At 32.9% G+C, this 70177-nt stretch overlaps 11 protein-coding genes across 12 annotated transcripts; 3 read left to right on the top strand and 8 right to left on the bottom strand.

Annotated features, from left to right (window-relative positions):
• The first annotated feature begins 1089 nt into the window (after positions 1–1089).
• Positions 1090–2270, top strand: LOC128196765 (uncharacterized). Its single transcript, XM_052878326.1, has 2 exons — positions 1090–1460; positions 1870–2270. Exons 1-2 carry the CDS (start codon positions 1103–1105, stop codon positions 2037–2039), a joined length of 528 nt encoding a protein of 175 aa, XP_052734286.1. The 5' UTR covers positions 1090–1102; the 3' UTR covers positions 2040–2270.
• Positions 2271–7906: 5636 nt separating this feature from the next.
• On the top strand, positions 7907–11053 carry LOC108340727 (zinc finger protein BALDIBIS). The gene is made up of 3 exons (XM_017578269.2): positions 7907–8557; positions 8690–9089; positions 9396–11053. The coding sequence occupies exons 1-3, from the start codon at positions 8407–8409 to the stop codon at positions 10471–10473; spliced, it is 1629 nt and encodes a 542-aa protein (XP_017433758.1). The 5' UTR covers positions 7907–8406; the 3' UTR covers positions 10474–11053.
• Positions 11054–15387: 4334 nt separating this feature from the next.
• On the bottom strand, positions 15388–16715 carry LOC108339944 (fasciclin-like arabinogalactan protein 12). The gene has a single exon (XM_017577170.2). It carries the CDS (start codon positions 16640–16642, stop codon positions 15764–15766), a length of 879 nt encoding a protein of 292 aa, XP_017432659.1. The 5' UTR covers positions 16643–16715; the 3' UTR covers positions 15388–15763.
• A 2944-nt stretch (positions 16716–19659) lies between these two features.
• On the bottom strand, positions 19660–25376 carry LOC108340201 (beta-galactosidase 8). The gene is made up of 19 exons (XM_017577410.1): positions 25182–25376; positions 24979–25074; positions 24584–24696; positions 24441–24507; positions 24268–24360; positions 23961–24104; positions 23732–23820; positions 23487–23592; positions 23304–23391; positions 23092–23210; positions 22495–22656; positions 22139–22341; positions 21963–22051; positions 21372–21469; positions 21142–21255; positions 20939–21040; positions 20523–20734; positions 20097–20433; positions 19660–19985 (listed from the first exon to the last, which is right to left on the bottom strand). Exons 1-19 carry the CDS (start codon positions 25344–25346, stop codon positions 19878–19880), a joined length of 2505 nt encoding a protein of 834 aa, XP_017432899.1. The 5' UTR covers positions 25347–25376; the 3' UTR covers positions 19660–19877.
• Positions 25377–31643: 6267 nt separating this feature from the next.
• On the bottom strand, positions 31644–32830 carry LOC108340204 (fasciclin-like arabinogalactan protein 12). Its single transcript, XM_017577413.2, has one exon. It carries the CDS (start codon positions 32759–32761, stop codon positions 31883–31885), a length of 879 nt encoding a protein of 292 aa, XP_017432902.1. The 5' UTR covers positions 32762–32830; the 3' UTR covers positions 31644–31882.
• A 1413-nt stretch (positions 32831–34243) lies between these two features.
• On the bottom strand, positions 34244–35369 carry LOC108340206 (fasciclin-like arabinogalactan protein 11). Its single transcript, XM_017577416.2, has one exon. The coding sequence runs from the start codon at positions 35288–35290 to the stop codon at positions 34439–34441; it is 852 nt and encodes a 283-aa protein (XP_017432905.1). The 5' UTR covers positions 35291–35369; the 3' UTR covers positions 34244–34438.
• A 2437-nt stretch (positions 35370–37806) lies between these two features.
• On the bottom strand, positions 37807–38990 carry LOC108340203 (fasciclin-like arabinogalactan protein 12). The gene has a single exon (XM_017577412.2). The coding sequence runs from the start codon at positions 38911–38913 to the stop codon at positions 38035–38037; it is 879 nt and encodes a 292-aa protein (XP_017432901.1). The 5' UTR covers positions 38914–38990; the 3' UTR covers positions 37807–38034.
• A 4138-nt stretch (positions 38991–43128) lies between these two features.
• On the bottom strand, positions 43129–44587 carry LOC108318849 (EPIDERMAL PATTERNING FACTOR-like protein 5). 2 transcript variants are annotated; one of them, XM_052878325.1, is made up of 3 exons: positions 44432–44587; positions 44091–44340; positions 43129–43309 (listed from the first exon to the last, which is right to left on the bottom strand). In XM_052878325.1, exons 1-3 carry the CDS (start codon positions 44529–44531, stop codon positions 43162–43164), a joined length of 498 nt encoding a protein of 165 aa, XP_052734285.1. In that variant the 5' UTR covers positions 44532–44587; the 3' UTR covers positions 43129–43161. The 2 variants fall into 2 exon arrangements, with proteins under 2 accessions (XP_052734285.1, XP_017411631.1); XM_017556142.2 differs by having other exon boundaries at positions 43147–43309; positions 44091–44337; positions 44432–44584.
• A 3919-nt stretch (positions 44588–48506) lies between these two features.
• Positions 48507–54941, bottom strand: LOC108340200 (beta-galactosidase 8). Its single transcript, XM_017577409.2, has 19 exons — positions 54502–54941; positions 54299–54394; positions 53905–54017; positions 53762–53828; positions 53589–53681; positions 53329–53472; positions 53046–53134; positions 52803–52908; positions 52608–52695; positions 52330–52448; positions 51847–52005; positions 51495–51697; positions 51317–51405; positions 50255–50364; positions 50025–50138; positions 49814–49915; positions 49398–49609; positions 48948–49284; positions 48507–48834 (listed from the first exon to the last, which is right to left on the bottom strand). The coding sequence occupies exons 1-19, from the start codon at positions 54664–54666 to the stop codon at positions 48727–48729; spliced, it is 2514 nt and encodes an 837-aa protein (XP_017432898.1). The 5' UTR covers positions 54667–54941; the 3' UTR covers positions 48507–48726.
• A 2386-nt stretch (positions 54942–57327) lies between these two features.
• On the bottom strand, positions 57328–58463 carry LOC108340202 (fasciclin-like arabinogalactan protein 12). The gene has a single exon (XM_017577411.2). It carries the CDS (start codon positions 58387–58389, stop codon positions 57511–57513), a length of 879 nt encoding a protein of 292 aa, XP_017432900.1. The 5' UTR covers positions 58390–58463; the 3' UTR covers positions 57328–57510.
• Positions 58464–60937: 2474 nt separating this feature from the next.
• On the top strand, positions 60938–62060 carry LOC108340205 (fasciclin-like arabinogalactan protein 11). Its single transcript, XM_017577415.2, has one exon. It carries the CDS (start codon positions 61044–61046, stop codon positions 61893–61895), a length of 852 nt encoding a protein of 283 aa, XP_017432904.1. The 5' UTR covers positions 60938–61043; the 3' UTR covers positions 61896–62060.
• The last annotated feature ends 8117 nt before the right edge of the window (positions 62061–70177 follow it).

The following is a 70177-nucleotide window of genomic DNA, read 5'->3' as shown; positions in this document are numbered from 1 at the left end:
AAGTCAAACCATGAATAGTTGCTTAAATTATGAAAGGTTTGCTAAAATTTCTCCACTCAATTATTTGCATTCATAATAATTACACTTGTGGTCAACACAATGCCTACCAACAAGTTAACACATACAATTATTAAGACAAGACACATTCTTACTTCAATTGTCTACCTTTTCAAGCAGTGCTGTTATTTAAAAATGAATATTCCTTCTTCATCTAACCTTGAGAGTTATTTAGAGATTATACAATTCTTCTAGTAAAACAAGTTAATTATTCTAACGCCAAACAAATCATGTTTTCATATATTATATTCGTATTATTTAAAGGTAAGTTGAAAGTCTCACGCTATTTAAATATAATTATAATAAATAATATATAAATTTAAAGATATATATATATATATATATATATATATATATATATATATATATATTATTATATTATTTCAGGGTTTTTTTAAAGCAATGTCTTAATCTTTTATATGAAATTATACACAACCCATTACATTAGTTTGTTGGATTTCTTTAGGACTAAAACTTTAAAATATTATTCAATCATTTATATGTTTAACCTACCTTGAACATGTTAGTTAATTTTTTATGTCAAAAATATTTAACAATAGAAATCTTATATCAAGATAAAATCAGTTTAAAATATATAAATAAATGTGAACCTCGTCTTATAAATTAATTTTATAAAATTAAATTAAATTTTTAGTTAACTTCTCAGTCTCATAAATATCTCATACAAAAGAAAAAAACTTAGACACTATTTTCAATCTGAAGTCAATAGTGTGTAGATTTTATTTTTTATAATGTTCTTGTGACTCATTCTTGTTTAATATATGAACGGAGTCAGACGTGAAATCCTTGTTGGAAGTCCCACATCGACTAGAGATAAGGCCAAATGATAATATATAAGTGAGGTGCAAACCTCACCTTACAAGCCGGTTTTGTGGGGTTGAGTTAGGCATAAACTCACTTTCTAACATGGTATCAGAAGAAAATTAATTTTTTATCACGTTCTTCCGCAACCAATTCTTTTCCTGTCCAGATCTTCATTTTCTACCTTTCGTTCTTGGCTTTTCTGCCTTTTTCTTCTCCTTTTATGGCTACTCCCTCTGTTACTCTCGCATCGTTGCAAGATACAACACATGACTATTACATTCATCCTAATGAGAATCCTTCATTGGTGCTTGTTTCCCCGATTCTTGAAGGTCACAATTATCATGGATGGGCTCGCTCGATGTCTATGGCACTACAAATGAAGAATAAATTTGGCTTTGTTGATGGTTCCATTCCTTGTCCAGCTGGTACAGATCCAATGGTTCAAGCATGGAAGCGTTGCAATAATCTAGTTTTATCTTGGATCAATCATTCTGTTTCTCATGAGATTGCTACAAGTATTATTTGGATTGACTCTGCTGCTACGGCATGGAAGGATCTCAAAGATCGTTTCTCCCAAGGTGATTCTGTTCGAATTTCACAATTGCATCAAGATCTTTATTCAATGCATCAATCTGATCTAAGTGTTACTGCATATTACACTAAAATGAAGATTCTCTGGGATGAACTTTGCAATTTTCGCCCTATTCCTGAATGCCAATCTTCTACTTCTTGTTGTGTTGTTTCTAAGACAATGAAGGAATATCGTGAAAATGATTGTGTTCTTTGTTTTCTTAGAGGCTTGAATGATAATTACTCTGTTGTTCGCTCTCAGATCCTTCTCATGGATCCCTTGCCTTCTTTACCCAAAATTTTTTCGATGATAATTCAACATGAGCGACAATTACAATCAGGAATTCTTTCTCACCCTCCAGTCATGGCGTCACAAGTTTCTCAATCTAAACCTTCTTTTTCTACCTTCAATGGCAGAGGTAAACCCTCTCCTGCCAATGATTATGGCCGGGGAAGATCTTCATATCAAGGTTCTCAGGCTCGTTATCAAGGTTCTCAGGCTCGTTCCTCAGGGGGAAGGTTTGGTGCACCTCGACAATGCACTCACTGTGGCAGGACAAACCACACCATTGATACTTGCTTTCTAATACATGGATTACCACCTGATCTCAAATCCAAAAGAGTCCACAATGTTACAACAGATTCTTCTACAATAGTTCCTTCTTATAATAATTCTCCGGCACAATCACATTCCGCAATTTTGGGACTTTCTCAAGAGCAAATTCATGGTTTATTGGCACTTCTTCCTCAATCTAATCCCACAATCCCACATTCTACTAATCTAGTGAGCTCTCATAATGCTTCCACTTCTTCCCAGGCTCAAGGTAATATTTATTCCAAATGGATTCTAGACACAGGTGCTACTGATCATATATCTAATTCTTTGTCTCATTTTATTTCTTATCATAGAATCTCACCAATTACAGTATCACTACCCAACAAGAACTCTTCATTTGCTCATTTTTCTGGCACTGTTTCACTTAGCCCACACCTTACTTTACATAATGTCTTGTTTATTCCTAATTTTTCTGTCAATCTTATTTCGGTCACAAAGTTAACTAAATCTCTATCTTGTAAACTTAACATTTCTGAATTTTCCTGTGAAATACAGGACAAGTCAACCCTGCAGATGATTGGCAAAGCTGAAGAAAGAGATGGCTTGTATGTCATGATAGTTTCTGCACCCACACCCCTTGGTTCACCAGCTGCTATTACTTCTGAGAATTCTATTGCTTGTTCTACAATAAGACATAACTCTATAGATATTTGGCACTATAGACTAGGGCATCCTTCTTTTTCTTGTTATACCAAATTACGCAACATGTATGCCAGTTTACCCAATACAAAATACACGCATTGTGATGCTTGTCATTATTCTAAGCAAAGAAAATTACCTTTTCAATTAAGTACTACTGTTTCAAAAGCTCCTTTTGATTTAATTCATGTTGATATTTGGGGGCCCTATAGTACTTCTTCTGTTGATGGTTTCAAATATTTCTTAACTATAGTGGATGATATGTCTAGATACACATGGATTAAATTAATGACAAGTAAATCAGATACAAGATCACAACTTATTGGCTTTGTTTCTTATATAAAAACACAATTTGGCATTGATGTAAAAGCTGTTAGATCAGATAATGGTAATGAGTTTGCAATGACAGATTTTTATAGACAAAAAGGGATACAACATCAATTATCATGTGTTGAAACACCTCAACAAAATGGAGTCGTTGAGAGAAAACATCAACACATTCTCAATGTTGCTAGATCTTTAATGTTTCAATCCCATTTGCCCATAATTTTCTGGTCTTTTGCTGTTCGTTATGCTGTGCAACTCATTAATATTTTACCTTCCAAAGTTTTGACATATTTTTCTCCATCTCAGGTGTTACACAATGTTAAACCTGACATTACTTACTTACGAGTTTTTGGCTCACTTTGCTATGCTTCAACTCTTCAAACTCATAGAACAAAATTTCAACCTCGTGCAAGAAAATGTGTTTTACTGGGTTTTAAAACAGGAGTGAAAGGCTACCTTTTGTTAGATTTCAATTCTAGGGAAATTTTTCTATCAAGGAATGTAGTATTTTATGAAAATATATTTCCTTTTCTTACTAGTGACAAGCACTCACCTATTAATACACAAAATTCCTTGGATTTTGTCACCAAAATTATTTCACCTCCATCACCTCTTTTCTCAGAAGTTACTGATCAACCCTCTTTACCACTTACATCTCCTCCTTCTATTGTTTCCGACCCTGTTATTTTCTCTTCTCAGCCTGTTTCTGTTGAACCTGTCACTGCTACTCCACAAAGGAAATCAATTAGGCCAAAACATACACCATCTTACCTGCAGGACTATCATTGCAACATGTCATCTACTTCTTCCGCCACTCAGTCATCCACAGGTACCTTATATCCTATCTCTTCATATCTATCATATGATGCATTATCATCTCTTCATAAATCATATGTCCTTAATCTTTCCCAAGTTAGTGAACCTAAAACCTATAACCAAGCCATCAAACATGATTGTTGGAGAAATGCCATGGATCAAGAAATTGCAGCTTTAGAAAATACCAAAACTTGGGTTTTGACTGATCTACCTAATGGAAAGCAACCTATCGGATGTAAATGGGTATACAAAATAAAGAGGCATGCTGATGGGAGTATTGAACGATACAAGGCAAGGCTTGTAGCCAAAGGCTACACACAACAACAAGGTTTAGATTACTTTGAGACTTTTTCACCTGTTGTCAAACTCACAACAGTAAGATTGGTTCTAGCTTTAGCAGCTTCCAAACATTGGTATTTACATCAACTAGATGTAACTAATGCCTTTTTACATGGGGATCTAGATGAAGAAGTATACATGTCTCTTCCTCTTGGTTATAAATCTGAAAAACCAGGACAAGTTTGCAAGTTGTTGAAGTCTTTATATGGACTCAAACAAGCCTCTAGACAATGGAATTACAAGTTGACAACTACTTTACTTTCTTTGGGCTACACACAATCAAAATCAGATTATTCACTTTTTGTCAAAAGTGATTCTGCTCATATTACCATCTTACTTGTTTATGTAGATGATATAGTTTTGGCAGGTGATGACATCCAGGAAATCCAAACTGTGAAGGCTCTATTGAATGCAAAGTTCAAGATTAAAGACTTAGGCCAACTCAAGTATTTTCTGGGCTTAGAAATTGCAAGATCTCAACAGGGCATTAATTTGTCACAAAGGAAGTATGCTCTAGAGTTACTAGAAGATGCAGGATTGTTGGGGTGTCAACCTGTTTCTACTCCTATACAGCCAGGCACAAAATTTTCCAAGACAGAAGGGAAACCCTATTCAGATGTGCAGGCCTATAGAAGACTTCTTGGCAGGTTACTATATCTAACCAACACAAGACCAGATTTATGTTTCGCTGTTAGTACTCTCAGTCAATTTCTTTCCAATCCTTTGGAAGATCACTATGCAGCAGCAATAAGAATCCTGAGATATATCAAGAACAATCCAGGACAAGGATTATTCTTTCCCTCCAACACAGAACATGCTCTCAAGGCTTTTAGTGATTCTGATTGGGCTGCTTGCCCTGACACTAGAAGGTCTGTGACTGGTTTTAATGTGTTCTATGGTGCATCATTAATTAGCTGGAAATCCAAGAAGCAAGGTACTATATCTAGATCATCAACCGAAGCAGAATATAGAGCTTTAGCTTCCACAACATGTGAAATTCAATGGCTTCTGTATTTGCTCCATGATTTGAAACAACCTCTACCACAACCAGTTTCTCTGTTTTGTGACAATCAATCTGCTATACAAATTGCACAAAATCCAGCCATGCATGAAAGAACAAAGCATATTGAAATTGATTGTCATCTCATAAGAGATAAAGTTCAAGCTGGTGTAATTAAGCTCCTGTCCATTCCTACTTCAGCACAACTTGCAGACATTCATACTAAAGCTTTGCATCCAGCACAATTTCAATCTTTGTTGTCCAAGCTGAGCATTAAGGATATATATGCTGCAGCTTGAAGGGGGATATTGGATTTAATTTATGTTCCGTTCATATCTGTGCATTTATCTTCATATATTTATATTCTATTTTTATATTTATATTCCGTTTATATATTGTTTCAAACAATTATATACATGTAAAAATTGTACTCTCTTCTTATGGAATAAGAAATACAATTCCTATCCTTTCTTTTCTCATAACATATATTAGAAAGTGAGTTTATGCCTAACTCAACCCCACAAAACCGGCTTGTAAGGTGAGGTTTGCACCTCACTTATATATTATCATTTGGCCTTATCTCTAGTCGATGTGGGACTTCCAACACACCCCCTTCACGCCGAGGTATAGACATCTCGTGCGTGATAGTAGAAATTGGGTGGTCCGATAGCGGCCGGCTTGTAAGGTGAGGTTTGCACCTCACTTATATATTATCATTTGGCCTTATCTCTAGTCGATGTGGGACTTCCAACACACCCCCTTCACGCCGAGGTATAGACATCTCGTGCGTGATAGTAGAAATTGGGTGGTCCGATAGCGGCCCGATTGCGGGTGGAAGAGAAGAATGCCCACTTAGAACTCGCTAGGATAGGCTCTAACCATGGCTCTGATACCATATTAGAAAGTGAGTTTATGCCTAACTCAACCCCACAAAACCGGCTTGTAAGGTGAGGTTTGCACCTCACTTATATATTATCATTTGGCCTTATCTCTAGTCGATGTGGGACTTCCAACAATCCTAACAAATATAATTATGCATATTATATACATTAAAAATATTATTTTAGTATATTAGTAATTATATATAATTAAGAATTAAAAAATAACAATAGGAAGCATGTGAGGAGTTCCCCAAAAGTTGTAACATAGACAGTTATGGTTTTAAAATAGGCAAAGCAAAGTTGGGAATGAAACTAGACGAATGTGAGGGAAGGACGAAAGGTACGATATTTGCGGGGGCAGATGTGGATGCATGACCGAGTCAACTCAGTGGAAAACCGTGTTTTTTACTTGTTTCTTCCATGATTGTTGCCAATTGTCACATTTGACTCTTCAGTCAATCAATCAGGGGTGTGGGGAGAACCAGTGTGACTCACAGACAAAGTACATCAATGCACCACACCAAACACTGTTCTTCGATTCACTCATAATTTTCTACAAATCTCAACTCGCTCACTTAACTTAGTTTATTCTTAATTCAAACCATAAATGTTACTTTCAATAAACAAAGCGAGTGTTGGTGAGGCAAACACGTAATGAAGCTTTTTTATTGACCCAATGGTTGCATAAATTTATTATTAGGCATAATGAATTTGAATGATTGGGAAAATTTATTTGAAGCCAGTTCCATTAAAAGTAACATTTGAATGATTATGGTACGAGAATTTCACGAGGAGTGTTGGCAATGGAGCACAGTTGTCACTGTTCCGAAGAGATCAGAGATGGCCCACTGCGGCGAATTTCTGGAAAAATGTGCTGCACTGCACACACTGTACTCAGTCACTCACTCACTCTGAATTTTTCCTCTTTTTCTTTCTATGTTTATACAAGAAAAGTTTGAATTTTGTAATTTCTGATGTGATTACTCTCTAACTTGGGTAATAAAAATGGTTATTGTTTTGTAATTTGAGAAAAAACTGACTTCAAAATTGAATTTTGTTATGTGAGTGATGATGGGTGGGTGGACACATGAACCAGTAGCAGTCATTTCTTGTGTTATTTCTGTGAAACTCTCTCTCTCTCTCTCACAGTCATTCTGACAGTCATTTGGTGGGCCCCTACTCCCAACCAGTGAGGCCTCACGGACGGCACCACCCTCTTTCTCTCTCTAACTTTTTGTGAGATTACGGTCCTAATACAATTATGGCATAATCATTTTCATACCTGGCTGTAAAGTTCACTCTTTTTCCCTTTTCTTTCTCTTTTCAATCATACTGCTACTATTTCCCAACCAGCCAAACTCGCGTTTTTCTTGTCCCCTTTTTTTCTTCCTTCCCTAAAATTTATTATCTAGTAATAGTACTAGGTAGTAGTAAAATAAAGGAATGCTCCGTCATCAAACAATGACGCATTGAAAGTTACACATTATCTTCTTGTTGCAGAATATTATTCATTCTATTTCAAAACCTACTAGTGCAATCAGCTTCTGTTCAGAAACTAAGTCATCCAGTTTTAACCATACTTCTTCCTTTTATTTGTATATTCCACCTTCTGTTTACAAAATTCATTGTTTATAAATTTTACTTTCCATAATTAATCTTAGCTTTTTACAATGAAAGTAATTCAATTGAAATAAACTAACGTTTTTAACCCAATTCTAAGGTTGTGAACACACATTTGGTAACAGTAACAGAGATTTATGCTTTAGCTTAGTTGAAACTGTTTCTTGATTGGGTGAATTTATACCACTACTTAGTATATATAGAGTCAGAAAGACAGAGAGAAGGAGAGAAAGAGAGAAAGAGAGAGAGAAAGTGGTCCACAGAGTCTATGGCTGTCTGACCCTCATCTCAGAAACAGCCGTGTTAGATAAGGAGAGAAAGAAAGAGAGACCAAGGGAGAAAGATTCTATAAACCATTATTCTCTTCTCTCTTCATTTAACTCTTGTTTCACAACTATGACTTTCCTTTCAGCGCGATTCACATGAAAAGCCAATTTCAATTTCTTCCCACACGTATATTCCTTTTCTTTTTCTGTGTCTCAAACCACAAAATCAACTCAGTGAAAATGATCAATTGTATCTATGAAGTTTTCCTTTCAACATGTCTGCATATTATGTTATCTTTTCCCAGCATGAGCACTGGTAGCTGCTAGCAACAAGCTGCTTTTTGGTTTTATATTTGTTTTGGCAGTACCTTCCTCAAACTACTACTAGTGCTTTTGGAATTTCCCATAGGTAGCTAGTTTAGGACACACAATTTTTCTTCACTTCAAAAAATGATGTCTGAAGAATCCTTTTCTGTTCCTCCCAACACCGTCAGAGACTCCTTGGTTCATGTTCAACCCCCCAGCTCAAACCCTAATAATAACAATCCTAATCCTAGTTCAAATCCAGCTAAGAGAAGGAGAAGTCTACCCGGAACACCAGGCAAGGGATTATGACTGTTAATCCACTTCTTATCTCTCAATCTCTTCCATTTCTTTATCATTTCCAACAAGGAAATTCTAGTTTACATTAATTAATATATAGTTATAAGTAATATGAATTGTGCATATGCAGATCCAGATGCAGAAGTGGTGGCTCTGTCACCTAAGTCCCTCATGGCCACCAACCGTTTCTTATGTGAAATTTGCAGCAAGGGTTTTCAGAGAGACCAGAATTTGCAGCTCCACAGACGCGGCCACAACCTCCCGTGGAAGCTGAAGCAGAGAGCAAACAAAGATCAAGTGAGGAAGAAGGTGTATGTGTGCCCTGAGAAGAGTTGTGTGCATCACGATCCCTCTAGAGCCTTGGGAGACTTGACTGGCATAAAGAAACACTATAGCAGAAAGCATGGGGAGAAGAAGTGGAAGTGTGAAAAGTGCTCCAAGAAATATGCTGTTCAATCTGATTGGAAGGCCCATAGCAAGATTTGTGGGACTAGAGAGTACAAATGTGACTGTGGCACTCTTTTCTCCAGGTTTGCATTTCCACAGAAATAATTAATACTATTTAATGCCTCATCCTCTCATAATTAATTTGTTCCTTTAGTTCATCCATAGACATAGTTACATACGGTTGCAATTTAATATTCAGTTAATTCATTACATCAAATGGATGCCAGATAAGATAACCATGGAAACAGACGCCATATATAATATATATATATATATATATATATATATGTATATATGCAGTAGCAGTAGTAACTGATGAGAGAATATTTGTTTGGAATAATAAATGAGGGTTCTTAATTGATGTTTATGTGCATATTCTAACAAATCAGGAAGGATAGCTTCATAACGCATAGAGCCTTTTGCGACGCTTTGGCTGAAGAAAGTGTGAGGATAACAACAGTTCCGGCGGCTTTAAGCAACTTGAGAAATGATCATCATTTGACCAATGCTCAAGCTTCGAGGATCCCTCAGATTTTTTCAGGGTTTCACTCAGATCAATTCGGTGGTTCAGGAACATCAGAATCATTGGTGAATTATGCTGAGGCAAACCATCATCATCATCAACAACAACAGCAGCTGCAGCAAAAGCTAAGGTTACCACTCTGGCTAGATCACCAGGCGAATTCACAAGTACTTCACCACCCCCTTATTAACTTCCCAACCAAACCAAGTGATTTCAGTTCTTCGGGGCTAAACCCCGTGCCTGATGTGGTGCAAACGATGGACATGTTTGGGCCACAGTTTGTGAATTACCGTTACCCAGAAGCGTCATTTGGAGGTGCCAACCTGTCTGTGCTGCCGCCACATGGACTGAAGCAGGAACAAGAAGAAAACAAAGGAGAGTTGTCGCATAGCGCAAGCTCCAACTTGTACTTGAGTAGTAATCAGAACCCACCTCACTACATGTCAGCCACCACAGTGTTGCAGAAAACTGTTCAAATGGGATCTACTAGGGTGAACGACAACGCGTTTTGCTCCACGGGCAGAAATAGGAACGGCAACCACAACAATGTTGTCAACAACGTTGTTGTTGAGGTTCAGAAGCTGGACGACTTGGTGAGTGTGGAAGGGTGCACCAACCTTGGAGGTGGTGGTGGTGGGTATTTATTGAATGGTGACTCAAACAACTCGTTTGTGGTTGTGAATGGCACCAAGGGTTTGGAGCACATGGTGATGCCGGTGGATGAAGAGACAACAGCAGCATCAATTATGGGAAAACAATTACACTCCATAAGCTCACACAGCAAAAATCAACTCGGTTTAACCCGAGATTTTTTGGGTGTCGGAGATAACAACATTGAATCAATAAGGAGACCTTTTTTCGAGCAAGATCTTGTTGAATTTAATGCAATGGGGTCAGGCTCAGGCATGAACCTGCAGAGCCAGTACGGTGGACACTATGTCTAGAGTCTCAACTTTGAAACTTCCATTTTAAAGAAACATAGCTTAGAGCTAAAGAAGCTGATGAAGTTATGAGATAGTGATATATATAGCTAGCTACTGTTACTAGTTGGAGCACATAAACTGAACAACATTACCAATGGAGAAATTAAGCAAGTGATGCACAGTGAAACGTGAAGATTTCACGTGTGATATAATATATTCGATATCAAAGGAGGGTCTCGTGAGGGAGGTGGGGGCCAATGCATGTGAGACGGGACAAAAGTGATATATATATATTCATATGAATGTGAATATCTATGAGATGAGTCCAAAACTCAGAGGGTGATTTGATTCTCCGTTATGGAAGGTCCTACCCTCCCTCCATGGCCATGCATGTCCATGGATGAAGCAGAAACACTGTCTTTTCTCTTACCAATTCAACCAGACTTTTCTCTGACGTGTAAGGTTGATACAACTTTACATTGTCGTACCTTTTACCTGGTGTCTGTGACCTAGTTTTTCTTTCTTTTTCAGTGGCCTTTTAACTGTGCAGGGCGTGAAATGCTTTTCATAGAGGTAAATAAACACTTTTTTTTTCTACTCATTTTAAATATGCTTTCATAATTTCATAAGCTATGTCGTTTACCATATATACATATATATGTTTCTTCTGTGAACAATCTGCATGCCATGAGTTGTTTCAGCTTTTAGCATGCACTCCAATGAAGAATAATGATATTAAAGTTTAATTTATAATACGTTAATAGTATAGATTAAAGAATTAAAAATTACATAGACATTATTGTGGTAGCTTTACACTGTCACTGCTATCATAAATTGATACTAGTTTCATGTAAAATATATATATTAAGCTCCACTCTATGACATATCATATAGCTGTTTTGTGTATAAAATGCCTTGACATAATTGTCAGTTTTGTGTAAAAAATAATTTGAACTAATTAAATAGCTGTTATTTTATCGGCAACGCACACTAGTGTGAAAATAAGTTTATACAAACTCGCATATTACGTAATTTACGAATAATTACGATTTAGAAAAATGCAGTGATAGCTTTGTTATTAAAAAAAAATTATATCAGTTACCATTCTAATTGATGTTAATAATAAAAAAATTTGGTTTGGTTACTAATATATATATATATATATATATATATATATATATATGTGTGTGTGTGTGTATAACTTTTTTATTTTATAACTTTGCGTGATGCATAATTCATTGTGGATTTTATGTAATTGTTGTTCTTGTTTCCGTTGTGCTTTGCATTATGATGACACAATTGATTTTTTTTCATGTTTTCACTTCTTTAACAATGTTTGTTAATCTCTTCATGAGAGTCATTATTGAAAACTTCATATTAATTAGGGATATTATTAAATTATAATATATAAATAGAGTGTAAATTTTGTCTTATAAACCAATTTTTATCATATTAAATTAAACAAAATATTTATTAGAATAATATAAGTCATTAAGACTTTATCATATATAGTCCAATTCATTGAAGTTAACAAGTCATTATTGTTGAGATCCTGTTAAACTATTTATAAATATTTAATTTTTGCAAGATAATTTGTTTAAAATTTCACTAAAAGTATATGAGCAAATCATAATATATAAACTAATATGTAAATCTTATTTTATAAATCAATTTTTGTAAAACTGAATTAGACATATTCAGTTATTAATATAATATCATAGTATTAAAAGTTACACTATATCATAGTCCCAATAATGACCATGATGAACTCTATTAATGAAATCTTCTCATATATGGTTATGGTTGGATGATCGAGGGTGCTAGTTTGATTGTTTTTTTGGTGACTAGAACTTTTCTTCAATGTTTAGATAGATGATATTATTGGTTATTGAAACCATGATATACTGTTTAATTTTGTTCATAGAATTTGAGAAATTTTTTATTTTAAAAAATGTAAAGGATAGATTTGAGGAAATGAAAAAAAAAACAAAAAGAAACTCGTATTGCGTGTCTTTATTTTGATGATTTAATATTTAGTAACAATAATAATGACAAATTTACATATTTTTTTATGCATTGTTGTCATCCATCAATTCATATCACAGGGAAAAAACATATATGTTAGTGAGTATTATGAAAAAATATATAAAAAAAAAAAAAAAATTAAAGTTAGTCTTCACACCAATTGAAAAAAAATTGATAACAAGATAGTAGATGCAACTTGTTATAAAAGTTTGATCAGAAGTCTAATATATTTGACAACAACAAATGGCATGTATTTGAAGTAAGATTATTTAAAAAATTCATGGAATAGCAATGTATGTGTTTACAAGGTTTAAAGGAAGTTTATGATACCTCAAAGATAGAATTTTTTTATGATTGGCTATACTGATATTGATTAGATGATGATTGGCTATACTGATACTGATTAGATAAGAGATGTAGGAATAAGAAAAATAACATAAAAATAACATTTTCTCTAAGCAATTGTACAATATCATTATCTTAAAAAAAAAACAATTAAACGCAATGTTATAACTAGTTGTACAAATTAGACAATGTGACTAAGATTTTTTTTTTTTAAATAATACATCTAAAGCAAAATTCTTCCATAAATATATTTTTGTGACAATAATTCTACTAGTACATTATACAAAACCTACTATTTCATGGATCGTCTAAACAATTTGATTTTATTTGGTTAAGGAAACAAAATAAAAAAAAACATCGTCCAATTGAAGAATAAATTAAAGATACTTTTACTAACCCGAAAAAAATTGAGTTATTTTACAAACGAAAAAAGATGCTTGGTTTAATAAGAGTTCAAACTTGATTAAAGGAGCCAATAATGAAAGTTAATCAAATTTTACCAAATCTTCTTAATTTTTTTTATAGATTTTCTTTCAATTTAAAAAGTAGTCATAATTTTTCTCATTTTTTTATTTAATGTATTTTGTGAAGTCCATATAGTGGCATTTATATACTTTCGGTAATACAATAATAAATTATGTTATTGGATAATGAGTTAAGAAGTTTTTTTTTTCCTTTAATACTTGTACGACTATAAACTTTATTGAAGTATTACAGTATTCCACTAATATGAATAACAATTAGATTTAAATTTAAGATACTACATAATTTAAGCATTCGTCCGAAATAATAATTAAAAAAATTATGGTATATCTAACCAAATACCCATTAAAGTAAAGAATAAAAAAGAAAAATTATGAATTAATTTAAGAATAGTGGTGTGGTGATGGATGAAATGACAATCTATCTCATTTAAATTATCATAGTCCTGAACTATGTGAACTATTTACTATATTAAAACAATATCTTAAAATAAGTTAGATATTAAAAATACTAATTTAAAATGTTAAAATAATTTGGTTTATTTCAACTTATTTAAATGATTATTCAGTTCAGTTTATTTAAGTAATTGTATAATTTAATTAAATTTTATAAATGTATTATATCTAAAGTGTAGTTACGTTAGTTATGAGAATAAGCATCTTACCTACCCAGGAAATTAAAGTGCTACATCCATCTATGGCTAGTAGTTTGGTGAGATTCCAAAGATTTAGCAGTGAAAGGGATTGAGATTGGGAAATCACATATTAAATTAATACATCAATTATTTTTATTTTTTTTTCTCCGAGATGGTGAGAGATAAACATTAAAATAATTCTCACGGAATTCATTATTGTTTTATTTATTTAAGTTTAATTTATTTATTTGCTTTATGTCATTTTCTTACCTAACCTTACATCTCCATGTTTTACACTAATTAATACAAAAATGTTTTATTCCATTTTTCACTATTTAATTTGCGATAATGTTTCCCATAACCGACAACGATACACTGTATTAGTACGTGTTAAGAAGGAAACTTGATGTCGTGTTCCCATGCGACTAACTTAGTCATAAAGTAAGTGATGTTCACAAAAATTTATATATTTTATATATGGCATACATGTTTATATAATAATAATATTATATTTTAATTTCTTAATTATTAAAATTATTTGTTAACTTATATTCGACCTACACATCCTCTAACGAAGAAGTGTGATATTCCGCGATTAGAGTATTGTTTATTTATGTCTTGTTTAGTAGCAGATTTTAATTAATAATTTGAAAGAGTTCAAATAACATACTCAACAAATTCAATCAACAAAAGCACATAATTTATAAAAAGTTGAATTTGTATTGCTTTTATTTTTATAGATTATTTTTTCTTTATTATTTTGAAAAAATAAATTTATTTTTTATTTTTTTTCATCAATATATCTATTTAAAAAAAGAAAGTTAAGACTAAAAAATAAATTATCAAAAACTAATTAAATTTTAAGATACATAATTACTAGAAAGAAAATATATGATAATTAAGCAACAATTAAAAAGATTTATGAAATAACACATAAAACATATTTTTTCTTTTTATACACACACAAAAATGATTATATAAAATATTTATGAGATAAAAGAAATTAAAGAGTTATTTTTTTTTCAAAAATGTAACACAATAAATAATAAATGTGAGTATAAATAATGAATTTGTGTTAATTTTCTTTCTTTCCTAAGAAAAGAAAACATGTGAGAGATGAGAGTTGAACATAAATCATAAATAACTCAACCATCAACAAAGAAAAAAATAAAAGTTATTTTAATAATTTTTCATTTTTATTGTATTTAATTATATATTTTGCTATTTATTAGTATTAAATGATATACTTTATAAAAAAATTATAAATCAATGTTCTTTAATTCCTATTATACATATAAGACAATTTTAAGTTTGGGCCACAGCATCTCAAATTGCAGGGTATTCACATTGAATCTATCAGTGGATAATGCCAAATTATAGAATAATGCAACTCGCGGTCAAATACTTTTGCATTTGTCATGAGATTGAAGCAGTAGTTTAAACTAATTACACCATTACCAAGGATAATTTAATTTACATTATAGAAATACGTGCAGACTTACAAATAACAAGCTTGTTGGTGCCTGTAATGGTGGCATTGACGGCACCGGTGGTGCTCATGCTCATGTGGCTGCCACCGTAAATAGAGGTTATTAGAAAGCTTGTAAACTATATTGAGGAAACCTTAAGTCAAAACACAACACTTAAATTAACTTATGGAGGAAAAAACAGGCACTCTGATAAATTCACCGCTACAATATTCGAATTTCGCTCTGGACTCACAATATTCAACTCCTTTCTCGCAATCACGCAACACATTTCATTCTTGAACATCAGATATATACTGGCTTGAACGTTGGTAAATTCAATGAAACCAATTTCAGTTTATGATGACAATATCATAAGGAGAATTGGTCCAAGGACAAGTGACAGCCACTTTCCATACACATTGATCTTCACAGTGCCAGAGGTATCATTGGTGGAATTAATCTCAGATGATTCTGAGGAATCCGGAGATAGTGACTTCTCTTTATCCGCTTTAGGAGCCTTTGCCGAAGATTCTGGTGCCAAAGAAGGTGCCTTTGCAGGTGCTTTAACTACAACAAAGAAGTCCATAGGAAGAAGCACCTTCCCTACCTTATAAATAGCAAGATGCTTATCCGTATATACAATGCCAGTGATGGTGGTATTAACCTCACCCGTTGAGATGTTCACACTCCCTCCGTAACTTATTACATTCAGTTCCACTTTTCCAGGTTTAGCTCCTGCAAGCGTTCTCACAGGGTTGGTTAGAGTATCAAAGTTAGAGCTAGAAACGTAGTCTGACAGAACATGGAATTGTAAGAGCTCGAGCTTTTGGCCATCAGAAAGAGAGTTGAGGAAGCCTGGTTTTAGTTGAGAGAAGGAACTGTCATCAGGTGCAAGAATGGTGATGCCACCTGACTTAGTGGTGAGGAGCTGTGCATTGAGTTGGTTGATCAATTGGGTGGTTTTCATGAGACGGATAAGGATGTTGAATGACTTGGCCTGCCTCAGGATTCCAACAATGTCAACAGCTGCAGTGTCAGGAGTGGCATCACTTGGTGACTGTGGCAATGAGGGAACCAATGGCTGTTTAGGAGCCTCAGCTGGTGGGGTAGGAGTCGCTTGAACTGGTTTAAGAGGGGCAGAAGCTGGTGATAATTGGGCTAAAGTGTTGGTGAAATACAAAAATGAAAGTAGCAATGCTAGTGAGAAGGAAAAGACACATTGCTTTTCCATCATTTTGGTTTTGTTAAATGATGGTTTAGAAATTAGAGATGATACTGGAAAGGAGTGTTAATGATAGGAATTGTAATTGTAATGAGTAGTTGATGCATTCTTGATATGGTGGGGATGGGTTTTATAGGGAAAGTTTGGAAGTTGTAGACAATGATAGGTAGGTGAAAGGCTTTGTTTTTGAAACCTTAAATTGTGATTTCTGAGCATACACTCCGTTGTAGGCTGCAAAGGATATTGAGGTGTTGCATCAATGATGATATACCCATTTATTAAGCTTGGAGCAATGCACTTTCATGATTGATAGCCATTTCAATCTGCCATTGGAATCAATTGATTTTGTGATTAGTATTGTTTTTTCGCTGAGACCATGTAATCAATCAGTAGAAGTTTTTTTTTTTTTCGTGTAAAGGTTGGGCGAAAAGACTGGTTGATTAAACAGAAAAATCAATGTCAGTTATTTTCCATGTCTCTCATCATCATGAGCAGGTCGAACAATTTGCATAATATTAGGTGTATATCATGCATTTCCAATCATAATTGTAGTACACAATCTTTTGAATCCATTGTATGTTTCTTATATGTTACATATAAACTCTCGCACATGAAACATTGATTAGTGTCAAAAAGTACATGTTCGTATACTTGATTTAGACACTTAGTTCATGTAAAGTTGAATACCTTTATGTAAAAAGAACTCCTATTATTGCTGAAACTTAGATATACTTGCATTTAAGAGAAGTTACTTGAGATTAATGGTTTCTGTTTTACATATTTTGAGTGCAGGAGAAAAATCCAAGACAGCTAATCCGTTAAGCAGAAAGGGGCTAGTAGCGCCGGAGAGATCCGCTGAGCGAGCACTGAGCGGATTTATTCCAAAGAGTGATGCAAACTGCAACCAAATTCCGCTAAGTGAGTATGCGGTATTAAGGAATTAACTTGGTTCAGAATTATGGAACATTAAAGGCTTAGTGTATGTATAAAGCAAGAAGTGTAGATTAGTATTCAACCACTATTTAGTCCCGACACACTATCACAGCAAAAGACTTTTTACATAGCATATTTTTGACCTTTTATATTAGGTATAACGTACACCTTGACGTAAAAATTTCATATTTACGTTCGATACTAATGCACTAGACGCAAATAAATGGTTTAAAAGAGGGAAAAAAGCGTCCAAAATTTATGTTGGACCCTGGAGCGTCTGATGTAATTTTCTACATTTTTTATTTCAAAATTCGTTTGGTTGTGGCTTAAACCAAAACCTAAAATACAAACGAAAAATTTAGTGCCATCAAAATGGGCCACCTGGCCCGACTCAACTCGGCTCACCACGGATTGATCACTTAGTGAATCAACTAAACCCGGCTCATTTATTACGAGTCAGAAAAATTCGAATCTGGTCTTACTCACAACGAGTTGGTGGATAAACGGGTTGACTCACTGGCTCACTTAATTACAATTTTTTTAAATAAAAAAAATTACAAACTTTCTATAATTCCCATGAGTGTTTAATTAATTTTGAAAATTGGGAACTTAAATAATTTTTTCAAGTAAAAAAGAATAATAAAATAAAATTAGATAGGTGGGTTGGTGGGCCAATCCGGCCCACCACAGGTTCAACCTGCATGAGTCGGGTTTAAATGAGCCAGGTTGAAATCTGACCCGCATAAAAAAAATACAATTTTTTCAAACCCAACCCGGCCCGAAGCCGTAGTTGACCGGGTTGGCCCGCGAATTATGATCCATTTTGACAGCTCTAGAAAAATTCAATATAATGTAACTTTCAACTAAAATTTTGGTAAAGAGGTCTAATTAGTTAAACGAGAAAATAACCTAAACTATTCTATAAGTTGGAGGAGAAATATTGCCCATTGTTCTCTGATTTGGTCGATGTCCTCCTTCAAAAGTGGAGGTTGATCATTGAAGACATGAAACGTTTTATTTGTGTTAGTATGCAAAACTTATAATTCAATCTATGTTGGAAGGTGTTACCTATTAGGAATTTATGTTTTTTCATTTCTCTTCATCATGATTGTTTCTATTAGTATGTGTTTCGGGTATGAGTTGAAATCTCTTACTCAAAGCACTCAAAGTTGTCCAATGATCTTCCATCATCATGCAGGTTATGTTGTTTGTTCTCTCTCCTTCTTATCCAAGTCGAGTGGGTGAGTACCTGTCAAAGCACACTTGGACGCTCGAAGTCAATTTTACTCAATAATTCCATAAGAAAGATGAGTAATTAGAATTAATTATTTGACCTCCTCAGAGAAATATTTATAAGTATGACCCATTAATTATGACTTTCATTATTCATATTAATTTTCAATCAATGACTATTATTCTCATTAACTGTCCATTAATAGTTATTATTACTCAGATTAATTATCAATTATTGACTGTTCCGGACCGGTCGATAATTTGTTAGATAGTCGACTGGCGGATCCTTGATTAACTGGGTGGTTATATAGTATAGTATGCATGTTTACTTTGGAGCTCTCCAAAATAGATAATAACTCAAATACGATGATTGATCCTAATGATATTATCTTAAGAGACATAGATAATTGACACCCTTGTTACTTTAGAGACTTGTTATATTCAATAGTTGTACCTCGCTTCTAAATTCTTTTAATCTTTTGAAGGGTGTTTTAAGTGAAAATTTATAATGAAGTTCTAAGCTCTAAAGCTTATCATATTTCGAATGTGATGATGATATTATCTTAACTTACTTGAGGTCCAAACAATAATTATTATAAATAATTATGATAAAAGTTTCCTGACTGAATTGTTAACATTCCATAACTTTGGTTTATAGCTAGGAGATGTATCGAGAGACAATCAATGGCTATAATATGTTGCCCCGCGATTAAATGAAATGGTGGTTACATGTACTACAAATACAATGAATTTTATTTTAGAGAAATAGTTCATTGTTGGTCTTTCTCACCCTTATACGTATGAGAACAATTTCTTGTCTAGTGGGTATAAGAAACCTTCCTTTAGAGTAAAAAAGACGACTATCACTTAACACACCATTTATAATTGAAGACTTTCCTCTTTCAAAAAGTATAAAGACACTGTTTTGTTTGACATTTTTTCCTCAGTTCACTACCACAAAGCCATTTAACATTTAAATAATGAAGAATCATTTCTAACCATGAGTCTACGAGACCTGTGAGAGTGTGCAGAGTGTTATTAAGCCAAATACAGACTAATAAGTGGGCTTGAAGCAGCATGTCTATGCACAAGAAGCTTCAACAGCTAAACTCTTTGCCACTCCTTTACATGGATCTCCGAACGTATTAATTGATAGTTCAATTCTACAACTGCTTGATCCAATGCAGCCCTGTTAAAAGATGCTCTTTAGAGTAAGTATAATCCGAATGAAAAATAAATAAATTAGCTACACAAAAGACATGTATGAACTTCTTATTTAAAGAAAAGGCAAGGATAACACCTTCTGCACAACGGATAGAGCCTTATTGCTACTGCAGTTTCCATGTTTAAAGTTTCCACAAGTCCCTTGAGGTGTTCCAAAACTTGCAAATTTAATGGAGGAGATCATCTGATTAGGGTAAGGGCATTCCAGTAACAGTACAGGCCCTACTGTTCTTCCTGATTCTGCATCTGAATTCCACAAGTCTACATGAGGAGGGTGAGATTCAGATACATGAGAACACACACTTGCAATCTGTTTTGTAGCAAAAGTGATTTGCTCAGGGTTGCCTCCAATTTCCTCAAACAAAACAAGTGTGTTGCTTTCAGGTTGTAACCATGATCGTGGTACATGGTATCTGCAGGATTAGTTACTAAATAAGTATCTAGCATGATTTCAAGTTACTTCACGTTTCATCTTCTCTCATGCAGAATATGTAGCACTTACAATGTTTGTGATGGCTTTCCACAGTTCTTGAGACATTTGGATGCTTGATAGGCTCCTCTATAATTGCAGGAATCAGTACAACCATCATTTGGAGAAGCATTTGTAGGCCAGTATCTCCCAATGCTCTGTCCATTCACCCAAGCCTCACCTTTTCCCATCCCCGTCAAGTTAATAGCAACTGGATCACTACCAGAGGGGGAAGCAAAGTTTGTCTGATACAAAGTGCATTTCCATTAATTAGTTAACAGCAAAAATATTTTTCCATAAAGTAGCATTTCCTTAATTTTATATGAAGTGTATGATTGCTAAGATGTCAGATACACACAGTTTACTAAAAGTGACTTTGTCTACTTATGCAGTTATAACGATAAGAGGATAATTAGTTTCAATGGATTCCATATTCTGATCAAGATTACCTTGTACCAAATCAATGTTTGGTTTGTCGGTAAAGTAGATTGTGAATTCCACTGGCCAGAACTGCCACTAGATGGCCCCAAATCTTCACCTTTAAGACCTATCTGAATTCACAAAATTATAAACAGTGTATTTTACCTTCATCAGAACCTGAAAATGATAACTAAAAGCTGGCTTTGGTTACGCTTGAGAGCCTGAGACTAACCTGATATGTCCAATTCTGGGAGGACAGATCAAGAGAGCTACCATTGGCCAAACTTTTCAGTATCACAGGGCCAGTGATTCCTGCACCCGCTGTGTCAAAAAATGCTCCGTAGTTCTGATGCACGTAAGGATTACATTAGTTGATGTGGTGATGAGAACTGGTTTTGTTATAAAGTGAAATGCTGTGGGGATGAATTAAGACGCCAATGTATATTACAAGAAAAGTCAAACCTTGAGCCCAACAGTTAAACTCAGTAAATCAATTGTGTTCTTCCCAGCCACTAGTGTGACGGGGATGTCTACTTTGACTTTGTTTCCCGTTCCACTGCCTGAAAAAGTTCTCGATAATGTTAGAGATAAGTATCGTTATTGGTGAAGGATGAGTTATTCCGTATAAAGAACTGAACATTTTAGGAAGAAACAGGCTATGAACAATTGATCTTAATCGACCATGGATTTATTTTTAAAGGGCTACTAATATTTGGGGACAATGTGTCTCATATCAATTTTGTATCATAAGTTTTACAGTTAAAGAAAAAGAAGAGAATGAAGTGTTGGATGACATGGGTGATATAAGATGAAGAACACAAGACAACATGCTACACAGTGTTTTCCAACCTAGACATAGTGTGATCTCATTTTGCAGCATTTTCTGATAAAGTAGCATTGAGTTTAAGAAGGGTGGGGTGGGGTGAGAGAAATGCTTCTTTGCCAGGCCCTACAATACTACCAAGGAATTTAAACAAGAATGGATAGAGGCATCCAAAATACTGAACTCACAAGGACACATATCATCATGTCATTGCTTTAAATTTTATATACCTGCAAGCTTCCCATTTATGAAAGCATGAAGAGCATGACCAAGGGATTCAATGTGAAGGACAGTTTGAGTACCAGCATCAAGATCGATGCTGCAGAAAAAAACCATGAAAAGTATCACTATGGGGCAGAGAATTGTACATCAGAAGAAAGCTCTACCAACTAGAAGGTATACTTACCTTAATGAGTACCACAAGTAATCACTTCTATCACCAGTTGTGTTTACTTGCTCCAGTAGCCCAAATTTTGAGAATGAATCAGCCTTTGAAATGCCAACAGGTTCACTAATCCAACTCCATCCTGAGCAAGAATCATCCGAAGAACCAATCTCTTCTTTTAAAGGTTCAGTTGTGAAGCTTGAAATTGTAGATACAGAACTAATCTATCACATCATAAACAACTATAGGTTATGACACTTCTTGTAATAGGAAAGAAAGAAAAGATCTAAACTGTAGATAGATTCACCATATGCATCCTGAAAGTAGCTTCATTCAATTGAACTATCTATTTAAATCTCAAAGCTGATGAGCCAAACCTTTGCAGTATTAAGCACTACATTCCTGCAGTCTGGTAAGATGCTGACAGACCACGCGGGCAGGTCATATGAATTTCCATTGAAGGTGACATTTGCATCAGATGTGTCATCGTTGTTGGCAAGGAAGGCAGCACAGGCAGATCCTGTCTTGTAAACTGCAGCCTGTGTTTGAATAGTAAATGTTAGGAGATTTAATTATACGGTTCATGTGACTGAAGTGTCTACGCCATTGGGATAATTGACTCTAAATCTTAGTTTGACATTCATGATCCTTTAACCAACATTTATGCTAAGGGATGCTTCATTAAATGGTACATTATTTAAAGAGAAGAGACTGAATCTTGATAAAACTAGTAAAACAAGTATTCACCCAGAAGAGAAAGACTAGAACCATCACTGACCAGACTGAAGCATTTTTCCACAATCAATAAAAGGCAACACAAAATTGGGAAGGAGGGAGGAAATAGGAGACTGTGACAAATTGACAAAATCTGGTAGACATCTAAACTTTTGTGGGATTTTGGTAAAATTTGAGACATGTAGGCCACTAAGATAATCCGGAAATTGTGGCCTAAATTTGAAAGGACCACTTATTACCTCTATATTTGGTCCAAGAGATGTAATCGTTGGATCAGTAGCTGTCAGTGCTTCTTCACAAAGTTTAATGGCCTTATGCAAGTCTTTAAGGTGACCCCACTTAGGCTGTCTAATAGTTCCTGCATCATGCAGTTCAGATTTTGAGCTTTGTCATAACATATAAAATGAGAATGTGACAATTAATGAGATATAAAGGTTGAAAGACTCCATACCATACTCATCAATTGGAGCATCATAATCATAACTAGTAGAAATGAAAGGTCCACCAGCACTTCGGCCAAAATTAGTCCCTCCATGGTACTGTTTCCGAGCAGGCAGCAGAAAAAGTTGTGGCATCAGCTCTTTTCCTATCTTGAATAGCTTAAATCCTTAAACAACATGTAAGATTGCATTACCATATAGTAATTCTGAAAAGTTCCACCTAGCTGGTAAAAGCGCGCCACAGCAAAAGCAAGATCTTCCACTGGTCTGTAAGGCACAGCACCACCAAATGAAAGAAACCTACAGTTTCACAGAATTCAAAATGTTTGACAAAAATAAAAATAGAGTTCAATGAGAAAAGAGATGCACAATCAATCAGATCATATTTTTAGAATGACATTCAAATAATTAAACGGTTTATATAGAAAAGGACACTAACCATCCACTCCAGTTCTCAGTCCACATTTTTGGTTTTGAGAGAGAGTTTGGTTTGAATTGATCACAGTAAAATCCATTGCATGTGTTGATCTGAGAGTTTTTAAGATTACAAATTTGGAATAAGTGTAGACATTAGCATAGTAAGACTTCTTTATCCAGGAATCAGGAAAATAGATAATATAGCAAAATGTAAACCACAACAGTTTATTTAGTAAAAGAAGAAAACTTACAATTGGGTCAGGAGCATCATCCTGTTGGCACATTACCCAAGGAACCCCTGTATCAAAAGATGTTGCCATTGATGCTGCCCATTTGATGTAGGATTTAGCAGCAGAACCATAGGCCGCATCAATGTTTCCATATTCATTTTCGACCTGGCATTACATACTAAGTATTACATAACTTTTTCATATTAAAAAGTATGCAGTAGGCCATTTAGAATTCGAGAATGTCTGTCTACACTACTCATCCACCAGTGGATGCCGTGATTTCTTCTAAAAGAAAATAGACATGTATTTAATGAAGTTTAAGAAAAACCTGAGACAAAATAATTGGTCCTCCCTGTGATGCATAGAGGTTCTCTTTCTTCATCATATCCACGATCTTAGCAGTGAACCGCTGCATTTCTGCCTGAACACAATTCAATTTCACGTGATAGAAGGAAGCAGATGCAACAAGATGAGATATGGAGAAAGAAAGGGAATAATAACCTCGAATGGTTTGTTATCAGTTCGGAACTGAATTCCCGGAATAAAATGTAGCCAAAGAGGGAAACCACTGGTCAAGAAAGTTAAAGGCCATGATCAGATATGAACTTCCTTGTAAAAAAATACTTATAAAGATCATATTTTACCCGTAGTTCCATTCAGCACATGCGTATGGACCAATCCGGAGGTGCACATATAGACCTGCTGCTGCTACTGTCTTCACAAATTTAACCAAATCTGCCCTACCTTCAAAATTGTACTGCCAAGCCAAAGCACACATTCCATCATTGATTTCTTCACAAATTTAAGCTTCTGATTGGCATTAAGAAATACCCTTTGTCTCATTGTTCTTATTAACTCAGAAAAATATGTGAAGCAGTGATCATTTACTTTCCTAAGCTGCATATACTTATTTTCGGTTTTGATTACTGAGCATGTTTGAAAAATGAACACAATGCAATGCAAAAAGCAGTGAACAACAGAAACTATACAAGAATGGTAATAGTAATAATAACGTTAACAGAACTAGAAAGAAGAGGACCTGGCCTTGAACTGGTTCGTGTAAGTTCCAGAAAACATAAGTCTCAATCACATCAAGTCCTCCATCTTTGGACTTTTGAATGATGTCTGGCCACATCTGAAACAAAAAAACACCACCCCTTTTGACTCCAACTTCAAAAACAAAGGAAAAAATAGTGTACATGAAACATTACAGAGACACAGAAAGAGGGTAATGAAGAGAACCTCTGGAGTGCTACGAGGGTAATGTATAGAACCAGATACCAAGACTCGGCGCTTTCCATCAATGACCAATGCTCTATGGTCGTAAGTGACATTTGCGGAAAACGAAGTAGAGGCATAAATGCAGAAGAACCAAGCAAGAACCAACAGAATCTGTGTCACTTTCATTGCCTTTATGGGATTGTGAGTGCATAGCAAACAAACAAAAGCAACTGAGGAATGAGTCCCTCTTCGTTTTCATTTCCTGTATTTATAGGCACCAAAGATTCTGTAGTTAAGACACTTGAACAGAGCAAGTGCTAAAACTGCACTGTTACTAGCAAGAGTGCATTGCACAATAATCCTTTTTTTTTTGTTTATGTATTCATTTCCTATTATCTTATTACTTTTTTTTTACAAATTTACCATTTCTTTGATCTTATCTTTCCTTATTTGATAAAATGTCTGAATATTTAATCTTGTACAAGAGTCTGTTCAAGCACATGAACAAGATCTTCCATAGATTTTCAAAAATGCTAGAAGGAAAGCTATTTTTCAGAAAATTGTTTTAATTTATTATTTTATTTGGATGCTATTATTTATATAAATAATGTAGTTTGAAGATTTTAAAAGATTAAAAATATGCCTTCTTTTTAAATTACACGGTGTCTCCGAATTTGAAGACATACTGTGAATATTCATCAAACCTTATCTTAAAAAAAAAAAGGAAAATCGTTTTGTGATAGTATGATACTTTGTCAGATTAGTTGCTTTTCTAAATACTCTTAATTAATTAAATTATTTTTATTTTGGTTAAGTTTACACAGTTTTGTTAATCATTCATCTTTACTTTCTTTTGATTATCTAATTATTTATGATTCTTTACTAAAGAAAATTCCACTCATTAATATAATTAATATTGTTCACGAGTTTTTATATTTTTTCCATATTAAATTTCACCAGTTATAGACTTTTATTTAATTTTGATTAGATATAGTTGGTTATGTAGTGAAACACCTTTCTCTCTCTTACCAAACTAATCCTTCTTATTCCCACAAAAACATAAAAAACATTCCTTATTATTTTAAAGAATAAATTCATAAATAAGTATGATAAAAATAATCACTTTTTAAAGAATATAATTAATATTAATTTAAGAAAACGCGTAAAGAATATTTTGGATAAACTTTACATATAATGATTAATTAAACTTTACATATAAAGATGAAAATTTCATTTCAGATTAAGATTATAATTAATTAATGACGTCATTTATATAGAAATTGGTAAACAATGTTTGTTTGGAGTTCAATTGACAACTTAAAATCATATTTATTTTTTCACACTGTATTAAACGTGTTTTACATCTTTTTTTTTATATCTAATTGGAATACATATTAGTCTAAATTGCCTTTTTAACTCTTATTAAGCTAAACAACTAATCTTTCTAAGTAAAATCTAAACATATACTATAATCTTAATCACAATGAAATATTTTTAAATTATTATATCTACTACCAATAAAATACTTTTTGAAGTTATGTCTAATACTATATATAAATTTTTAAGTGTTATGATGACATATTACGCAAGCAACATCGTCAATACAGTGACATTAGTAATATAAGCTAATCTTTTTGTGACACAAAAAATCTAATTTATTATTATTAAATGTCAAATTTAACCAAAAATTTCTTTTTTCATTATCAAATGATATTAATCACATTTTTTTAACATAATTATTTTCTCTTAAAAAATTTATAAGTTTATTCCTTGAAAAAGAATTGATTAATTTAATTTTATAAGTTTATTCCTTGAAAAACAATTGATTAAAACGTGTTCAAAAAATAAGTAGGAGAGAGAAAGTGGCTTTAAAGAATAATAAATAATTACATAATCGAAATTAGTAAAAAAAAAATGAATATTTTATAAAGCTTGATATTCAAACTTGCACCTTGCAGACAAATTTCTGATTAATAAATCTTAATCAAAACTTAACAGATACTAAAAGTTAATGAAATAATTAGCTGTATCTCTTGTTAGATTGAAACACAAATTATGTAATCATTATTATCCTTTAAATCTGATTAATTGGTGAAGAAAATCAAGTGAAAAAGAGAAGGAAATAAATGACTAGATACAGATAATATTCCGTATATAATAATTACATAATAAAAAATGGATAATTAATAAAGCTTAATGTATCAAAATTTCACATAATAGACAAATTTGTAATTAATCTTTTTTTTTACTCAAAACTTAATAGATGCTAAAAGTTAATGGAATAGTTTATCTGTATCTCTTGTTAATTAGATTGAAGACACAAATCATTTAATCATTATTATCCTTTTAAATCAATTAATTAGGTAAAAGATCAAGGGAAAAAGAATCAATTCAAGACACAATTAAATTAATTATTTTTCTGAAAATAAATTAATTGAAAAAAAATCTTGTAGATAATTTCTGAAGACAGAGGCCAAAAAGGAATAAAATATAATATATGGTAATTTGCTTAATTGCCTCAGAATGAATGTTTGGCTAACTAGGTTTATCAATATTTGTTGTTTGGGTTAAAAGGGTTGAAAGATAACAGATTTTAAAATAGTTTCAGTATTTATTAGAGATTAATGATTGCTTTTGGTTAAGTTTCATTTTTAATGTGCAACTAACAGACTTTAAAATGATAAGATTAAAAGAGAGAGAAAAAAAACTAATAAATATTTTGGAACTAACTAAGAATGATAATAAATTTTTGCGTGTTCAAAAATCTCTTCGAATATTGATAGATGATACTCAAAAATAGAACCTAAATACATGAAGGTTAATATCTAACTTTATTTCTAAATGGGATATATATATATATATATATATATATATGTGTATATATATATATATATGTGTATATATATATATATATGTGTATATATATATATATATGTGTATATATATACATATATGTGTACATATACATATATGTATACATATACATATATGTATACATATACATATATATATACATATACATATATATATACATATACATATATACATATATATATATATATATACATATATATATATATATATATATATATATATATATATATATATATATATATATATATATATATATGGGGTTTGCTAACGCGCGTACGCCTGTTTTTCAGTTGGTACATTTTAGCAATGTGTACCGGATTTTAGTAGACAAAAATATCCTTATATATCATGGATTCTAAGTTTTAAGGTTAAGGGTATTTTAATAATTTTCATTCTCAAAAGTAAAAAAAAAAAAAAGAAACCCCCCAAACCCTTACTCACCTCTCTTATTCCTCTCAACCCTTTCTCTTTCATCTTTCTCACTCCAATCTTTTCTCTGTCATCCCTACTGTAGCCCCAATTGAAAAAATCAGAAACAATTGCCGTTAAACAATCTTACAAAAAAATGATTTTATAATGAGTTTTCATCTTATAATTTTTGTATTATTTAATTTTATCCAATTTTCACAAGCATAAAGGAATTGGTAATTGACCTGGAAAAAATCAGAAATACTCGCTGTTAAACAATTTTTTACAAAAAATGATTTTATAATGAGTTTTTATTTTATAATTTTTGTCTTATCTAATTTTCACAGGCATAATGACATCAAAGGAATTGACAATTGGCTTGGAAAAAAATCAGAAACACTGGTTGTTAAACAATTTCTTACAAAAAATGACTTTATAATGAGTTTTCATTTTATAATTTTTGTCGTATATAATTTTATCTAGTTTTCACAAGCATAATGACATCCGAAAGAATTGATAATTGGCCTGGAGGGTTTTTTTAAAGATGATGATTCAACATATGCAGATGATGAAATTAGAGAGGTTAATGAAGATGGTGAAATTGAAGAGATCTTGAATGAACCTTTGCCTGAAGGTGAATATGTCAATGACTCAACTCTTTACAAAGACAAATTGTTTAAAGGCAAGTGTTTCTGATTTTTTCAATTGGGGCTACAGTAGGGATGACAGAGAAAAGGTTGGAGTGAGAGAGATGAAAGAGAAAGGATTGAGAGGAATGAGGGAGGTGAGTAAGGGTTTGGGGGTTTCTTTTTTTTTTTTAAGTTTTGAGAATGAAAATTATTAAAATATCCTTAACCTTAAAACTTAGAATCCATGATATATAAGGGTATTTTTGTCTACTAAAATCCGGTACACATTGCTAAAATGTGCCAACTGAAAAACAGGCGTACGCGCGTTAGCAAACCCCTATATATATATATATATATATATATATATATATATATATATATATATATATATATATATATATATATATATTATAATTTAGTTAAATTTTATGTTATTCATAAATTTTAGTATTTTTAAAAGATTTAAATTTTACATAAATAAAATTAATTATTCAAATTTAGTATGATTATAGTTTAGGGTTAGGCTTAGGTTTAAGGTTTAGGGTTATGATTTCGGGATAGGGCTTAGGTTTTGTGTTTAAGGTTGTGATTTAATGTTAATGTTTATGGTTAGGGCCTAAGGTTAGGGTTTAGGGTTAGGGGGTAGGTTAGAGTTTAGGATGTAAGGTTTATGGGTAGAGCTTAGGGTTAAGGCTTCAAGTTAAGGGTTAAAGTTATGGTTAGGGTTTAGGAAAATGGTTTAGGGATAGGATTTAGAGTTATGGTTTAGGTTAAGGGTTAATGTTTATGGTTGGGGTTTAGGGTTTGAGATTTAGAGTTAGGGTTATGGTTTAAGGTTTGAGTGTATGATTAGGGTTTAGAGTTTAGGTTTAGGACTTAGGGTTATGGTTTAGGGCTTAAGGGTTAGGGTTTATGGTTAATGATTAGGGTTAGGGTTATGGTTAATGTTTAGTGTTAGTGTTTATGATTTAGGGTTAGGGTTAAGGTTAAGTTAGGTTAGGGCTAGGTAAAGGGTTGGGTTTATGGTTAGTGTTTAGGGTTTATGATTTGGGTAAGGGTTGGGATTTAAGGTTAGGGTTAATGTTAAGATTAAGGTTTATGATTAGGGTTACTATTTAGGGTTAGGGTATGATTAGGGTTTAAAGTTTAGGGTTGATATTTAGGGTTAATGTTTAGGGTTAGTGTTTAATGTTAAGGTTAGGGATTAGGGTTAGAGATTAAAGTTATGGTTTTTGCTTATGGTTTAGGTGTATGGTTAGGTTTTAGGTTTATGGTTTAGGGTTTGAGTTAGGAGTTATGGTTTATAGGTTAGGGTTTAGGGTTAAGGTTAAAGGGTCAGGGTTTAAGTGTATGGTTGAGGTTAAGGTTGGGGTTAGGGTTAGTGTTTATGGTTTAGGGTCAGAGTTAGGGTTAGGGTTTATGGTTTAAGGTTTAGAGTTTTGGTGTATGGTTAGAGTTTGGAGTTTAGTGTTTTTGGTTTAGGGTTTCTTTTGTTACGTGTGAATTTTATGATTGAGGTAGATGTAAAATTCATTAATTCTTGTGAAAATTGAGTTCTAAATTTTTGGATGGAATGTGTTTTTCTATGTAAGGATTTCTTAGTTTTAAGATTGATTGGTTGTAGTTATTCTTTTGAATTTTGGATGCAATAAATTATTTTTATTGAAATCGGACAATATCATCATCACCTACATTAATGTGTAAGTGAAAATATGATCTGAAAGTGTTTAAAGAATATGGTAACCTTATTTTTCCAATATAATGAAAATAATTAAAGTAACGTATCATTTTATATTAATTATAATATGATTTTATACTAATAAAAATTTCCATGTGGAGACAAGACAAGTAAGGCATAGGACAAAATAACAACTATGTTATCTCCTTAATGAAATCAGTTGAAAAATAAAATGGTTTTGAACATTCAATAAAACAATAAAATTTAGTTACAAATAACTTAAAACTTAATTAAATTCTTTGTAATATGATTTTATTTTAAAATTTATATAAGAACAGTCTTTTAATTAATAAAAAAAGTGTACTGATATTGAAATTGAAAGATATTTTATTTATGAGTAGGCAATTTTTTAGCGTAAGAAATTATTTTTCTAACTACTTTTTTTTCTCAGTTGGTTTCGCTACTCCACAATACACAAAAGTCTTCTCCTTCCTATGATTGGTGCAATTACATTAACAGTTTATTTTCACAGTTACATGAATTGTTCCCTTGTAAACTTTCAAAGAAAGAAAGTTAATCAATCATATTAATATCATGTTAATCAATCATCAACTGTATTCTTAACAAATCATAATTTGGTGTCTTTTTAGCTTGTTAATGACATGACTATTATTTTCCAGCAACTTCAGGCAATGGCTAACAGATGGCAGAGCTTAATCTAAAGTTTACCCAGAAAAGAAGAAATCAATTTCTTTGGGAAAAAGGTGTATTTTTCTTTACTGCAGTTCAATCACTATTTGCTTATATTATGCACAAAAATATTCTTTTTCCACATCCTTTGGTTACAAACATTATATCTATTCATTGTGTAACTTCTGTAGTATGCTTACCAAATTGGAGATTTAAATCAGTAAAAATGGGGTGTAGTTTCCATTAATTTCTTCTTGATAAAACCATAGGTCAAGAAAAACCCTTAAATATATAGAGGGATACAGCAATCGGTCAAATTACACATCCCTTAATCCACTCTGATAAATTCACCAATACTCTTTGTCTCAACCAAACACTCTTAATCATTAACTGCATGGTAAGTAATGGTTTGGATTTTGGTAATCAACACACCCAGTTCTTGTCTACGAAGACAATGCAGTCACAAGAACTAGTCCAAGAACAAGGAAAACCCACTTTCCATGCATGTGGATTTTCATTGTTCCAGAATTCTCTTTTGTGGAACTAGTATCGGATGAATCTGAAGAGTCTGGAGAAATTGACTTCTCCTTATCCGCTTTAGGAGCCTTTGCTGATGGTTCTGGAGCCAATGAGGGTGCCTTTGCCGGTGCCTTAGCAACAGCAAAGAAGTCCATAGGAAGAAGCACCTTACCTACCTTGTAAATAGCAAGATGCTTATCTGTGTATACAATGCCTGTGATGGTGGTGTTAACCTCACCCGTTGAGATGTTCACACTCCCACCATAACTTATCACGTTCAGTTCCACCTTTCCAGGTTTAGCTCCTGCAAGGGTTCTCACAGGGTTGGTTAAAGTATCAAAGTTGGAGCTAGAAACATAGTCTGACAGAACATGGAACTGTAAGAGCTCCAGCTTTTGACCATCAGAAAGAGAGTTGAGGAAGCCTGCTTTGAGTTCAGAGAAGGAACTGTCATCAGGTGCAAGAATGGTGATGCCACCTGATTTAGTAGTGAGGATCTGTGCATTGAGTTGGTTGATCAATTGGGTGGTTTTCATGAGACGGATAAGGATGTTGAATGACTTGGCCTGCCTCAGGATTCCAACAATGTCAACAGCTGGAGTGTCAGGAGTGGCATCACTTGGTGACTGTGGCAATGAGGGAACCAATGGCTGGTTAGGAGCCTCAGCTGGTGGAGTAGGAGTAGGTTGAACTGGTTTAAGAGGGGCAGAAGCTGGTGATAATTGGGCTAAAGTGGTAGTGGAATACAGAAATGAAAGTAGAATTGCTAGTGAGAAGGACAAGACATATTGTTCTTTCATCATTTTGGTTTCGTTCAATGAAGGTTTGAATGAAGTTGGAAAGGAGTACAGATGATAGGAATTGTAATTGCAATGAGCTGTTGATGCATTGTTGATATGGTGGAGGTGGTTTTTATAGAGAATGTTTGGGAGTGGGAGACAATGATAGGTAGGTGAGAGAGTTTGTTTTAAAACCTTAAATTGTGATTTTTGAGCATACACTCTTGGTAGCTGGCAATGATATTGAGGTGTTGCATCAAAAATGATATATGGATGGAGCGTTGTTTTTTCATGATTGAAGGCCACACTGATCTCCCATCACAATCAATTTTAGTTTTTCTGCTGGAACCTCTGTTATCAAACAGAGCAATTTTTTGCAATGAAAATAGGGTGAAAGAAATAGCTATTGTGATGCACAAGTTATGGCATCTTTTGTAAAAACAATGTAGTTGGAGAAAGCGAACGGAATTGTGCAGAGGAAAACTGGAAAAACAGCAAGGAGCTGTTGCAATTGTTTTGTATATTCATAAGATGACATTTAGTTACAAGAATGAGACAGAAGTTAACGATACAAATCTATTCTTGAATTGTACAAAAAAAATTCATGTAACTCTTTTGGGATTTTGCACTTCTATAATTGGTTTGGAGAAGATAGTTTTTTCTTTTTACCATATTACCAAAAAAATTGTTTCTGATGCATGTTGATGAAAATACTTCAAGGAGGTTTTAATTTTGTTTTCTTTACTCAAACTTTTCAAGATTCAGTTCGTACTTCAAAGATAAAATCAAGCTTGAAATTCCAAGTTTAAAAGTTTGTTCTTTCACCCTGTTTTCCAATAATATAAAGATATTTATTACAATTTTGTTTCACACAAAAGGGAGATATCACATTCTTATGATATAAAGTTCTCCTATTTAGGTGTAGATGCACTCATGTTAAATATAATAGATGTTATTGCTTCTCTCACTTTGTGAGTCTTAACCCAAGAAAGTTTATTTCTTTTTCTTTCAAATATGAATTAAGCAAGGAATATTTACATATGATACATAATTTACCTTTTCAATTGTGATCTTAGACACCAAACTCAGTACAAATTTTAATTTAAGAGAATCTAATCTTTTGTTATGTTTATTTTGTTTCTGAAAGGGATGGTCTGAAGGCCTAAAAACTATAAGGAAAGTTACATTATAAACATCAACTAACAAAGGAATAGAAAGAAGAAAACTAGAAATAGACTCAAAAATCCGAAGAGGCGCCAAGACCAAATGGCCAACATTTCTTAAGGGTACATGAATAACCACAGTTTAGGTTCTCCAATGACTTTCTAATATGGAAAGTTCGCAATTAATCTGTTTAAAACAATACATTAGTTAATAAAAGATAGAATGATTATTTCCACTAGTTTCTTTATACGCCTACACATTTGCACAAAGATAAAGAGTAGTTCTTTTGCTGTTCATTCTTTTCTTAATCTGAACAAGGTAAGAGTGTAGTAATTTGATGCATAACGAAAAATTTAGGAATGATTATGGTTTAACAGCAACAGCTGAAATGTGAACAATTGAAGGATTCTTGCCCTTTCCATTACACCAATACACGAGAAACCAGAAAAAGACAGCAAAGTTTTAATGAAAAAGCAAAGAGAAATAAATTAACTGTGTGTTTGACGTATAAAAATGGCAGTGCAGCTGCGAAATGGATTAACCCCACATGGTTGCCACTGCCATCAAAGCTATGCCAAGTGACATAAACTTTGTTCCACCATGGCCGACCAAACTCACTGCCCCAGATTTATTCTGATCCTGCTTTGTTTCGCCTTGATCATCTTCAGAAGAATTTTCCTTGGCAGCTTTGGGAGCCTTTGCAAGAGATGAAGGAGCCAAAGCTGGAGCCTTACTGGTTGCAAAGAAATCTAGAGGAAGAAGCACCTTGTCGACGTGATAAATCCCAAGTTTGTTATCAGAGTATACTACCCCAAGAATGGTGGCATTGACGACCCCAGTTGAAATGTTGACACTGTTACCTAATGCATTCACGTTCAGTGGAAGCCTTACAGGGTCTTTACCAGCCACTGTCTGCACAGGGTTGCTAAGAGAATCAAAGTTTGAGCTGGAGACAAACTGTGGCAATATGTGGAACTGGACAAGTTCGATTTTCTGGCCTTCGTTGAGGGAGTTGAGGAAGCCAGCTTTGAGGTTTGAAAAGGCAGAATCATCTGGTGCTAGAATGGTTATGCCCCCAGTCTTGGCTGTTATGAGCTGTGAGTTGACGTTGTTGATGATTTCTGTGGTTTTGAGGAGGCGAATGAGGGTTGAGAACATTTTGGCCTTTTTGAGGATTCTAGTGATGTCATCAGGGACAGAGTCAGGAGAGTCTGGAGACTGAGGTAATGTGGGGGCTAATGGTTTTGGTGATGGTGCTGCAGCCTTTGGGGTATGGGGAGTTTTTGCTGCTGGGGCTTTTGGAGCTGCTGCAGGTGCTGGTGAAATGGCCAAGGTGGTAGACCAAAAGAGTAGGAACACTGATAAGGAGAAAAAGGTTGCTTGTTTCATCTTCCAGTTGCCAGCTAGAGCCTGTGGATGAGCTTTGATGAGTCTGGGAGAATGTGAATGATTTGAATTAATGATTCTTGCAATCTGTGTCTGATATTTGGAATGTGTGAAGGAGAGGGTTATATAAAGCAGAGATCAGAGGGTAAGGAAATGATAGGTTGGTGAAATTTGATAGCTGTGGAGGATATCTCAACTGTCATGGATCGTTATTGGAAAACTTACTAAGTAACTCTGTCACTAGGGATGGCAACGGGTGGGGTCGGGTACGAGTAGTGTCTACCCGCAATCCGACCCGCCAGTTAAAATCGTACTCGTTATTCGATTCGCTATTTGTCGGATACCCGTTTAAAAAATACTCGCGGATATTTTAAAACCCGCGGATACCCGCAAAAAATTAAAAAAAAATATTTAATACATTTTAAAAATAAAATTTAAATAAAAATACAAATATATATAATATAAATTAAATTAAATGTAATTAAAATTTAATTTTAATAAAATTTAAACTAATAAAATATAATTTTATTTTATTTTTAATTAAATTTAATTAAAAAAATATATAAATTATTTATTTTTTAATTTTTTGCGGATAACGGGTACTCGTGGAGCGGGTAGTATACTACCCGTACCCGACCTGTTTAGAAGCGGGTATTAAAATACCCGCTATTCGTTACCCACGGATAGTAAATATCCGCGGATAGTTACTACCCACCACGGATTTTACCCGCGGGTACCTGTGCCCGCGGGTAAAATTGCCATCTCTTTCTGTCACACACATAACAATTAATCTTTTGTATTCAAGTTTATATTAATTAATTATTGATTGTTTTAAAATAATAGGAACCCCAATAGAAACTCAAGAACCTCAATGAGAATTTGAGATTTTAATAAAACAAATTATTCATAACAAATCTAGATAAACTATATTGTATCATTTCTCTTTGTAATATTGCACTAAATATTCAAAGTAAAAGGTACTAAATAAAGAATTTAATAACAACTGTGCTTAAGCACCTGTAAAGAAAATTAAAAAATAAATAAATTGGACTGTATAAAAGTGTCCTCTTTAATACTCTTTAATGTGTTCTCTAATATTTTTTCAATAATCATTTTAATTTTTTAACTAATGCTTACCAGTGAAAAAATAGATGAAAAGAAATTATGGTCTTAACTCTTATGCAATAGAGTATTCAAAGAAAAAACTATTCATATATAATTGATCCAAAATGCATACAAAACCACATACACTACAAGATAAATATAAATAGACCATCATTTTCTTCTTGCCCTCGACATGCATATCATGTCAAGTCATGGCTCCACCATGAAAGCAACCCCAACAACAAACGACATTCACTTTACAAGTACGCTGTTGAAGTTCATGCAACCACCAGAAGCCTCCACCGGAATACCACTGTCATCATCAATATTTTTGTTAGTATCACCACTTTCTAGAAAGTAAAAATCTCATTTTTCTAACACAGAAAGGTTAACCTTTGCTCTGTAAACAATTTTCAGTTACCTATCATAGAAAGTTGGTGCATCAAGCAGGATTGGTGGTGAGAGACCGAGGAGAACTGAGTTGAAATTGAGAAGTGGAAGAAAAGAAGTATTGGCTGGTATGTGAACATCTGCAACTATTTTACTTTCACGTCATAATTCATAGGTTGTCATCATACATCAGTTGGATTTGGATGCATGGATGGATCTATGAAAATCTCACCTGAAAGCGCCATGGCGACAGTGTACTAGTTAACATTTACATCAATAAAAATTGATACTCATGTCTTGATCACTGACAGGTGTTTGATTGTGCAGAGAACTTGTATTAGGTGAGATGGTGAGATCTGCCACTCTCTCTTTCACTGTATGATATAAAAATCTAAAAGAGTAAATCATGTACTTTGGTCTACATTGCTTGGAACAGAGCTTGAAGCCTCGTCAAAATAGAAAAATATGTTGCAAACATTCATATATTTCGGTTTAATGTTTAATTTTCCTTTGTGTTATAGGTTAAGTTTATGTTGGGATTGAAAATTCAGTTCTCTAACCAATGTCGCGCCGTAAACATAATATCATAAATGTGTTTAAGTGTGAATGTGAAATCTCACACTATACAAGTTAGAAGGATCCGAGTTATGTGTGGTGTGAAGTTTCATTGGTGAAAATCTACCTGGTATTTTTTCACCTTAGATTTCCTACTGTGCGTGTTTGGACGTTGGAAACTCAAAAGTACTTTTACTCTCAAAGCTAAGCAACACTGTTGCAAGACAACTGAAGTAAAGATAAATAAGAATTCACACTATCATTGAACTTATTTCTCCACAGTGCAAATAAATTTTCTCCTTCCAAGATTCGTGTAAAGTTTACATTGTTGGTTTTCTTAAAGGAGGACATAAATCCTTCCCTGTAAAGAAAGAAAATTAGACATTGTTGATTTTGACATGTGTGTTGATTAAAGGGAAAATTAGCTTTAATATGCAAAACCAATGTTTAACAAAAATTGGAGGCTTAAGTTGGCAAAAAGATTTTATTAGTTTCTTCTTCAAAATACATGAGAAAGCTTGTAACCATTATTTAATAAACAATAAACTAAAGGCACAAAACTTAAATTAATAGAGGAAAAAATCACTCTGATAAACTCTCCACATTCACTCCTTTCTCGCAATCACAAAACATTACATTCTTCATCATGAAAGATATACTACATATAAATCTGGTAAATTCCGCAAAACCTATTTGATTTATGATAACAATGCAATCAGGAGAACAAGTCCAAGAACATGGGACAGCCACTTTCCATACACATTGATTTTCACAGTGCCAGAGGTATCATTGGTGGAATTAATCTCAGATGATTCTGAGGAATCCGGAGACAGTGACTTCTCCTTATCCGCTTTAGGAGCCTTTTCCGAAGATTCTGGTGCCAAAGAGGGTGCCTTTGCAGGTGCTTTAGCAACAACAAAGAAGTCCATAGGAAGAAGCACCTTCCCTACCTTGTAAATAGCAAGATGCTTATCTGTATATACAATGCCAGTGATGGTGGTATTAACCTCACCCGTTGAGATGTTCACACTACCTCCATAACTTATCACATTCAGTTCCACCTTTCCAGGTTTAGCTCCTGCAAGTGTTCTCACAGGGTTGGTTAGAGTATCAAAGTTGGAGCTAGAAACATAGTCAGAAAGAACGTGGAACTGCAAGAGCTCGAGCTTTTGGCCATCAGAAAGAGAGTTGAGGAAGCCTGGTTTGAGTTGAGAGAAAGAACTGTCATCAGGTGCAAGAATGGTGATGCCACCTGACTTAGTGGTGAGGAGCTGTGCATTGAGTTGGTTGATCAATTGGGTGGTTTTCATGAGGCGGATAAGGATGTTGAATGACTTGGCCTGCCTCAGGATTCCAACAATGTCAACAGCTGGAGTGTCGGGAGTGGCATCACTTGGTGACTGTGGCAATGAGGGAACCAATGGCTGTCTAGGAGCCTCAGCGGGTGGGGTAGGGGTTGCTTGAACTGGTTTAAGAGGGGCAGAAGCTGGTGATAATTGAGCTAAAGTAGTGGTGGAATACAAAATGGAAAGTAGAAGTACTATTGGAAAGGAGAAAACAGGTTGCTTTTTCATCATGGTTTTTGTTTTGGGGATTGAAGGGTATAATGGTAGATTAGAGGAAAAGAATGCAAGTGGTAGGATTTTTATTGGGAATGAGAACTTGATGCATTGATGATATGGTGGAGATGGCTTTTATAGAGCGAGAGTGGGAGTGGGAGACCGTGATAGGTAGGTGGGAAGGCTTTGTTTTCAAACTTAAAATTGTGATTTGTGAACATACACACATTTGTAAGCTAGAAAAAGATATTGAGGTTTTGCATCAACTATCTACTGATGTATTATTAGGCATAATGCATTTTAATGATCGAATGCCACACCAATCTGCCATCGAAATCATAAATAGGATTTTTTAGGCCATTGTAATTAAAGAGTGTTTTCTTTTTTCTGTGAGGATATATTGGGTGAAAGAAAGACTGCTTGATCAAACAGTTCAAGCAATAGAAACAGACGCAAATGAAACATAAAATGGGTCTGGTATGTTGTGGAAGTTACACTCCTAAAACTCTACATTTGTACATAATGCATATTATTTGGGTTGGAAGTCACATATGAAGTAATGTATATTCTATACATAGTGGGCAAGGATGATGAAGATTAAGGGTATACATATATCAAAGCTATGCAATTGTTTTATTTGATACAAAAGTGTTCTCCAGATTTTAGAGAAACTTTATCTGTATGTAACTGACTAAACTTTGGACAGGGAATCTCATAGCGGTCTCGTTCTGATTGTGGTCTTCTACCAAGGAAGAAATTGGCGAGTACTGTTATTATCAATAATTGTGATAAAAGATTCGTGAAGGATTTATTAATATTCGAATAACTTGGTTTCTAGCTTGGAGATGTATCCAGACAAGCCAAAAATGTTTCGTAAGGGAAATAGTGATTACATGTTCTACATATACACCAAGACTTAATTAGTCATGGAGAAAAGTTTCAGTTTCTTTTTAAAAGTTTCAAGTCATAAATTTTGAAAAACTGCCTTAAAATAAATTCACTACTACAATATTAACTCTATGTCAGGTATTTTTTGTTTTTTTTTTGTAAAATATTTTGTTGTCATGTGTTAGATTCTTGATATTTAATGTCTTGATTTCAATTTATTCTCTTTATATTTTTTTTATTCAATTTAATTTCATTTTTTAAAATAAAACAATATTGTCCTTCTTAAATTTATTATTTGTATAAATAATTCATTAAAAAAGATTAGATTTATTATTTATATAAATGATATCAATTAATTCATTCTTATAAAAAATATGGATTAATAATATATTAATTTTAAATACTTTTTTAAAAGTACTTAATTAGTTTTAATCTTATAAAAAATAAATTAATAATATATAATAATATAATATATTAAAAAAATATTTTTAATAAAAATATTTGTATAATACTCTACCAACAATTAATCTAATCTTAATTTAAACAGAAAGAATTCTATTTTGAAACTTCGAAGTAAAAAATAAGACTATTACAGATCATTCTTAACTTCCGAGTTTCCTCTTTCATAAAACTATGAATAGACTGTTTTGTATGACACGTTTTTCCTAGTTGACTAGCAGAAGGCCTTTTTACATTGCCCAATGAGGAATCATCTTCAACGAGTGTCAGAGACTTGGGAAAGTGCAGAGTGCTATTCAGACAAGTCCAATTAGCAACAAGTTTATGCACAACCTTTTAATGCAACTTTGTGGATGTGGCAAACCTTTTAAAAGCCTCTTAGCCTCACTCGTTGATGACACCAAACTTTCTCCAACTTCACTAAGTTTAATTAATACTAATGAGTATGTGTGAAAGAACTTTCATATCTTTAGTAAAAGCAGCACTACTGCTGAAGATCACAGTGCAAAACAAAAACAAGAAGAAGACATTGCTCGACAAATACTAGTTTTGTTCACCAAGATAACCATGTTTCCCTTCCTCTCCATCAACAATGACAGATTAGATTAAATACTTTTTATTTTTTTCAGTTTTAATTAATTTAATTGAATATTATATTAATAGAATGAATAATTGGAAAGCTTATTAGAATAAGAATAAATTAAATACTTTTATTTTTCTTAAGATTTTAATTAATTTAATTGAATATAGTTATTTATATTAATAGAATGAATAATTAAAAAATTTATTAGAATATAGGACAATATTTCTTCCTTTGGACATTTTTATTGTGGCACATGCAAAGCCTCCCTCATTGGCTCTAGAATCTTCAACTGACGCATCAAAGTCACCTAAAGCTGAAAAAGATGAATCATTATCTACGAAAAGTCAGTGCCACTTGGACTAGGGCTTGCAGTTGTGGCTACCACCATGTAAACATGACGGAGACATGTGGATTTTTTTCGTTCTTTAAACCACGCATGTTCCTTTTATGTATGTTCCTATTTTGTTTCTCATTCAGTACGATGTGTTAGCTTATGTAAAAGGCTTGCATGATTGTCTCTCTTTTTCATAAAATATAACGTAGAACACACAGCAAATAGTCTTCTTAGATTTTGTCTTTTAGAACTTGCAAACTAATAATGTGCTACTTTTATCATTTGATAATACACTTTAGAATGGTTTACTCCTAAGCAAAGAAATAAATCCCCATTGGAGCCAAAAGAATTCATAAGACATAAGAACAAACAAGCGATGGAAGCGCAAAATAAAAATCCAAGCAAAGAATAATTATACTCTTATTACACACATTTATCACTTATTTCATGTAAAATGCAAATTCGGTATCAGTATGAATACACAATAATGAATCTATAAGTTGTACAGCTTGCCGTCACACATGCATTTCCAGACCTCAGGTTTAGGTTCGCTGTGCTCGGAAGCAGAGTCTGTTTGCGTCAGAACAGGTGGCAATGGTACAACGATTGGTTTGCACGGTGTGCAGTTCTCACACCTCAAAAAACAGGTTGGTGGTCTTGATCCTATAACCATCTTAGGCCTACCCGTTGATGACACCAAACTTTCTTCAATTTCACTATCTGCCATGATGAGGTCAAATTAAGTTTTGTTTCATGATACTTTCTACGTTCATTTAACACGGAACATAAGATAAAATAATTATAAAAGTGTAAATTTTTATATTTTAAAAAGAAAAAAAAACATTAAGAAAGGATAATATCAAATAAATATAAAAGGTTTAGACGTGGCAAATAATCGTTTTTGAATACAATTATATAAAAGTTAATGATTTTATAGCCAAAATGACAGTTTAAATAATAACAAAGAGTATAGATCTATGAAAGAAACTGATACCCTTGGTAGAAGCAGCACTGCTGTTGAAGATCAGTGTGTAAAATAATATCAATAACAAGACCTTACTACAAAGACGAGTTTGGTTCACTGTGGTATCCATGTTTCCTTCCTCTCTAACAACTCCAAATTATTCAAGGTTGCCTTCTGTTCTTCACTCTCCGACCATGTATTTATATAACCAAATTCTCAACTTCCTACTCTTAATTAAAAATAAAAAATAATATTATAAAATCCTATAACCAAATAATGTTATGAATGATTTAATAGCATTTTATAAATACTAATTGCTTTATCTTACTAGTAATTTTTAGTATCATTTTTACCTGATAATAATAATTACATTTATAAAAGTATTACTAAATTCCTTTACTGCAATTTTTTCCATAGGAAATATTCCAAATGTGTTTTAATAAAGAATTAATATTATCAAAGTACTAGTTTAGTAATTTTTTTTATTAAAGATAACCTTATAAACACGCCCTAGATTTTTTAGTATAATATTAATTTGCGGCAAAGGTTATAAAACAATTATATTGATTAAATGTTTACTCTTTTTTCTTTTGGTAATTAATCCTGTGAATGAGATTTCAGTCGTTTCTGGAAAGTTTTGGCCATGAGAGAGAATGTAAGGACAATGGAGAAATGTTCAAATTATTTCCTCGGTGAGTATTGTATTAAATTTCATTCTGTTTTTAACTAGACAGTGGTTGGCAGCATTACACAACATTCTGGTCGTGTTTACGAACGAAGGTGTGAAAAAGATAGAATAATATTTTTGAATTATGGGTGTTTTGAGAGAGACATTGTTAATTTCTTTTGGTTATATATGTTGGAGATGTCATAGAGCAATCTTCCCTGAAAAGGTGGAATCAGTACTATCCCATTAAAGAGAATATTTAGAGGAATCACTACTTTTCTGTAGAAGAGAATATATAGTACTTCTTTATTTCCCTTTGACTGTCATCTTTTTTACAAGCACGATCGGAAGATGGAACATCATGAGTTTTTTTAATGTAAATTCACAAGAATGTCTTCATGTACTTGTGTTTGAGGTGGTGAAATAATTGATGAGTCTGATCCTCTACCACTTGGAAAAAAGTTGTACAGTCTTTCAGTCATAAAGAAGCATATGCTGTGGTTCCAATTGTATGTGCACCTGAGATTGTTTTCAAACAGAAAAGGTGATAGATCTTTTAGCAAAAATTATACTAAACAGATATAAATGGAATATATGCAATTATTCAGAATCATAGGTACTAAGTTTATGAATAAATTAAAAGATTACTTAAAAGATTATGATCTCATATCCGTGTTCCAATACGAATCCTGCAATAAGTTATACTCTTTTTTCTTTATCTTTTTCATCACAATTTCTGCAAAGCCTCCCTCCTTGGCTCCACAACCTAAAACTGATAAAGATGTCTCGTCTTCTTCAGATTCCTCACACGTTAATCCCACCGCGAACAAAGCTCCGGCACCGACAAGATCACCAAGTACGGAAAGTTAGTGTCACTTGGACTAGGTCTTGCACTTGTGGCTATCACAATGTAAACTTGACAGGGACAGTTTGATTTTTTTCCCACTCAATACGATGTGTTAGCCTATGTAAAAGCTTGCGTGATTGTCTCTTTTTTCATAAAATATATAGACATACATACAACTGTTGCTTAATTAACGTGCCAGTTTGATCATTTTAATGTTACACTTTAGAACGGGTTGAAAGGGCTAAGAAATAAATAACCATTGGGGACAAGAAGAATTCATAAGACAGAAGAAGAAACAAGCGATGGAAGAGCAAATAGAAAATCCAAGCACAGAATAATTATAGTCTGATTGCAAACATTTAAATGTGAAGATATCACTTAATGTAAAATGTAAATTAGATATCCAGTACGAATACATGAACATGATGATAAATCTATGGATCTGGATCGTACAGCTTGCCGCCACACGTGCATTTCCAGATCACAGCCTGAGGCCCAAAGTCATCGGATCGCTGGAAGGCTGTGTTAAGTTGCTCAGAGGTAGAGAGGGTTTGCAGTGGAACAGGAGGTGGAAATGGTACAACAATTGGTTTGCAGGGTGTGCAATTGTCACACCTGGAAATGCAGGTTGGTGGACTTGATCCGATAAGCATCTTAGGCCTACCCGTTGATGACACCAAACTTTCTTCACTTTCACTGGCTACTATCACAAACACGATGAAGTAAAATAAAATTGTTAATGATTTTACAGCTTAAGTAACGATAAAGAAAATATGTATGAAAGAAGTTGATACCCTTGGTAGAAGCAGCACTGCAGCTGAAGAAGATCATTGTGCACAATAACATTAACATGACTATGCTACAAAGACGTGTTTGGTTCCCTATGGTATCCATGTTTACCTTTCTCTCTATGAACTCCAAGCTCTGCGACCATGGATTTATATACTTGTGTTTGAGGTGCTGAAATAAATGAAGGATTCCTTTTCCTTTTCACTGTTTCATCTTGCCACAAAATATTCTTTCTCACTGTTGACAGAAAATAACTCTTATATTTTTTTAGTAATATTAATTTCCGGAAAAGGTTATAAAACAATTATCTTGATTAAATGTTTACTCTTTTTTCTTTTGGGCAATTAATCCCGTGAATGAGATTTCAGTCCTTTCTGTCGATTTCTCAATTAATCCCGTGAAGTTAGAACTTATATCTTTCAAGTTGATATGGCTTCTTTGCAACTACGTTGTATTTTTCCATTTCTCAGTTCTATTCTCTCTGTCAAAGGCTATCTATACATTTCTTCTTTTGCGTTTCTCAATTACTATGATTCCTTCTGTTCTAACTTCATTTTCCAAAATGGCCCGATTTCTCATTTGGTTTCATGCCTTTGTCCAGTGTTCTCTATTTGGTAATTAACATCTTAAATTCGTAATATCTTTAACCTAAACCCCTTTGTGATTCAAAATTTGAATTTTGTTTGAGTTTAAATCGATCTACTTTGATATTTCAGGGTTCGGATTTGAATTTGAAAAAAATATATCAGTGGTGAACTTTGGCACTTACTTTGATTTATCAGTTTCTGCATACTGTGCACACTCTATAGTGTCTTTTATCACTGAAAAATACTTGTTCACATGTATATTTTACACTGATATGTTATTTTGAATTTCAAATTCAAATTTGTAGTGACTATTGATGTATATTTTATAGATAATTAATATTATCTATAACTTTTGGCACACTTTACTTGTTATTTTATTAAATGGGATCAATTTACTTCTGAATGTATGTAATGAGGTCAACTTTAAAATATAATAAGATTTGACGAAGTCATGCAAAGGAAGACAAACATGTGAGTGTGTAGTTCTATCATGTAGTACAACCTCAGTTCAGATGTCATGAGTTAATACAATTTTAGGATGTTTTTTTTAAGTAAAATGGTCTACTTGTTGGTATCAAATATACTTTTATTGAAAATAAAAGCTTTCAAAAATACTAGAAACACTCTTAACTCTTACGGTGGTGCACACAATCATCACAACTCACAATAACTCAACACAATAAATAACATACTCACTTTCTCTCTTCACGGTGGTGCTACACCAATTTTTCCGTGGTTCTCCTTCTCTTCCCACACACTCACACAGCTTTCTTTCTCTACTGCACTTTTGCTTATTTCTTTCTCGGTGGTGGTGGTTTTTCTTTGCACATCTTGCTCTCATTATATAACCAATAAAAGAACTAAACTCCAAGAAATATTGGTGCAGATTTTCGGTGCTTCAGCAGACAAGGAAAAACACTTTCCTCAAAATCCTCAACTTTTACAAAGTAGGGAACATTGGCTTCCTTATTCAACAAGTGGGCCCCATCCATTTAACGTTTACCCAACAAAATTCCCCCGTAAACGTAAATGGGTCTTGAGTTTTTCTCATCCTACACCAAATTTACTCATTCCAGTATTACTTGGATTCTTCCTGTCGAACATCTCTTTTGCTTCGGTAGTCTTCTTCTTGACCTTGACTCTCTTCTTCTTGACCATAACTGATTTTTCACTAATTGGATTCATCTCTACACTTTCATCTATTCTATTCGCCATACTGCTGAAATTTTCAGCCTCCGATCGCAGTGCGACACTTTCCGTTGCACTTTCTTTTAGTTGCTTCGTCATTTCTTTCTTCTCACGAAAAATATCATCTTCCAAGTGGTCAATTTTATCACGCTTCTCTGTAGCATCCTGATCCATCATCTTTAATTGCTTTAATGAATCATGTAATTCGGACATCGTAGTTTCCGCGGCAACACGGGCTCGACGCTCTCGATCCAGCTCTGCAAGAACCTCTTGAAATTTCTCTACAGAAACATAATCTGAGTTTCCCACTTTCTCTGATGGACTTTCCGGACTGTCCACCTGCTCCTCTACACTATCTGGCAAAATCATCAGCAAACTCTCCATTGTGCTTTTTGTTGAGCTATCCACCACGCTCTCTGCTAGCTCCTTCGAGCTATACAAACTGACCAAACACCTTTCTAGACTGTCTGATCTCCATGACTTTGCATAATCTGGATGCGTCTCGACATCCGATCTCCACAACTCTTCACACCTCGGACGCATCTCGGCATCCGGTTTCCACATCTTCACGCAACTTGGACGCAGTTCAGCATTCGATCTCCAACTCCTCAATGCAGTGTCCGGGCTCTTTCTCAGCAACGCTGCGTCTGGGCTCCTTGCCATCAACAAAATTCCTAACTCTTCACTTTCTTTCTCCGCTTCCTCCGTATGGAGATTCATCTCCTCCTTTTTCTCAGCCCTACAATATTTTGCTATATGACCGGGCTTACCACAATTATAGCACTCAGCCGATCTACAGTTATATGCATAATGGCCGTGCTTACCACATCTAAAGCACTCTACACTTGACCGATCTCCTCGGCCTTTCCATTGTCCTCGGCCACGCCAATTCTGCCGACCGGTTTGCTCTTCCTCATCTTCATAATCACTTTGGCCTTGACCTCTTCGTCCTTGGCCTCTTCCTCCAGGATCACCTCGGCCTTGAGTGTTCCGAGCTCCTCTCCTCAGATCAAACTTTGCCTGAAGTGCCTGATCAAGTGGCTGATACAACTTTCTTCTCCGTTGTTCGTGCGCCTCCAAAGATCCTGCAAGCTCTTCAACCGAGAGTTTTGACAAGTCCTTTGACTCTTCAATGGCACACACAATGCTCTCAAAATCATCTGTTAACGATCTCAGAATTTTCTCCACAACCCGACTAGCTGGTAACTCCTCTCCGTTTCTACAGATTTGATTTGCCACTGCTTCCACCCGAGATATATACTCGGTTACTCTTTCTTTTTCCTCCATTCTCAAACTTTCAAACTCGCCTCTGAGAGTTTGGAGCCTGACTTGCTTGACTCGGTTGTCACCTTTGTATACTTTCTCCAGAATCTGCCACGCTTCTTTTGAAGATTTTGCATTTACTATCTTCTCAAAGCCAGATTCATCCACAGCTCGGTACAAAATGTATAGAGCTGATTTATCCTTCACACACGTTTTCTTCAACGCTGCAAGTTGAGCAACCGTCTGTGCTTCGTCATCTGTGGGTTCTTCATACCCACTCTCCACTACATCCCATACGTCTTGGGATCCCAAAAGAGCTCTCATTTGCACACTCCAATTATCAAAGTTGACTTTCTTTGTCAATTGAGGAAGGGACACACTGTTTGCAAGGTTTGCCATTTCTCACTCTTTTTTTTTATTTCTCGGACACTCAAGTTCTCACAGCTCTGATACCAATTTGTTGGTATCAAATATACTTTTATTGAAAATAAAAGCTTTCAGAAATACTAGAAACACTCTTAACTCTTACGGTGGTGCACACAATCATCACAACTCACAATAACTCAACACAATAAATAACATACTCACTTTCTCTCTTCACGGTGGTGCTACACCAATTTTTCCGTGGTTCTCCTTCTCTTCCCACACACTCACACAGCTTTCTTTCTCTACTGCACTTTTGCTTATTTCTTTCTCGGTGGTGGTGGTTTTTCTTTGCACATCTTGCTCTCATTATATAACCAATAAAAGAACTAAACTCCAAGAAATATTGGTGCAGATTTTCGGTGCTTCAGCAGACAAGGAAAAACACTTTCCTCAAAATCCTCAACTTTTACAAAGTAGGGAACATTGGCTTCCTTATTCAATAAGTGGGCCCCATCCATTTAATGTTTACCCAACACTACTTAACACAATTTCAGTGTAAAGTAATTTTGGTTTAGACTTTAATATTTTTTTTAAAGTAAAGTTGTCAATACATGACACTTGCTTTATGTTTTGCTTTAAGGATATTGAGGTTTTGCATCAACTATCTACTGATGTATTAGGCATAATGCATTTTAATGATTGAATGCCACACCAATCTGCCATCGAAATCATAAATAGGATTTTTTAGGCCATTGTAATTAAAGAGTGTTTGACACGTTTTTCCTAGTTTACTAGCAGAAGGCCTTTTTACATTAGCCAATGAGGAATCATCTTCAACGAGTGTCAGAGACTTGGGAAAGTGCAGAGTGCTATTCAGACAAGTCCAAGCAACAAGTTTATGCACAAGAAGCTTCAACAGCTAAACTCTTTGCTACTCCTTTACATGGATCTCCAAACGTATTAATTGATAGTTCAATTCTACAACTGCTTGATCCAATGCAGCCCTGTTAGAAGATGTTCTTTAGAGTAAGTATAATCCGATTCAAAAAACAAAATAAAATTAGCAACACAAAATACATATATGAACTTCTTGTTTAACAAGAAAGCATGATAACACCTTCTGCACAATGGATAGAGCCTTATTGCTGCTGCACCGTCCATGTTTGAAGTTTCCACAAGTCCCCTGAGGTGTTCCAAAACTAGCAAATTTGATGGAAGAGATCACCTGATTAGGATAAGGGCACTCCAGTAACAGTACAGGCCCTACTTTTCTTCCTGATTCTGCATCAGAATTCCAGAAGTCTACAGGTGGAGGGTGAGATTCAGATACATGAGAACACACGCTTCCTATCTGTTTTGTAGCAAAACTGATTTGCTTAGGGTTGCCTCCACTTTCCTCAAACAATACTAGTGTGTTGCCTTGAGGTCGTAACCATGATCGTGGTACATGGTATCTGCGGGATTAGTACTCAAATAAGTATCTAGCAGGGTTGCATTTACTTTATTTGAACAATTAAGAGCTACTTTCAAGTTTCAACTTCTCTCATGCAGAATATGTAGCACTTACAATGTCTGTGATGGCTTTCCACAGTTCTGGAGGCATTTGGATGCTTGATATGACCCTCTATAATTGCATGAATCAGTACAACCACCGCTTGGAGAGGCATAGGTAGGCCAGTATCGCCCAATGCTCTGTCCATTCACCCAAGCCTCACCTTTTCCCATCCCCGTGAAGTCAATTGCAACTGGATTGCTCCCAGAGGGAGCAACGAAGTTTGTCTGATAGAACGAGTTAATACATTAGCTAGCAGCAGAAAAATCAACTGTCCTACAGTAGCATTGTCTTAATTTTCTATGAAGTGTGTGATTATGGAGATATATGCAAATGTAAACACAAAATTGGACAATCCATAAACAAAGGGAAACAAATTGTGGTAAAGTAAAGAGACTTTTCGATAGATTATATATTCTATTAAAGATTACCTTGTACCAAATGAAGGGTTGGTGTACAGGTAGGGTAGATTGTGAATTCCACTGTCCAGAACTGCCACCAGATGGACCTAAATCTTCACCTTTAATACCAATCTGCATTCACAAAAATTATGCACAGTGTATTCTATATATGGGTCCAACCAAAACCTCAAAATGAGAAAAAAAAAATTGGCTTTCCTTAGGCTGAGAGCATGAGACTAACCTGATATGTCCACATATGGGAGGACAGATCAAGAGAGCTGCCATTTTTCAAACCTTTTAATATCACAGGGCCAGTGATCCCTGCACCCCATGTGTCAAAAAAAGCTCCATAGTTCTGATGTGCATAAGGTTTGCATTAATTGATGTGGCAATGAGAACTGTTTTGGTGATACAGTGAAATAATACTGGGAGGATTAACAGATGAATATATTACAAGAAGAAAAGAAGAACCTGAAGTCCCACAGTTAAACTCAAGAGATCAATTGTGTTCTTCCCAGCCACTAGAGTGATGGGGATGTCTACTTTGACGTTAGCTTTCTCATGGTTCCCCATTCCATTCCCTGAAAAAGTTCTCCATAATGTTACAGATGAGTGTCATTGTTGATAGATAATGAAATATTCCATTTAAATGAAGAACTGAATATTTTGCTACATCCTTGAAACTGTTCTTACTTTATTTCTAATCAATCTAGAATTCATTTTGCTACATCCTTGAAATCGATTGAGATGCTGGTATATGAGTTTTTATATAATAAATTTTACAATTGAGAGAAGGAAATGTTGGATAACATGAGTTATAAGTTGTTGAGAGATCAAAACATAAAAGGAAATTTTAAAGGCTGCTATATAATTGGTTGGGTGTCATTATTCTGATTTTGGCTTGAAGGAATGCATAAAATCTTTGATGAACATCAATGTTGAAGGTAGTCCAGAGGAAGCAAAATTGTGCAGTTAAAATTTAGAACAAAAGGAAGGTAGTTTGGAGATTGAAATGACCTATGTGTTAATTCTATTTATTTATATATTTTTTTAATTTTTTTGTAAATGTATTTTATAGACTGAAATAACTCTTAGAATTCCTTAACAGTACTCTAGCAGTTACACAGATACAGAGTCACATGAATACCACTAAATACTCTTAATATAAGCTTCAATAAGCATCACATTTCCATTAAACACTTGACACATTATTCAACAGAACATGAGTTATTACATCTATGCAGTATACATTTAAATGTTTAAACTTGTGTAGAAGTTTTTGGATTTTCAACCACACATACTAGGAAGATAGAGATACAGGGATGTTCCTTATTTGTCATGTAATGACTCCAGAATACATAATGTTTGCCAACCTAGACATAGTTTACCTCATTTTAAAGCATTTTCTAGAAGAGAAGCTTTGACTTCAAGAAGGATGGGTGGAGCGAGATACTACCAGGGAATTTAAACAATAATATAGAAGCATAAAAAGATATTGAACTCACAAGAAGGATTGATTTAAATTTAATATACCTGCAAGTTTCCCATTTATGAAAGCACGAAGAGCATGACCAAGGGATTCAATGTGAAGGACAGCTTGAGTACTAGTATCAAGATCAATGCTGCAGAAAAAACAATGAAAATCATTACTGTCAGACAGAAAATTCCAAGTCAGAAGAAACTTGCTCAACCTAGAAGATATATTATATACCTTAATGAGTACCACAGATAATCACTTCTATCACCAGTTGTATTTATTTGCTCCAGTAACCCAAATTTTGAGAATGAATCAGCCTTTGAAATACCGATAGGTTCACCAATCCAACTCCAGCCCGAGTAAGAATCATCCAACGAGCCAACCTCTTCTTTTAAAGATTCAGTTCTAAAGCTTGAAATCACAGATGCAGAATTAATCTGTAATCATAAATAACTATTCGTTATTAAACTTCATGCACTAGAAAATGACAGAGGTCTGAACTGTAGATAGATCAATCACATGCATTCTGAAAGTAACCTCCTTCAATTGAACTATCTATTTTGATCTCAAAGCTGACAAGGCAAACCTTTGCAGTATTAAGCACTACACTCTTGCAGTCTGGTAAGATGCTCACGGACCATGCGGGAAGGTGATATGAATTTCCATTGAAAGTCACTTTTGCATCAGATGTAGCAATGTTGGCAAGGAAAGCGGAACACACAGCTCCAGTCTTGTACACTGCAACCTGGATTTGAATAGTATATGTTAAGAGATGTAACTAAACTATCCATTTGGGATAACTGATTCTAAATGTTGAGGAGTTTGACATTCATGATCCTTTTACCCAACAATTAAGCTTATGGATGGTTCGCTAAAGGGCAAACTTTATTTGTAGTGAAAAAGACTTAATCTTCAAAAGACATGCAAATCAAGTGTTAATCAAGTATTGGGAAGGAAGCAGGAACTAGAGAAAACTATAACATTGACAAAATCAGGTGAAAAATGGGACATTTAAACCACTAAGATAATCCAGAAAATGTGGCCTAATTTTGAAAGGACTACATTTTACCTCTATATTTGGTCCAAGAGATGTAATTGTTGGATCAGTAGCTGTCAGTGCTTCTTCACAAAGTTTTATGGCCTTATGCAAGTCTTTAAGGTGACCCCACTTAGGCTGTCTAATAATTCCTGCATCATGCAGTTCAGATATAAAATGTGAATATGTTGTCATGTTACAAGTTTGTTTATTTTTCTTGTTGGCTGTATATGGAAGCAAGGTTGACTAGTTTATATAACTCTATAGAGTCGACAATAAATATGACATATAAAGGTTGAAAAATTCCATACCATACTCATCAATTGGTGCATCATAATCATAACTACTAGCAACAAAAGGCCCACCAGAAGCCCGGCCAAAGTTTGTCCCTCCATGGTACTGTTTCGGAAGCAATCCAAAAAGTTGGGGCATCACCTCATTTCCTTGTTATCTAGAATAGTTTAAAGTTAAAAAAGCCTTAATTACATCATGTAATGTTGCATTACCATATAGTAATTGTTGAAAGTTCCCCCTCGTTGGAAAAAGCGTGCCACAGCAAATGCAAGATCTTCCACAGGTCTGTGAGGTAAAGCATCACCAAATGCAAGAAACCTACAGTTTTGTGGGTTTCGATAGGTTGGAAGAAAAACAAAATTAGAGTTGAATGCGAATGGAGATATTATCAGTCAGATCATATTTTGAGTATTACTTTCAAATGACTAAAATTTTTTACAGAAAAGGACACTAACCATCCAGTATAACCCTCAGTCCATATTTTTGGTTTTGCCTTAGAATTCGGTTGGAATTGGTCACAGTAAAATGCATTGCATGTGTTAATCTGAGAATGGTTGATATGACAAAATGTGAAATTAATAATGGATTAGGATAATTGTTGACAGCAAGATAGTAAGATTGCTCAATTCAGGCATCAAGAAAACAAACAACGGTGTAAAACAAATAAATAACACTAGAAGACAGCTAAAACATAAACTGTTCAGCATAATTGTTGATGGCTAAAAGAAGAAAACTTACAATTGGATCTGGAGCATCTAGCTGTTGGCACATTACCCAAGGAACCCCTGTATCAAGAGATGTTGCCATTGATGCTGCCCATTTGATGTAGGATTTAGCAGCTGGACCATAATCCGCATCAATGTTCCCATACTCATTTTCAATCTGTTCATAGCATTTTCACATTTAAAAGTTGGCAGTAGGCTATTAGAAATTCAGAACTCTCTGTATATCACGACATGTGCATAAGAAAAATGTATTCAGTAAAATTTAAGAAAAACCTGAGACAAAATAATAGGTCCTCCCTGTGACATATAGAGGTTCTCTTGCTTCATCATATCTACAATTTTAGCGGTGAACCGCTTCATTTCTTTCTGAAAACAATTCAATTTCACATGATAACGGGAAGAAGATTTAGCAAGATGAGACAAGGAGAAAGGAAAGGAATAATAACCTCAAATGGTTTGTTATCAGTTCGGAACTGAATTCCTGGTATAAAATGTAGCCAAAGAGGGAAACCGCTGCTCAAAAAAGTTAAAGGCCATGATCAGATATGAACTTCTTTGTGAAAAAATACATATAAAGATCATATTTTACCCGTAGTTCCATTCAGCACATGCGTATGGACCAATCCGGAGATGCACATATAGGCCTGCTGCTGCTACTGTCTTCACAAATTCAACCAAATCTGCCCTACCTTCAAAATTATACTGCCAAGCCAAAGCACATATTCCATCATTGATTTCTTCATAAATTTAAGCTTCTGATTGACATTAAGAAATACCCTTTGTCTCATTGTTCTTATTAACTCAGAAAAATATGTGAAGCAGTGATCATTTACTTTCCTAAGCTGCATATACTTATTTTCGGTTTTGATTACTGAGCATGTTTGAAAATGAACACAATGCAATGCAAAAAGCAGTGAACAACAGAAACTATACAAGAATGGTAATAGTAATAATAACGTTAACAGAACTAGAAAGAAGAGGACCTGGCCTTGAACTGGTTCGTGTAAGTTCCAGAAAACATAAGTCTCAATCACATCAAGTCCTCCATCTTTGGACTTCTGAATGATGTCTGGCCACATCTGAAACAAAAAAACACCACCCCTTTTGACTCCAACTTCAAAAACAAAGGAAAAAATAGTGTACATGAAACATTACAGAGACACAGAAAGAGGGTAATGAAGAGAACCTCTGGAGTGCTACGAGGGTAGTGGATAGAACCAGAGACCAAGACTCGGCGCTTGCCATCAATGACCAATGCTCTATGGTCGTAAGTGACATTTGTGGAAAACGAAGAAGGGGCATAAATGCAGAAGAACCAAAGCAAAAGAAACAGAGTCTGTGATGCTCTCATTGCCTTCTGGAATTGTTAGTGCAAAAAGAACAAACAAAAGCAACAAGGGAATGATACCCTCTTTGCGTTTTGCTGTAGTACTGGAAGCAAAACAAGTGCTAAAACGGACTTAAGAATCAACACAGATTCTGCTCATTCCACTGTTACTTTTCCAGAAAGAGAAGCGATACTCAAACTCAATAATCTTTTTCCTTTTTCATTAACACCTTATATACATCTTTTTCTATAATTTATTTCCTCATGTTATGGATAACTTCTTTTTTAATTTGTTTTTCAAGTCATTTTCAATATTATAAGCTTCATTAACTACTATCACTTGTATCAAATTTTAATTATCTAACTACTTTTATGGTTCTTTGATTAAACACTTTCTCTCTTATTTATATTTTCTGAACTCATCTCAACACAGTTACTTTTCTTGAAAGATAGAAATGAATTGAAAAAGTCTTGTAAACAATGTGGAAAGAAAGGAATAAAATTTAAAAGCAGACAGCTTTCAGGACAGACAGAAAAAACAAGTTTGTCAAGAATCAATGTTTGGCTAGTTAGGTTCATCCATCGATTTCTTGTGTCTTTTTTGCACATCATGTTGCTGTTTGGCCTCTTGTTTGAAAGATACTCCTTTTATTAGCTGTGGAAATAAAAGAAGTTGTTAGTTGAAATTGATAAACATGGGAAAAGAAAAAGGTTATTTATTGTAAGCATTAAAAGGGTACGGCACGCATATGAAAAATATTTAAAAGGAAGTAAAAAAACAATACGCTGTTTATATTCACAACAAAGGCTATAAAAAAATTGTTTTCACAATGTGGGTCCTATAAAAAATAATAGGTTGAATTGAAGTTTTGGTCTCTTTTATCTTATATATAAGTTTTAGTTTGATCATTTTTCTTTCAAAAATCATCTCAATATGTGTCCTTTTCTGACCGATTCTTGACCTGAAATTTGTCATATTTGATCAACCTACATAACAAACTATGAAACTCAATTGACAAACAAAAATTACTATAAATTGAAGTGAATTTTACGAGGAAATCGAGTTCCGAACAATAAAAATAAAAGTATACAATTCATTTTTCAATTTTTAATTAGTTCATGGTTGGACCCATATAGGTTTATTCTATTTTCACTAGATCTACGATTATTATTAATTTCAATTCTATATTTTTTATATTAGCCATGAGTCTAATAGAAAAAGTTTTAGTTATTGAATCCTAAAAGAAATACTTTTTTTTTTCATAAACTTGGTGTACTAATATATTAAGATTTCACGTCATACTACTTTAATGCGACCAAAGAATAAAGTTTGGCCAGGAAAAAAATGATAATTATTTTAAAATAAACAAATTTATCCACATATATGAAGAATCAAATTGAATTTTTAAAAGACAAATTACTAATTGAAATTCATAAGTAAAATAAAGAACCAAAAATATCATTTAATAATCAAAATAGTTTTTGTTAATCAGTGTTATTAGAGAATTAGTTAATATAATGGAGTTCAAATATTTTCTTTTTGAAATGAATATGTAAGTGCATTAAAGAATCCTAAAAAATGCAACAGTTTTAGTATTCCAATGAAATATTTTTATTTATAAATTTTTAACTAATATCCTTAAAGCATGAGTTAGAAATTACTAAAAATAACAAACTATTTTATGGGGAAAAGTGATAAATAAAGCTTAAATATTATTTTCACAATCAAATTTTATTAACAAAATAATTTTAATATATATTAAACATCAAAGGGGCTTCTCACAAACTTTATTAAATCGATTGTGAACATATAGAACACAAACAAAATAAAAGAAATCAATTTTGCATTAAACCGATTCAGAAATCTGTCTATTACATTGAAGTTCACTTATCCCACACAAATAGGTTTAGGTATACCACAAAAACATAATATATACAGGAGATTATGGAGAACTCCCAAACCATAGAGATAAGAAATTCAACACTATCATATATATGCTTTATTAATTTCGTTTTTTGAGCTACTCTTCTTTTATTCATTAAAGTTTCAATTTCGGTATTTATTACTTACAATAAGAATATTTTATATTAAAAAATGTTCTTCGTTAAACTTAATATAAAATGCAAAGTGAATAATCTATTCCACTCTATTCTAAAAATCATTTTGTTGATAAAAAATTGGTTCAACATTAAAAAAATAAACTTCTTTAGTAATTAAAAGAAAAATAAATAATTTAAAAGATGAATTATTGTAGTGCAACCTATTCTTTATGTTGGTGTGTTAATTATTATTTATCATCTATTAATAGTATTTCTCAAGAAATACTTACTACATAAAACAACTTGACAAACTTTAAATAAAAATACTTTAGATCAATCATCGTATATCTAAAAATATTTTTGGAGAAAAAAATATTTAAACTTTTAATCTCGATTTTAAGTAAATATAGGAATAGTGGATGAATTAGTATCACTTACTATTGTGTATCTATGGGTTACATTTGCCGGTTTTGTTAGTTCACCAGTAGTCACTGATAACATACATAACATACTTAATTAAATATTAACTGAGTACTAAGTAACAGCACAATGGTATATTCAAAGTGTGGAATTATTATACCTGATGCATAGTTTTTTATAATTACATAATTAAGAAAACTATATCAACTTCATGCATATAAGAACTTTAAAACTGAAAAACTTCTTTTTTATTTATGAAAAGCAGGCTTCCAAGATACAAGATAGCTCATGTATATGTAGCAAGAAAATAAACTGTTATCAGTTAAAACTGATAACACAGTGTAACAGAAAAGTCTCTGAAAACAGAGACTCACAACAGTTAGTAAATTCATCAAATCCTGCTCTGGTTCATGATGACAATGCAAGCAGGATAAGTCCTCCAAGAACAAGGGACACCCACTTTCCTCGTACGTTGATGTTCACAGTGCCAGAGTTGTCGCTTGTGGAATTAATTTCAGATGATTCTGAGGAATCTGGAGACAGTGGCTTCTCCTTATCCGCTTTAGGAGCCTTTGCTGAAGGTTCTGGTGCCAAAGATGGTCCCTTTGCTGGTGCTTTAGCAACAGTAAAAAAGTCCATAGGAAGAAGCACTTTACCCACCTTGTAAATAGCAAGATGTTTATCTGTGTATACAATGCCAGTGATGGTGGTGTTAACCTCACCCGTTGAGATGTTCACACTGCCTCCGTAACTTATCACGTTCAGTTCCACTTTTCCAGGTTTAGCTCCTGCAAGCGTTCTCACAGGGTTGGTTAGAGTATCAAAGTTGGAGCTAGAAACATAGTCTGACAGAACATGGAATTGTAAGAGCTCGAGCTTTTGGCCATCAGAAAGAGAGTTGAGGAAGCCTGCTTTGAGTTGAGAGAAGGAACTATCATCAGGTGCAAGAATGGTGATGCCACCTGACTTAGTGGTGAGGAGCTGTGCATTGAGTTGGTTGATCAATTGGGTGGTTTTCATGAGGCGGATAAGGATGTTGAATGACTTGGCCTGCCTCAGGATTCCAACAATGTCAACAGCTGCAGTGTCGGGAGTGGCATCACTTGGTGACTGTGGCAATGAGGGAACCAATGGCTGTTTAGGAGCCTCAGCTGGTGGAGTAGGAGTAGGTTGAACTGGTTTAAGAGGGGCAGAAGCTGGTGATAATTGGGCTAAAGTGGTGGTGGAATACAAAAATGAAACTAGCAGTGCTACTGAGAAAGACAAAAGACATTGGTTTTTCATCATCTTTTGGTATTTTTAGATGATAATGGTTTGGAAGATATAAGAAAGGAATGGAAATGGTAGGATTTGTATATGCAATGTGCAGTGGATGAATTGATATGGTGGTGGAGATGGTTTTTATATAACATGTCTGGGAGGGGGAGACAGTGAAAGACAGTGAAAGGTAGGTGAGAGGTTTTGTTTGAAAATCTTGAAATGTGATTTGTGATCATACACTGAGTTAATAGCTGGCAAAGGAGATTGAGGTGTTGCATCAATGAAGATGTATGGATGAAAAGTTACAAACTAAACTGTTAAAAGGTTATTTCATCAGATGCTTTCTGCAATTTTGTTTTTCTTTACTTGCTAATGAGATGGGAAGGTTAATGTGTATAAGAACATTCTTGATCAAGTGTAAATACTATTTAAGCAAGTAATAAATATAATTTACATGTCCTTTAATGTATTACATAACTCATATTCATTAATATATGATTTAGGTATTTAATTAAGATTAAAAAAGATTTTGCTTACGTCGACAGTGTTTAACATTCTTTAAGAAAGTATTTTATTTACACGAGCATCTAAAAAAGATACACGGTTTCATGATAATAATAAAGCAAATGAAATTATCAAATCTAATTCGTATAAAATAAATCTCCACTAATTGTGTCTTACATTACTAAAAATTTTTATAAATCTAACCCGAATATGTGTGCCAAATATGTGGTTATAATTGATTGAAATTAATCAACCATACATTTTTATTTATTTTTAATATCTTTTGATATTTCAACTTACATTAAAAAAGTCTTTAAATACAAATTGATCCGTCAAAAAATACAAATTGATCCTCCAAAAAGTATTAACTCAAATATCTTATTCTCTTCTATACTTGTATATGGAGGTACGCCTGTTTTTCAGTTTTTCAGTTGGTATATTTTAGCAATGTGTACTGAGTTTTAGTAGATAAAAATACCCTTATATATCATGGATTCTAAGTTTTAAGGTTAAAGGTATTTTAATAATTTTCATTCTCAAAACTAAAAAACAAAAAGAAATCTCCCAAACCCTTACTCACCTCTCTCATTCCTTTCAACCCTTTCTCTTTCATCTCTCTCACTCCAACATTCATTTTCTCTGTCATTCCTACTGTAGTCCCAATTCAAAAAATCAGAAACACTTGTCGTTAAACAATCTATTTTATAATGAGTTTTCATTTTATAATTTTTGTCTTATCTAATTTTATCCAATTTTCACAAGCATAAAGGAATTGGTAATTGACCTGAAAAAATTCAGAAATACTCGCTGTTAAACAATTTCTTACAAAAAATGATTTTATAATGAGTTTTCATTTTATAATTTTTGTCTTATCTAATTTTTATCTAATTTTCACAAGCATAATGACATCAAAGGAATTGGTAATTGGCTTGGAAAAAATCAGAAACACTGGATGTTAAACAATTTCTTACAAAAAATGATTTTATAATGAGTTGTCATTTTATAATTTTTGTCGTATATAATTTTATCTAATTTTCACAAGCATAATGACATCCGAAGGAATTGGTAATTGGTCTGGAGGGTCTTTTTTAGAGATGATGATTCAACATATGCAGATGATGAAATTAGAGAAGTTAGTGAAGATGATGAAATTGAAGAGATCTTGAATGAACTTTTGCGTGAAGGTGAATATGTCAATGACTCAACCTTTACAAAGGAAAATTGTTTAACCACAAGTGTTTCTGATTTTTTTCAATTAGAGTTAAAGTAGGGATAACAGAGAAAAGGTTGGAGTAGTTAAAACCCGATACACATTACTAAAATGTACCAACTAAAACGCGTTAGCAAACCCCATATATATATATATATATATATATATATATATATATATATATATATATATTTAAAGACAGACCAAGATCTTGAACATATATAGTAATTGTTTTGGCAAATACAATCACTTCTTCTTGGCAAGTCTTTACAATCCCAATTTGTATTGTAACTACTTACAAATGAAAGAGTGAATGCATTTATTATGTTAAAAATGTAGTTATTTATTATTTAATAAGAATATTTATTCAAAGATACTGAAAGAATGCAATTCTTTGATTGGACCATTTAATTTCCAAAACGGAGGTCTTCATCATTTTGGCCATATCATTTTCTAATATGTTAGTAAGCCACCTTTTAAATTACATTTTCAAATGTATATGCATGCATCCAATTTGGTATATATGATGAATCCTGACAATAACATTTGACATGAATGAAGGCATAATAGTTCAGTTCACATATTCATGGTTCACATCTTAATGTTCTCCCTGTCAACTTAATACACCTTTCTCACCAATACAATGATGTGATTATTACCTGTGTCTTAAAGAGTTTTATTTTAGGAATTAGAAACAAGGCTTCATCATTCTAATCACAATATGTACTCATCATTATCCTTGTTCTGCATGACAGATGAAATATATCCTCATACTCCACAACTAGCAAATTTCACTGCAATAACATTTCACCAACCTATCATTTCCTTCGCCTCTAATCACTATATAACCCCTCCCTTCACACATCCCAAATATCACACACAGATTGCAAGAATCATTAATTCAAACCATTCACATTCTTCCAAAATCATCAAAGCTCATCCACAGGCTTTAGTTGGCAACTGAAAGATGAAACAAACAACCATTTTCTCCTTATCAGTGTTCCTACTCTTTTGGTCTACCACTTTGGCCATTTCATCAGCACCTGCAGCAGCTCCAAAAGCCCCAGCAACAAAAACTCCCCATACCCCAAAGGCTGCAGCACCATCACCAAAACCATTAGTTCCCACATTACCTCAGTCTCCAGACTCCCCTGACTCTGTCCCTGATGATATCACCAGAATCCTCAAAAAGGCTAAAATGTTCTCAACTCTCATTCGCCTCCTCAAAACCACAGAAATCATCAACAACGTCAACTCACAGCTCATAACAGCCAAGACTGGGGGCATAACCATTCTAGCACCAGATGATTCTGCCTTTTCAAACCTCAAAGCTGGGTTCCTCAACTCCCTCAACGAAGGCCAGAAAATCGAACTTGTCCAGTTCCACATATTGCCACAGTTTGTCTCAAGCTCAAACTTTGATTCTCTGAGCAATCCTGTGCAGACAGTGGCAGGTAAAGATCCTGTAAGGCTTCCACTGAACGTAAATGCATTAGGTAACAGTGTCAACATTTCAACTGGAGTCGTCAATGCCACCATTCTTGGGGTAGTATACTCTGATAACAAACTTGGGATTTATCACGTTGACAAGGTGCTTCTTCCTTTGGATTTCTTTGCCACCAGTAAGGCTCCAGCTTTGGCTCCTTCATCTCTTGCAAAGGCTCCCAAAGCTGCCAAGGAAAATTCTTCTGAGGATGATCAAGGCGAAACAAAGCAGGATCAGAATAAATCTGGGGCAGTGAGTTTGGTTGGCCTTGGTGGAACAAAGTTTATGTCACTTGGCATAGCTTTGATGGCAGTGGCAACCATGTGGTGTTGATGATCCATGTCGCAGCTGCACTTCCAGTTTTCTATGTCAAATATGCTGTTAATTTATTTCTCTTTTCTTTTTTTTGTTTAAATTTTGCTCTGTTCCTGGTATCTGGTGTGTTGAGGTTACGGAAAGGGCGAAAATCTTTCAATGGTTCACGATTCATTTGTTAAACCGTAATTGTTCCAACATGTTTATATTCTAAATTCTTTTTGTTAAGAATTTATAAATTGGAGAAAAATCAAAACTAAAAAGTCTTCTTGAATCGTTTCCGTAACATTCATCAAAAACATTGTTTTGGATAACCAATTAAGAGTCATTCCCTGAATTTGTTATTAATCAAGAAAGATGTTAGGAAGATATAAAGGTAAAAGGAAAATAAAAAACACCTTCTCCCAACTTATATCAGTGACAAAGGAAGAACAACATGGCAGTAATTTATATGTACCATTCTACTCACACGTGTTGCTAAATTACATGTTATATAATAAAAGTGGTGTCAGAAAAACCAAGAAAATTTACAAAATCAATTGATCGTGATGGGAGAATGGTGTGGCCTTCAATCATAAAAAGACATTGCTCTGTCCATCCTTACTTCAATATATCATGTTGATGCAACACCTCAATATCCTTGCCAGCTAGAAACTTTGTGTGTATGCTCATAAATCACTATTTAAGGTTTTAAAAAAGAGTCTTTCACCTATCTATCAATTCCTCCCACTTCCAAACTTTCTCCATAAAAGCCTACTCCTTCATGCCATCAACTCATCAACTGAAACTGCAATTACAATTCTTATAATTTGAAATCACTTCAAATATCATCCAAACCTTCGTATAACAAAAATGATGAAAAAGAAACTTTTCTTGTCCTTCTCACTAGCAATGCTCCTTTCATCTTTGCTTTTCACCACCATTTTAACGCATTTATTATTAGAAATGTACTTTAAACCTAACTCAACTATACGAAATCGACTTTTTTTTTATATTATAATTTTGTCCACGTGGGACTTCTAAGAATTATCACCAGTTGTTTCCCTTCTAAAACCACCACAACCTACCCCTACACCACCGGCTGCAACCCGTAAACCATCTGAGATTAATTCCACAGTGGAGAAGTCTGGCACTACAGAAATCAATGTGCATGAAAAGTGGGTGTTGTTCTTGGAGTACTTCTCGTGACTGCATTGTCATCGTAATCTGGATTAGGATTTGAAACAAAAAGTGTGAACTATTAGCTGCCATGCAGTTAATTTTTAAGGTGCAATATTGTAAGAGATGATGGACGAATCAAACTCTTGATGCATTTTTATATAATTCTTATTATTACATAATTTTATACATGTATTATGTATTGTTAATGTTTTATATCGTAAAAGCAAGAAAAGGAAAATATTTTTTTCAACACACTAAGACGGTTTTTCATATTGAATAGGTAGCATATTAAGAATATGTTATAGTACTAATTAAATGTAAAACGTAGTCTCTAAAATTATTAAGAAATTAATTTTTAAAATTGACTCATTAAAGTTAAATTTGTCTCTATTCATTTGATTATCTCTCTTCTTGATATTTTTATGTATTATTTATTTGTTACATGAGAATGTTTAAACCCTTGATGAATTGGGTAACAAAAAAAATTTGTATAATAAAATTTGGAAGCCTTCTTGAAGATGAATTAATAAATTCTTAATAACATCAAATAGTAATATCTCAAAATAATCCTGGCACGGAAATTCTTTCACTCTAACTCAACTAAATATTTTTTTCTGGGACATTTCTTCTCAAATTATTTATACAATTTGGTTTTTTTTTTGCACTTTTGGAAATATATAAAATAAAAATGTAATCATAATATTGTAAGTATAACTAATATGTCTTATTGGATAAATAAGGCACAGTTTTTATTTAAAACTTAGTTTCAAATTAATTTGATTTGGTTGTGCTGCTGTGAAGAAGGATTAACTCTTTGGGCTAGTTTCGAGGTAGTGAAAAAAAATATTGGTAGTTTTTTTTTTAAGTTTAAAATTATCTTTATATTGAACTTAAGTGAGCTATTTATACAATGAATAATGCTAATTGAAATGTTTGATTTCGATGCTTTTTGATTGGAGTGTGATTTGGTTGCAAAATTTAAAATTTCACATACTTGGAAAAGACAAGTTACTGAGAAATTGGTCAATTTGAATTTAGTAGATAGGGAATACTGACAAAACTAAAAGGGAATAAATTGTTTGTTAATAAAAATGTGATTTTTCTATAAAAATTTCCTTAATCAAAGTTTAGAATAGAAAGAACCTCTCTCAAAATTAAAACCTACCACTTTATTTATAGAAACCTTTTTGGACCTACTAATTTAAAAAAATACACAAATTTTACCAGACTTCAACAACTAAATTCTTAAGTCTTTAATGTATCTCGAATTTAAAAGTAAGGTATATCAACAATCTTCTCCGTTTTTACGATAATAATCTTCATGTTTTTTATCAATCACTTTAAGAGAAAATCCAGAAGAAGTATAAAATAGAAGGTAGTACAAGATATCATAATACACATCCTAAGATAATACACATCCTAAGTTGTCGCAACATATCAACACAAATATATCTCCCATTTTTGTGATAGTTAAGAATATAAATCTCCCTGCAAAGATGAACTTCCCCTGTATGTAATATTCCCCACAACCCCCTCATCCTCTTGCATCGCCGCCCCCTCCAAATACACTTTCTTCAATCCAAGCATATATTTCATTTTAGTCCCTAAAAAAAACATTTTAATCCCCAAAAACTTATTTGAATCGATTGAGGTTAGAGATATATTATTTTATAACGAAAATCCAAACATATTTTTCATTTGGAACATCAAAATTTATTTGAAACGTGACTCTTTTTCATACCATAAAAACATGTTATACAATTTATATTCTTAGAATAAGGTTTACTTTTTCCTACCCATACTCTACATTTTCTTTTATTCTTATTTTTTTTTGTTTTAAAAATCATTTTTCTTAAAATATGGGTTCTCAAAAAAAATATTTTTAGTTGCATCTTCAAGTAATTTTTCAAAAATGTTGATGTCAACATGACTTTTACAATATGCACATTCAACACGTATATTTCTACTTCTAAAATTGAAAATTTTCTATTTAAGGTTTCTACTTCTTCCAAAGACTTTTCAAAATTCTTTTGCAAGGTTATATTCTGATTTTAATTTTCTACCTGCATAATTTAATTTTTTAGATTCAACATATAATTCTTGAAACGCAGAATGTAATTTATCATAATTATTCATATAACTACAAATGTTAGAATTACTAACCTTGGGTGAGGTTAATACCACCATCACTGGAATGGACTTTTTTACTGTTGCTAAAGCACCTACAAAGCCTCCCTCCTTGGCTCAAGAACATCAAAGCCGGCTAAAGCTGATAAAAATGACTTTGTCTTGTTCAGATTCCTCACACGTTAATCCCACCGAACAAAACTCCGGCACCGGCAAGATCACCGTGTACGGAAAGCTTGCACTTGTGGCTACCACCATGTAAACTTGACAGGACTGTTTGATTTTTTCGTTCTTTTTAAACACGCATGTTTTATGTTTCTATTTTATTTCCCAGGTGTACGATGTGTTGGCCTACGTAAAAGCCTTGCATGATTGTCTTTTTTCTTTTCATAAAATATATGGAGATGCGTACAACTGTTGCTTAACGTGCCATTTTGATCATTTTAATATTACACTTTTGAAGCGGATAACTCCATAGCAAAGAAACAATTCATACAACAGAAGAACAAAAGCAAACGATGAAAGGGAAAAAAAAATCCAATCACAAAGTAATAGAATAATTGTACTGTTACCACGTTTATCCGTAACTTGTGTGAATATATCATTTATTTCAGATCAATGTAATGTTTAATGTAAGTTATCATCAATGTAATGTTTTATTTTAGTACCTTTATACTACTAGAAAGGATGTTATATATTCTTATTAATATAAATCACTATAAATTATTAAATTAAAATCTTAAAAAATAAAAATTGTTATAAAGTCTTTATTAAACTATTGAATTAATTAAGTTAAAAAAACAAAATAAATATCATTGAAACATAGAATAAAAATTAAAAAAATATAGAATTCATTTTTTGTAAAAAAAATAAAAAAAAATTCACAATTAAAGTCATAGTGGTAAAAATGACTTTAAAATGACAAAAAACATAAAGCAACTTTGACAACTTTACTTTAAAAAAAAATATTAAATTCTAAACATCCTAAAATTGTATTAACTCATGACATCTGAACTGAGGTTGTATTACATGATAGAACTACACACTCACATTTTTGTCTTCCTTTCCACGACTTCACCAAATCTTATTATATTTTAAAGTTGACCTCATTACATATAAATTGATCCCATTTAATAAATCAACATGTAAAGTGTGTAAAATTTTATTGGGTACCAAGATAATTGTACCCATAAGAAACCATGTACAACATTAGAGGAATATCATGAAAATCATTTATAAATATTAATTGTGCCTTATCTTACTAGTAATTTTTATTAGTAACATTGATAGAAGTATTACTAAAAACTTTTAATGACATTTTTAATTGCAAATTAACGTTGCAAATGTTGTTTAATTAAAAAATAATATTATAAAAGTATTACCTGTTGGTAATTTTTTTTAATGAAGATAACATTATTCAACTAAATTCTTTTTCGTAATATTCTTTTTATTTATATATGTTACTCATTGTAAATGTTCAGCAACATCTAATGAATATTTTTACCACATTTACTATGTGCACGATAACATCAATTACATTAATTGTTCCAAGCATATGTTATATGGATCATTAGCTATAATTTTTTTATCTAATAATAAATGTTTAATCCATGCTTTCAAATAAAAGGAATTAACTACAACTTTTTTAATCTCTTTGATGCATGAATCAAATCATATATAATAAAACAAGAATTTAATTAATTTTTTTTTTCAATGTAACCACCACCTTCTATTTTATATTCTAGTTCTTGAGACTAAGTTTTACATTAAATTAATACCAACATAAACATAGTACAATATATATAACCTAAAACTATGTAAATACGCTACTATTCCTCCATATAATTAACACAACTTTGCATATATAATATAACATAATTTAATATGTATCGATCCAATTCGACATCACCCAACTCGATCCAAACTAATTCAATCTAAGGTGAGTTTAATTATAATTCTTTTGGCACTATATAGTTTAAGATTGTATAACTCGTACTTAAATAATGAACTTAAATAATTTATATTTCAAATTGCACACATATTTTCTTAAAAAAAAAGTTTGAAACTCTAAATCCTAAATGCTAAGTTCTAAACTTTTATTATCGTGTATTTATGTTTGATATGGAATTTGACCCCATAAATGTTTGTAACAAGAGTATAATTATTCTGTTACTTTGCTATTGGATTTTCTTTTTTTCCGCCGCTTGTTTGTTCTTATGTTTTATGAATTCTTTTATCAGTAAGAGACACTAAGATAACGATAATTGACACCAAATTTTTTTCTATTTGAAAATATAAAAGTTAACTTTTTGTTAAAATCATTTTAGTTCTGTAAAAGTTTTCAAATGAGAGGGTCAAGAACTTTTTTCCTTTATAAAAGTTGAGACAAATCGTAAGAAGAGTATTTGGCAGTGTGTTTTACGTATCTTTATATTTTATAGAAAAAGAGACAATCATGCAAACATTTTACCTAGACAAACACATCGTACTGATAAAGATAATGAGTCATGTTTATGAGGTTTATGCGGCTTTGATGCGTCAGACTAAGGTTCTGGAGCCAATGAATCATGTTCTGGCTGTGTATTCACATCATGAAAATTGATGTTACCGTTTGATTGAGTGGTGGAACTTGTGCTAGCCTACTAGGTGGTATGATAAGATATGTCATACTCTCTATTCAGTTTATGATAATTTGGTGCACGCTGGTTATCCTTATGTTTAGAACATGTATAATTGAAATGGTTAGGTGACTCTACCTGTTTACTATTGGTTTGAGTTGAATTAAAAAATATTACAATTTTTAATGTAGGTCAAATTATATTTAATTTATTTAATTTGTAAGTTAAATTAAGTTTAATTTTGGTTAAGATGGATTGATTTATATAATTCATTAACAATTATTTTTATTAGTTTTTTAATTATTTTTTATAATTTTTTATTATAATTATTTATCACTTTTAATTATTATGTAAATTGATAATTTGATGTATTTTAAATATTATAATGATTTTCAATAATATTTAAATAATTTGGATATTTAAATTTTTTTTGTCAAGTAGGTTGACACTAATTTTCCACTATGAAATTATATTTGGTGAAATAATTAAATACTTTCAATATAACTCTAGCAATCCCTAATAAATCAAATCGAACTAAATTGGTTTAACTATTTTTGCAAAACTTAGTGTGTTATTTAAAACATTGATAATCATTAAAGTCTTTGCATTCCCCATTAAAAAAAATTGTACCAAAATCTTTTCCTTCATAATAACAACATATAATTTTAAGAGTGTTGAAAAAGATAAATTTGCACAGGTAATTTTATATTGGTCCAAAGGAAAAGACTTTACATCTAGTTGTTAAGATGTATTAACTCAAATACTAAAAATAAACTAAAATCAATTTAGGAAAGAAAACATTTATCTTAAAGTCACAAAAGATGAAAAATACTTTCCTTAAAATTTATAAGAGGGATGAACACCTCCTTTGAGTTCCACAAAAGGATGTAGACATCTCTCTTTAATCACATAAGAGATGAAAAAACACATTTCTTGAGTCCATAAGAAATGAATATCTCCCTTTAATCACTAATAGGATGAACACTTTCTCCTAGCAACAACAAAAACAATCTATAACACAAGAACTCATTTCTACCACTTTATTTATAAAAGTCTTTTTTCGAAATTAGGTCAAAAAACTGAAGATAATCAAGTCACAATTGTCGTTGATAATCAACTATCAAAATTGATAATCGAATATCATAAAAACTTTTCTAAGAACATTTTCTCGATGTGATAATCAATTATCAAGAGTGGGTAATCAATTATCACATAGTTTTTCGTGAAAAATATCAGATTTTATGGAAAGTAAAACTTTTCCTAAGTGTTTTATTGCTTGAGTTTTGTCTTTTGACTCCTACCTTCTAATTTAAACAAGATACACAAATTACAAGATTTCAATAACTAAACTCTTAAGTCTTCAATATATCTCTTTAATCCAAACATTTTTTTAAGTCTTCAACACTTTTCTATGAATCATTATCATCAAACTCTTTATTGAAGTAAAATATTCGTCTTCTTCTTTTGTCAATATTTAGTTTGGATTTTTTTTTATAATAGGTATCAACTTTCTGTGTATAGGAGTGTCTCTAACATCTTTTGAAGTTTGTCTTTTATTTTTTTTTTTATTTTTTCATGGTTTTATTCTCGGTTCCTCATGATTATTTTTTTTTAATAATAATTTTTTATATGACAAATAACTGATGTGCTTTAAAGTTTCTCAGATATATATTGAGACTTAGAATGAGTTTTCGATCAAAGATTAATTTGATTTGATTAAAAAGTTAATAAATTTTAATTAAAATTGTTTGGCCTACTTGAGTAATAGACAACAAGAAAAAAAATAAAATTGGTGAAGGAAAAATTCATCGATAATAAAAGAAGTTTGTTGGTAAATACAAATTATCGATGATTTATTGTCAAAAATTCGTTGTGTTTGTTGATAAATGTTACTAATAGATAAAAAAAATCAATCATTGCTCGTAGTCATTGTATTGTTATACTATTATTGTTTGTCTCGTTGTTACTGTTGCACCACTATTTTGCTACTTCTTTCTCTTCCTTCATTCTTCTCATCTATCTCTAGCTAATTTATAAACATTTTTTATTAGATTTAGCAAAATAATTGGTACGTTTTATTCACCGATTTAAGAAAATTAAGATCTTAACATATTTATAAACAAATTTTTAAAATTTCAAGTACTAACAAATTTTCAAAAATAATCATTATTTAAAATTTTATTAAAAGATTTTATTATCGGATTCATTAGTAACAAAAATCTATATAATTAAAATTTTAATTTACGAACATAAGTTTTTATTACTAATTAAAATTTTAATTTACGAACATAAGTTTTTATTACTAATTAAAATTTTAATTTACGAACATAAGTTTTTATTACTAATTAAAATTTTAATTTATTAACATATTATATCAACAAATTTATTATGGAT

The sequence above is a fragment of the Vigna angularis genome, chromosome 5, assembly GCF_016808095.1.
Source record: "Vigna angularis cultivar LongXiaoDou No.4 chromosome 5, ASM1680809v1, whole genome shotgun sequence".
In the NCBI taxonomy this organism is placed as follows: Eukaryota; Viridiplantae; Streptophyta; class Magnoliopsida; order Fabales; family Fabaceae; genus Vigna; species Vigna angularis.
The sequence above is the reverse complement of the archived record's forward strand: the minus strand, read 5'-3'. Positions and strand labels throughout refer to the sequence as shown.

Excerpts from the sequence above, each read along its gene's own strand:
- LOC108340202 (XM_017577411.2), bottom strand. The coding sequence starts at position 58,389 with ATGATGAAAAACCAATGTCTTTTGTCTTTCTCAGTAGCACTGCTAGTT.
- LOC108318849 (XM_052878325.1), bottom strand. The coding sequence starts at position 44,531 with ATGGATACCATAGGGAACCAAACACGTCTTTGTAGCATAGTCATGTTA. Across the intron at positions 44,341-44,431 it reads CAGTGCTGCTTCTACCAAGG|TAGCCAGTGAAAGTGAAGAA; the intron begins GTATCAACTTCT and ends TGTTTGTGATAG. Across the intron at positions 43,310-44,090 it reads TGCACGTGTGGCGGCAAGCT|GTGCACATACAATTGGAACC; the intron begins GTACGATCCAGA and ends AAACAATCTCAG.
- LOC128196765 (XM_052878326.1), top strand. The coding sequence starts at position 1,103 with ATGGCTACTCCCTCTGTTACTCTCGCATCGTTGCAAGATACAACACAT. Across the intron at positions 1,461-1,869 it reads CAAAGATCGTTTCTCCCAAG|AGGTAAACCCTCTCCTGCCA; the intron begins GTGATTCTGTTC and ends CTTCAATGGCAG.
- LOC108340201 (XM_017577410.1), bottom strand. The coding sequence starts at position 25,346 with ATGAAAGTGACACAGATTCTGTTGGTTCTTGCTTGGTTCTTCTGCATT. Across the intron at positions 22,657-23,091 it reads CTCTTGGACCAAATATAGAG|GCTGCAGTTTACAAGACAGG; the intron begins GTAATAAGTGGT and ends ATTCAAACACAG. Across the intron at positions 21,470-21,962 it reads CATAAATGGGAAGCTTGCAG|GCAGTGGAACGGGAAACAAA; the intron begins GTATATAAAATT and ends GAACTTTTTCAG.
- LOC108340206 (XM_017577416.2), bottom strand. The coding sequence starts at position 35,290 with ATGAAACAAGCAACCTTTTTCTCCTTATCAGTGTTCCTACTCTTTTGG.
- LOC108340727 (XM_017578269.2), top strand. The coding sequence starts at position 8,407 with ATGATGTCTGAAGAATCCTTTTCTGTTCCTCCCAACACCGTCAGAGAC. Across the intron at positions 8,558-8,689 it reads AAGTCTACCCGGAACACCAG|ATCCAGATGCAGAAGTGGTG; the intron begins GCAAGGGATTAT and ends GTGCATATGCAG. Across the intron at positions 9,090-9,395 it reads TGTGGCACTCTTTTCTCCAG|GAAGGATAGCTTCATAACGC; the intron begins GTTTGCATTTCC and ends CTAACAAATCAG.
- LOC108340203 (XM_017577412.2), bottom strand. The coding sequence starts at position 38,913 with ATGATGAAAAAGCAACCTGTTTTCTCCTTTCCAATAGTACTTCTACTT.
- LOC108340205 (XM_017577415.2), top strand. The coding sequence starts at position 61,044 with ATGAAACAAACAACCATTTTCTCCTTATCAGTGTTCCTACTCTTTTGG.
- LOC108340200 (XM_017577409.2), bottom strand. The coding sequence starts at position 54,666 with ATGAGAGCATCACAGACTCTGTTTCTTTTGCTTTGGTTCTTCTGCATT. Across the intron at positions 53,473-53,588 it reads GACCTATTATTTTGTCTCAG|ATTGAAAATGAGTATGGGAA; the intron begins GTTTTTCTTAAA and ends TGCTATGAACAG. Across the intron at positions 52,449-52,607 it reads TGCACCAATTGATGAGTATG|GAATTATTAGACAGCCTAAG; the intron begins GTATGGAATTTT and ends TGCATGATGCAG.
- LOC108339944 (XM_017577170.2), bottom strand. The coding sequence starts at position 16,642 with ATGATGGAAAAGCAATGTGTCTTTTCCTTCTCACTAGCATTGCTACTT.
- LOC108340204 (XM_017577413.2), bottom strand. The coding sequence starts at position 32,761 with ATGATGAAAGAACAATATGTCTTGTCCTTCTCACTAGCAATTCTACTT.